At 39.0% G+C, this 72,089-nt stretch overlaps 1 protein-coding gene and 1 long non-coding RNA gene across 2 annotated transcripts; one reads left to right on the forward strand and one right to left on the reverse strand.

The window, feature by feature from the left end:
- Positions 1 to 14,763: 14,763 nt before the first annotated feature.
- MTPN (myotrophin) lies at positions 14,764 to 53,267 on the forward strand. Its single transcript, XM_062616486.1, has 4 exons — positions 14,764 to 15,075; positions 40,805 to 40,918; positions 42,947 to 43,030; positions 51,146 to 53,267. Exons 1-4 carry the CDS (start codon positions 15,004 to 15,006, stop codon positions 51,230 to 51,232), a joined length of 357 nt encoding a protein of 118 aa, XP_062472470.1. The 5' UTR covers positions 14,764 to 15,003; the 3' UTR covers positions 51,233 to 53,267.
- Positions 24,101 to 26,990, reverse strand: LOC134162456 (uncharacterized). The gene is made up of 2 exons (XR_009964330.1): positions 26,746 to 26,990; positions 24,101 to 24,184 (listed from the first exon to the last, which is right to left on the reverse strand). It is a non-coding gene; the product is annotated as an uncharacterized LOC134162456 (long non-coding RNA).
- Positions 53,268 to 72,089: the final 18,822 nt, after the last annotated feature.

The raw sequence follows: 72,089 nt of genomic DNA on the forward strand, positions 1-72,089 counted from the left end.
CTCGGGAGAACTGGCTACACAGGATTTGGAGAAGGCTGAGGTTCTGAATAACTTCTTTGCCTCGGTCTTCACTGGCAAAGGCTCTGACCAAACCACCCAAGTCTTGGAAGGCAGATGCAGGGACAGTGAGAATGAAGACCTTGGGCCCACTGTAGGAGAGGAACTGGTTCAAGACCATCTTAAAAATCTGAACGTGCACAAGTCCATGGGTCCTGATGAGATCCATCTGCGGGTTCTGAAGGAGCTGGCAAATGAAGTTGCAAAGCTGCTGGCCATCATATTTGAAAAATCATGGCAGTCAGGTGAAGTTCCTGATGACTGGAAAAAGTGAAATACAACCCCCATTTTCAAGAAGGGGAAAATGGATGACCCAGGGAATTACAGACCAGTCAGTCTCACCTCCGTGCCTGGCAAAATCTTGGAGCAGATTCTCCTGGAAGGCATGCTAAGGCACATGAAAATCAACAAGGTGCTTGGTGACAGCCAGCATGGCTTCACTAAGGGGAAATCCTGCCTGGCCAATTTGGTGGCCTTCTATGATGGGGCTACAGAACTGATGGACAGGGGTAGAGCAGTTGATGTCATCTACCTGGACTTGTGTAAAGTGTTTGACACTGTCCCACACGACATCCTTGTCTCTAAATTGGAGAGACATCAATTTGATGGATGGACCACTCGGTGGATAAAGAACTGGCTGGATGGCCGCACACAAAGAGTTGTGGTCAATGGCTCAATGTCCGGCTGGAGACCAGTAACGAGTGGCTTCCCTCAAGGATCGGTGTTGGGACCGGTCTTGTTTAACATCTTTGTCGCTGACATGGACAGTGGGATTGAGTGCGCCCTCAGCAAGTTTGCCGATGACACCAAGCTGTGTGGTTCGGTTGATACGCTGGAGGGAAGGAATGCCATCCAGAGGGACCTCAACATGCTTGTGAGGTGGGCTGATGCCAACCTTATGAAGTTTAACCATGCCAAGTGCAAGGTCCTACACCTGGGTCGGAGCAATCCCAGGCACAGCTACAGGTTGGGCAGAGAAGAGATTCAGAGCAGTCCTGCAGAGAAGGACTTGTGGGTGCTGGCTGATGAGCAAATGAACATGAGCCGGCTTCAGTGTGTGCTCGCAGCCCAGAAAGCCAACCATACCCTGGGCTGCATCAAAAGGAGCGTGACCAGCAGGTCGAAGGAGGTGATCCTGCCCCTTTACTCTGCTCTTGTGAGACCTCACCTGGAGTATTGTGTGCAGTTCTGGTGTCCTCAACATAAAAAGGACATGGAACTGTTGGAACAATTCCAGAGGAGGGCCACGAGGATGATCAGGGGACTGGAGCACCTCCTGTATGAAGATAGGCTGAGGAAGTTGGGGCTGTTCAGCCTGGAGAAGAGAAGGCTGCGTGGAGACCTCATAGCAGCCTTCCAGTATCTGAAGGGGGCTTATAGGGATGCTGGGGAGAGGGACTCTTCATTAGGGACTGTAGTGACAGGACAAGGGGTAACGGGTTAAAAGTTAAACAGAGGAAGTTTAGATTGGATATAAGGAGGAAATTCTTTCCTGTGAGGGTGGTGAGGCACTGGAATGGGTTGCCCAGGGAGGTTGTGAATGCTCCATCCCTGGCAGTGTTCAAGACCAGGTTGGAGGAAGCCTTGGGTGATATGATTTAGCGTGAGGTGTCCCTGCCCATGCAGGGGGGTTGGAACTAGATGATCTTAAGGTCATTTCCAACACTAACTATTCTATGATTCTATGATTCTACTAATTTTAGTATCTGTAATGCAGACAGGAAATATTATTATCAGGCTAAAAAAAAAATCTATAATGTCAACATTTTGCAGCAGAACTGCTTATGTTAAAATCATTAACAAGAGAAACTGGTGTATGAACTGACATTAAACATTCTAAAGACACATTCATTCCTCTAGGAGAAAAACTGTACATAATGGATCATTTTTTTAGAAATAGTTACACATTTAACAGCAAGATTGTTTTTCTATTAGCATAGAAAATGTAGCCACAAAGATTCTGGATGGAAAACTGCAGCAGAATCTGGGAATTCGTTGGAGCTGATCTGCTGAGATACAAGTCACTGTGACAGCAGTTAGTAGCCAACAGGTAACTGTTGGTTACTTCCATGTCTGTTCTGGTGATATGAATTATTTATGTTTCTTCCATAGTTTGTTATAGCAATTGTCAAGTAAGCTATGAAATGTTTAAAGACACAGATAAGAATATGAGTAATGATCAAAGGAAAAACAGGTTTTGGGAGCTCAGACTGATTTGCATCCATTGAAATAGGATTATAGCATACAGAAATCTGCATGGAGATTCAGCATGCAGAAATATGAACACACACATATCTGCATAATCTACATGTACATGCATGCATATAGGCATGCTTTACAATTACCTGCAAAGATGTAAGATATATAATGACAATGATGTCTTTACTTGGTTTTGCAGGCAATAAAGATAACCTTTGAGTATATAGGTACTGGTATATGATGAATATGTACAGATCAATGCACTGAGAGTACACACACCCTTACATAGATCCCTAAGATGCTGTTGCTGCTTTGTAACAGCATAGCATCACTTTTGGGCCCTACCTCTTTTACACTGGTAGATCAAGTCTGACTAAAGACATAGACTCACAGAATCACAGAATGGTTAGGGTTAGAAAGGGCCTTAAGATCATCTAGTTCCAATCCCCCTGCCATAGACAGGGGTGCGCTACCCTAGACCATCTCGTCCAAGGCTCTGTCCAACCTTGGCTTGAACAATGCCAATGATATTTACCACTTATGTGAGCAACCCATTCCAGTGCCTCACCATCCTCAGAGTAAAGAACTTCTTCCTTATATCTAACCTGCACTTCCCCTATTTAAGTTTGAACCCATTACTCCTTGTCCTATCACTACAGTCCCTAATAAAGAGTCCCTCTCCAGCATTCTTGTAGGCCCCCTTCAGATACTGGAAGGCTGCTATGAGGTCTCTAAGCAGCTTTCTCTTCTCTAGGCTGAATGTCCCCAGTTTTCTCAGCCTGTCAAAAAAGTAACGAAAAACTTACCCATAGGTCTCAATATAAAGAAAGAAAAAGGAAAAAAAGGCACTTTATAAAGACGGCTAGGTATTTTTTCAACTTGTGCAGAAGATATTCAATGAGCTTAAGGGTTTTAAACACATGCAAGTAATCATGCCATTCTTTATTCAACAACTTGATCTAATCCTGAAATCCCTGTTAGTTTCTCTTGGTGTTGCACCCTCTTAAACCTGAGGTAGTGTTCAACCTTTTCCTGACTGCTAAAGGTAAGAATTTATTCCCTCCGTAGTCAGAAGGAGACTGAATTCACGAAGATAACCACTAGAGGTCAGCCAGGGTGCAATTCATGGCCACAAGGAAACGGGAGATTTTATTAAGCTCCGTTGGCAAGAGAAATGAGGGACCAGAGTGACACAGGCATAACAGGATGTAAATACTTGCTACTTTTCATGTCAGAAAGCAAAACTGTGCTCTTGAAAACTGCTATATTCAAGACAGATCACACTCACTGGTATGACGGTAACGGTGAGGAAATAGTTTTATTAGAAAACAGGTTCACAGTTAAACATGGACATTACATATAAATAGAAAATGGTCACAGTAAGCATCTCAGTCAGCAAGTGTGCAATTCTACCCAAAGTTTGCTTGTTTACTGGATCTTCAGTTGCTTCTTGAAGCACTTTTTCTACATTGCTTTCATTACACAAAGGTGCGTGAGAGGAGGAGAATATGAAGTAGAAAACCACTGCAATACTCTATTTTTCTTGGCTGAATAAGAAATGCAGTCCCAGCCTTGGAATGCATGCAAAACATTGTCCTGAAATGTTAAAAATAGTTCAGCAGCTACTTTCCTGTATCACCCACACAGTTGTGACTATCTCGATGAGCTTCTCAGGGGCATCTGTTTGTTTGGTGGAAATAGAAGAGTTAAGCTCAGGGGATGCACAAATGACCACTTCTTGTCACAAAACTGGTAGCACCATCCAGTGGGACAGCTGACCTGCAGCTGCGAGCCGCTCCTTTGCCTCACAGGCTTTTCCTGTCCACAGAAGTGCTACTTCTGATCAAAATGCATCTTCCCTGCAATATACATGCTCATATTCCCTTGAAGCCTATATAAATCTGTAAGCTCAAAGGTTAGGTGCTTTGTACTTCACAGAAAATGTTTTAAAGAATTTTCTCAAACAAACATGTTTCTTTTTCCCATATGCCACCTGAGTACCTGGTGCACTCCTCATACTGCCTGCTGTCATGAGACCCCACCTGAAGTACTGTGTTTAGCTCAGGGGCTCCCAACAAAAGAGGGATGTGGACCTGTTGGACCGAGTCCAGAGGAGGCCACAGAGATGATCCGAGGGCTGCAGCACTTCTCCTATAGGGAGAGGGTGAGAGAGTTGGGCTTGTTCAGCCTGAAAAAGAGAAGACTCTGGGGAGACCTTAGATCAGCCTTCCAGTATCTAAAGGGGGCTTACAAGAAAGTGGGAGATGTACTTTTTACAAGGGCTTGTTAGTGACAGGACAAGGGGAGATGGCTTTAAAGTGAAAGGGCGGAGATTTAGATTAGATATTAGGAAGAAATTCTTTCCTGTGAGGGTGGGAAGACACTAGAACATGTTGTCCAGAGGAGTTGTGGCTGCCCCATCCCTGGCAGTGTTCAAGGCCAGATTGGACAGGGCTTTGAGCAACCTGGTCTACTGGAAGGTGTCCCAGCCTATGGTAGTGGGTTGGATCTAGATAAACTTAAAGGCTGCTTCCAACCCTAACCATTCTATGATTCTCTGATTTGCAGCTGAGTGCTATAACAGTACTTCTATATTTCTTGGAAGTTCATTTTCTTGGAAGCATTTAAAATAATTCCACCAAAGCTGACATTAAGGTTGGCCCAATTATCCAAAAAAGGCTACAGTGGCTTTGGTTTGCATACTTCCTTGCAAATACTTATGTTTTATCCAATACCATACCAAGAGTGAAGAAATGATTGAAAATTCAGTCACATTTACTAAGTTTTACATCTAATTGTACCTACTACATTCCTAATTCATTATAGATCTGTAAATAGGTACTTAGAGATACTTGTCTCTGATAGCTTTGTTAAAAAAAAAGCACATCCACCAGAAAAATCACTTTATTCAAGTTAGCCAAAATCTGTACTTGTAATCTACTGGACTGTGAGATAGTTGTCTTAAGTATACAAGTCCTTAGTGGTATTAGGCAAAAAGAGATACAAAAAATTTAGACCTACTTGCCACAATATGATAGGAAATAAAAAGGAAAAAAAGTGCCTAATATGTGTTACTAATTAAAAGAGAATCTGCTAATCTTTTAATACTTGTTGATTTCTGATAAACCTTTTCCTCCTACAACAGCTTTCCTCCTACAAACAGATATTTAAAAATAAGTGCTACATCTCTGCAGCTGCTTCCATGTCAGGACTAGCCTCACACAAAGTGGGTAAAAGTAGAAACCCTTCTGTTCTGGATTTCTATCTGAATAGACAAACAAAACTTACTGTCTAATTGCTACATGTAATAGTGCAAACTTATTTCTGCAATTGTGGCTAATGACTTGCTTTCTTATAGTAGGAGCCATCTACTTCTATAGTAGGTGAGATCTACCTCTTATCACTGTGAATAGAGACTACAGAAATAAATTGAAAGGTGGATCAAAAGTCTGTTCTGGTTCCTGTGTTCCCTATACATTTTATATATGTGACAGCATTGTTTCAATGTCTACACACTTGTGTAGGCAAATATCTACGTATCCATTTCCTTAGATGCCTCAAAAAAAAAACAAAACAAAACAACAGAGATGGCCAAGCACTCCTCAGTTTTTCCACGGAGAAGGACAAGAAAATATAAAGACATAGGAAAATTCACTGTTTGTCCCTCTTTTTTATTTCCACCTCCACTGCAGGGCCCTGAATTTCGTGTCACATAGCAGTGAGGAATTGGAGTAACTGGTAGGTGGAGAGAAAAATACATGTCACAGCTCTTTGCTTAGGACAGTACAAACTTTATTGTTAGCATGTACACAAAAGTCTGCATTGGGAATTGTAACAAAACACTCTAAATACTGAATAAGTGTGGTTCCAGAAGCCAACAAAGACCGTACCAGGAACAGAGGACAGATATGGAACGAGGCAGTAAATAGTCAGTATGTGCCAATTTATCCAGAGAGGCTATATTGACAGTGCTGCTTCTATACTCCATCCCCTTTGGCAGAAACAGAGTAGGTATCTTCACAGGAATAGTGACAAGAGTTCCCGAGCATATTGACTGACTGGAGCAAAGCATGGATTAACAAGTGGCTATGCAAACTTATGGTGAATGAGCACAAAACTTTATAAATAGCTGTAGCTGCAGAAATATTCTCTCCCTCTCCTTTTCTGTATTATTTGCAAAGTTATAATCTCAGGAATCTGCTAGGAAAATTAAACTAAGGTTTTCATTAGCACACACAGTTAAGTAAAGGTACAAATACACTGGATAGTACAGTACAGAGGCACCTGAGCTGGTTCCACTGCTACAGCAAAGCATCTCCTAGGATGAGAAAGAGCAATGCAGATGTTTATGTGTAAAGGGTGTATGCGTAACGGAAGAGCTACAGCCTATTAACAGTAATGATGGCTGTATACTATGTCACTGTACCTATAATCACAAGCATTAGAAGCTATGCTTCTGAAGTATGACATATGCAGGACATAAGCAATCCGACAGAATACACCAAGCATTATTTAGCTAACCTGTTGGACTCATTCCAGTATGACTGTTGTAAGGCTCCTGCAGTAGTATTTCCACATACAGTGTTGGAATAGTGTATGTTACAGGTTTGCCAGGGCCTTCAGTAACTGCATTATTAAGGTGAAAGATATAATCTTAAACTGCTTAAGGTTAGGATGTCATTTATTCCTCCTATCACCTGATAAGAAAAAAAACATGCCTTGGGAGGATGGAAGTGTTCAACACAACACTGCTCCAGATTGTACTGTACTATAGGTACTCACCAAATTGAGAGCAAAATGTTTCATAATCCATACTATCCATTTAACAAGAGGACACATACACCCACTCAAGGAAGCTATTCCCTTTTGCAGAAGGAGAACCTAGCCCAAACTGTTACATAAATAGATTATGGTAAGAGTATTACCACAGTTCTGCCTCTGTTAATATGAAGCAATAGTCCATGTATTAAAAAGCAAATGCAGAAGAGAAAGAGAAAAATATGGAAGGAAAGAAAGAAATCAAGAATGAAAAGGACAAAGAAAAAATAAAAATAAAAAAAATAATTGTTGCTTGTTGCTACAAACTAAGGAAAATGTTGCTGATTAAAACTGAACACTAGGTCATATGGATATCTGAAAAACATTGAAAAAAGGTCTCAAGCACTGCATTTTTGGTTTATATATTTTGTCCATATTTTTATAAGAAAGACACAAGTGGAGACATGATTGCAATATCGATAATTATTGTGAAAGGAAAACATTTTTGTTAATAGAGAAAACAAAATATTTTCAGTGCTGTACCAGGCACAAGTACATGTAGTGCAGCCAAAGCCTTTTCTACGTCTCTTTCCAAGCATATTTATTTTTACACAAATAGTCTGCAAAAGCTGGATATGCCCCATTTGGGGGGGGGGGGAAGGAAAAAAAATCTACCTTTCAACAAAATATCCTTTTTTTTTAATTATTCTCCAAAGATTAATAGTAACAATCATCACTGATTCTTTACACTTATCTATCCTGAATCTGAGCATATGATTGTGAATACAACCATGTATTTATAATATCTTTTCATGGATGTAACATCCTTCATCCGTGATTCTCAAGGCTTTTCACAATTGTAGAAAAGTATTGGATTATGGATGGGAAAACAAAGGCATACAAAATGATGGTTTGGACAACAGTGTCTCCCTGTGGCACTGTGACTGTTACTGTTATTGCTTATTGTTTGTTAAACATGACTAGTGAACAATGCAAAACCCAAGAAAATAAGGAAGTTATTGTCTTCATATATTTGCAAGCAGACACTTGGTTTATCAAACACATTAGATTATACAAAACATTCCTCGAAGTATTAGGGTGTTTAAATAAGCATAAACATACAGAACTGAGGTTTGCTATATCATTTTAAAGGTCTGTTGTTTATCCTTTGATGCTCACAGGACAAGCATACCTGCAAAGAATCTACATGAAGCCAAAACCATACTGGTCTGAAAAGGTACACCTCACAGTGGAATTAGTGGTCCTGATTTTATTATGGTTCTGAATAGAATATTAACATATATGTTTCATCAGTGTTTTCAAATGTTCAGACACTGAATTCTCTATGTATAAATTGTATGATCAATTCTGACAATCTAAACTTGAAAACTTCTTTGATAAAGATTTATTCCATGCTTCATAATCACAACCTATGTACTTCCCAGAACAATGATAGCTTACAGTAAACACACAGAATACATACACAAAAATCGGTGTGCAATACTCAGGCAGTTGCATCTGCTTCTATTGCTTACGGCTAGATCCATAAATACTCTTCCATAAAACTTTCAAAGACCGTAAATGCAGCATATTTCAGCTTTCTTACATGGGTATTATAAATGCTCATGTTTAAGTTTCATTTTGCAACTTGGGATGCTGATCTAAGGTTGTTAACTTCATGTTTGGATAGGAAGTGGAGAGTCTCAAACAGCGCTTAAAGCACTAAAAAAAAATACAAGACTGTTCCAAAATTAACAAGATTTAGAAGCCAGCAGTCAATGTCATCTCTGGTTGCAAAATCTTGCCACCATAAAAAAAAAGGAGTCCCAGGAATTTCTTAGTTTCTAAGTGTAAAGACACCCTAACACATGATGTAGTACAAAATCTATGAGTGGAAAATTGCAGATCTAACAACCAAATCTCCAGAGATGGCTTTCTCTGCATATAATCTCTGCATATAAACCTTTGTTCAGCAGCACCTTTGTAGGTTTTTCAATTTGAGCTGTTTTGTACTAAAAGCAGACCTATGATTATTATGCAAATAAAAAAACCTGGAAGATTGCACACAACTGTTCACTGTCTCAAGGCACTAATCTGGATGGAAATGCAAAGGGCAGCAAAGAAAGGTTTAAATATAAAATGCTTTTTTCTGGCTTACCTTGAAACTCTTAAATATTCTTTTGTTTGTTGTTCTACTTCTGCTATTACCCAACCTCCACAGTAGTTCATTTACCCAACATGTAAATTACACCAGTTTACACTCACTTTGCAGACTGTGGCTTTCACAGACATCTTCTCTGAATTAAGGTAAAAATGCATTAATAGATGTCATTTTTTTCTCAATGGCTGTCATTTCTACAAGAGGCCGAATGTTGTGAGCTGCAATTGTTCCCTATAAAGCCAGGCAGTTTCAGTTTTCTAACTTTTTCTAAAATCCCAGAATTTCACCCACAGTATTATAATTTAGAATTATCTCTATGCAGCTGAGCAAGTTCAATACCCATCTATTTTCATTTAACTAGAAAATCACATCAGTATCACTTTTAGTAGTCAGTTGTTTATTGCTGTAACAATGAGTACTGTGAGAAAAAATGATGTTGCTTATGTTCCTCTTTGTTAGTATCGGTCTCTAATGCGCCCAACACATTTGCTTACTAGCAAAAGATTTCACCTTTGTCAGCACTGCAAAGCCCATACTGTTGTGAGAAAGCAAACTGCAACCTATTCAGACTCTTGCACTATCAGCAAAGCTTTGGGCTAAGTTCTCCCAATTGTGATGCTCAGCTGAACAGTCCCTTGCTTTGGAACAGACCCTGCTGTCACTCATGCCAGCATGAGCTCCCCAATGTTTAACCCTTCATCACATCATGGCTCACTTGAAGGCAATTTCAGCCTTCAGAGAAATAATCAGTAATGAGTGTTTGATCCACTCTAATCACCACCTGTGAGGCTGCAGATGGGGATGGCTTCCAGTTTTGGGATCTCCAGAGTAAAAAAGACATTGACATACTGGAATGAGTCTGTCAGAAGATGGACAAGGTGATAAGCCGATGTAAGCATATAACAGATGACAAAAAGCTGAGAGAAATTGGCTGTTCAGACCTGAGATGACAGAGTTAAGGGTGAGAGAGAAGGATCTTACTGCTGTCATCATATACCTCATACAAATACAGACAGCAGACAGAGCCAAACTCTTCTTGAAAAGGTAGGTATAGTATAAGAGATAACAAACACAAAGTTAGAGGAGGGAAATTTTTATTAGATATGCAGATTATTTGTTCATTTCTTTTGCAAAAGCAGTCAAACACTGTAAGAAGTTGCCAGGAAAATTTGTGGTTTCATCACACTTTGAGATATTCAGAACTTGACTGGAAAAAGCCCTAAGCAACCTCATCTAAGTTAGGCCTGCTTTGAGCAAGGATTAGATCAGATGACCTCCAGAGGTTCCTTCCAACCTAAACTATTCTATTTTTATGATTTTATTATGTTAATTCAGAGAAATAACTAAGATTATCAAGAGATAACCTTTTGAACTTCCATTTCCTATGAACTACCCCTGAAAAGAGAAATACAGAAAAAAGGTATCTTCTCTGGCATGAAGCATAAAGATTTTAGCTCATTTTAGTCATGAAGACAGTAATAATGGCTTATACCCCTACTCTTGCAAATAAAAGAGAAGATGAAGTACTTAAATGTGAAATAAACAAATAAAACTATAAAAACCTACTGGCATCTATTAATGATACTGAAAGAGAGAAGGCCTACAGCCAAAAGGAGATTTGTACCCTGTGTTAAAAAACATGCCCAGCCTGCTTATTTATGGGTCAGACCTCCAAATTTTATTCACCTTCTGATCTTGATGAAGTATTTGTCAACACTGGTACACTCCTTGCTTCAGTTTTCAGAGCCAGCCCCTTGTTTAGCAATTGCTAAACTGACTGTTAGATCATGTTTACTAAATAGCATCCAAGGGAAAGACATTTCCACTCCACGGGAAGATGCATTTCTACAGAATGACACTCTTTCTCATTATCAAAGGCTGGCACTCATGTTACTGCATTATTTTCCAACGTCCAGGCTCACTGGGATTCATGAACAAGTAGCACAAAACTGGAGTTATTTGTTTGACTTTGCTTCCTTTGCTATTTCAAGTACCACAAAAATTACAGTAAACAATTGTTGGGTTTCCCTGTCTGCAAGCCTTGCTTGACCTTGGGAGAGAAAAAAATAACTCTTATTTCCTTTTCCTTTCCACTCCCTTTTCCTTCAAACACTTCATATCACATACAAACCTGGCCCTGTATATATATTTACTTTTCAAATATTTACACAGATTTTCTGAAGGTTAGGAAGAAGTTTACTTGCAGTAATGTCAGCAAATACTAAACTATTTCACCAAAGATTTACACAGCTAAAGAAAGAACTCAGGGAGACAGGAGATACTTGTCTTTCATATCCTGTACAATAAGGTTTAGGACACATAAACTGAACCTAAAACTTTTTTTACTAACATAAATTAAAAACTGTTGCTGGATTAAAAAAATAAGGGGAAGATATTAGTGTTTCTTCTCCGATAATGACAGCAGACAAACTGCATCAAATAGAATAAGTATGACCAACTAATAAACAGAAAGCAGACCAAGTATCAAATTTCTACCTTTCATCCCTGGACCTCTTGTGTCAGGTCCATAACTTTATCTAGTCTGCTACTTGTTAGCTTTATTATTTTCTCCTCAATAGAATGAGTTTTATATGACAATATTTTGTGTCTGTTGCTAGGGAACTAATAGGTGTTGTGTATGAATTGTTTGGCAAAAGGAATATAGTAAATATGAGATAAAATACATGGTTTTTAAATAAAACCCACAAGGAAACCAGTGTATTCAAGTCACTTTCTTGGGTTTTTATGTTGTTGTTTGTTTTTTTTTTAAATTTGGGTACCTAAACTCATTGGATTGTCTTGTATTCTAGACTATTTTTGTTCTGCATTTGTCATTTGTACTACACAATAGTAACATTGTATAACTGAATATAACAATGAATTACAATTTATTTGTTGAAACAGATAAATGCAAAACCACATTAATATGCAAAAGCATATGAGCAAATATATGAAGATATATGCAAAAAAAAGTTTATATTCTGTGAGATTCACTTAGGGAAGTGAAGCTGTGGTCAGCAAAGCAGGATGAGTCTCTAGGACACTTTAGCAGTTACATAAGCCTTCAAAACAGGGTTTCACCAATAAGCAGATAGATGAATTTCATTTCAGCCGGAATAACTGGGCTAGAGAAAGCACAGATCTTTGATCTAGCAGTCTTCCTACACCTTTAACTTGTGTAACTCATGATGATCCCTGTCCCTGATGAGGCAATACACCTCCTACTTCCTCTCAAATTTTTGAAGATGCTGAATAGAAATAACAGGGTTTAAGCAGAAAATGAAGCACAAATTCATAGAGAACATACAGAGATCTCTGCTGATCATGATAATGTTTATTCCTGCTTATAATATGTTTGGCTTGTATCTCTATCAACACACAAATGACACTGCTTGGGGGACTCCTCCAGAACTCTTCCAGAGCGTGACTTGCATGCTGTGTTGAAACTTGTGCTGGTGGGACTAAAATACTGTTTCTAAGAGGGGAATGTCTCCTTGTGAAGGCTTATATCTGAAAGGCCAGCATAAATTCTATGACTAACAATTATGACCCCCTCTCAAAGATGGACTTGTTCTCCGAAGATCAAAATGGCAGCCAGCCTAGGGCTCTCCTAACATGGTTCAAGACAGTACAAAGAGAAGATCCTTTCCACAAATGAACACTTACAAGACAGACAAGGTAATCAGAAAGATGTGTAAAAGCAGTTCCTAGTTTAAGGATTATAATCAAGTCCAGGTCTCACAGATTTTGCTTAGTACTGCATTTCTTTTCAAGTATCCGTAACTCTATAGTGTTTTCCAGAGAGAAAAATATGTTTAAGAAATTACTTTGCTAAATGTTTATTCACTGCATTTCTTTCACACTTTTTTTCTGATTAAGAACTGGTCTAAGAACCAAAATTCTTACACACAAATGGATTTCTAGGAGTTGGAACTAAGCTGGAAAAAAGTAAAAGAGGATTAAGGCAGTGCATGCAGCTTTTAAGGCATGTATGACAGCATTCCATAGTTAGAAAATGGTATCAGGTATGGATTTGTATTTCTCGATGCATGCCTGAGACATCCAGTGTTCGCCACGGAGGAGGCAGAATCCATGTAGAATTTGAGCCTGAAGATAACTGATGAGTGTACCTCTAGAACAGGGATGTATCAGGTAGAAGGGGAGAAATGTCTGATTCTAACATGTACTTTAGGTAACAGAACTTGTAGAGAAAGAGGGTAATGTGAAACCTTTTCTGCTTCAGTGATGAGAGGAGTAAGGATAACATAGGCGATTTGTTGGTAGAATTACAAGATTGGATTCATGGGCTAGTGACTACAAATATAGCAAGAGAATTGTTCAGCTTTTTTTTTTTTTTTTTTAAATACGGTCTCAACTTTGCTCCTTGATGCATATTCAAATAGCTAAGTCAGTATTCAGAATTTTAAATATGTTTTCACCAGAGTTATTAACTCAGGATTATTTAGTCTCCCCCTCCCCCCCAAAAAAAAAAATTAAAAAAAATGGATTTAGCTTACTAAAACAATCCAAACTCACTTACCATTTCTGCAGATTGAAAATTAAGTACTTAAAAGTCATATTTATGCATGTGCTGGGAGCATTTACAAAACAATGCAAGGGCATTGCGAGTTGTTTTACAGAGATTTTGGTTTCTTTTATGACATTAGGAAAAGGAACAAGGACAGTATCACACGTTCCAGAACTTCTACGTTTACAAGTGAAATCAGTAACTAATCCAGCTTGAAAGGTTATAGATTTTTATTTCCTTGCAAGGAACAGTGTAGCTATTTCAGTTAAATACCATTTAATCCCTGACAAAAATCTGCAAAGCCCTACATATTTAACATTTCTGTGGTTCAGAACTATAAAGAAAACGCTGGAAAATCACGAGTTGTACAGCACCCTCCCACTTAAAAATTTTCTTGGCCTGTGCGATGGGCTGCCCCCTCCTTCTTGAAAGTAAGAGCGTTGCTGCCTTTAAACAGTTTCCATGTATTTTCATGCTGTTCCCAGACTGCATACAGCCATAGAAGAGCCGCTTTAGCTCCAAGGATGTTTGGGGTGCTGCTTGCCAGACAGGGTTAGGAAGAGCGGCTGCCTGTTAGCAGTCAAGCATGACTCACACAACAGGCTGCATGTTCCGTATGCAAAACACGTGGTTTCAAAAGACAGATGCAACCACCAAGTTCCAACATACCAATTAATTATCATATACTTCCTTTTATATCTCCCCGCTCATGTTTTGGAAGCATTATGATAATTATTTACAGCATGTTCAGTGCCTCGGGGTTTGTAGAACAGCTATTTAGACGCTCGGTTCCCTCAGTGGGAAAAGATACTTAAACACTCACTTCCTCAACCGGTTTGGAGGCAGGAGCCAGCGGCTCTGCTGCTCCCCCGGAGCCCAGTGCGGCCCGCTGCTCCCCCGGCATGCCACAGCCCCTTGGGCAGAGACGCAACGTCTGGCGCAGGGTGCCGGGCGCCGGGGGAGGTGAGCGTAGGGCCGGGATCTCCCCATAGCCAGCGGCAGGCTTAGCGGCCCCTCCGGGGGAGCCGGTTGGCGGCACACAGCGTAGGCCGCGCGGAATGCGAACCGGAAGTGGAAGCGTTGCGCTCAAGTAAACCGCTTTTCCCGTCTTGAGGCAGTCGGACCGTTCTCGTGCTTCCCGCTGCTCGCGCCTTGTTCCCGCCGTGCTCAGTGACGTCCAAGCGCCGGCCGGCAGGCAGCGAGTAAGCGGCCGCCGCCCTCGCTCCCTGGAGGTGCCGCCGGACCCTAGCCGCCTCGTCCGTTCCCCCCTCCTCGCCCTCGTCTCTGCCTGGCGACCGCGATGTCTGACAAGGAGTTCATGTGGGCCCTCAAAAACGGAGACTTGGATGAGGTGAAGGACTACGTGGCCAAGGTAGGAACAGGCGGCTGAAGGGCCGAGGAGCGGTGCTGTGGGCTGAGGAGAGTCGCTGTGGGCTGAGGAAGGAGGAATGTGTAGGTGGGAGTTCTCAGGGCCCTCCGCCCGGGTCCTGAGTGGATGGGGCTGGGGAGTGGTGGCCCCATCCAGCCTGATTGGGGGATAGGCAATCTGTGAGCTTTGCACTGTGGTGAGGGTCCAGACGGTTGGGTGTGCTTCCTGTCCCCCTCTTTGCGGCCCTGTCGGTTTCTGGGCTTCTTCCTTTTGGACATTTCTAAGGTTTGCCTGGACAGGGTGCTGGGATGCCTACTCTGCGTCGTGTTTTGCTTAGAAAGGTTGGACCCGATGATCCTTGAGGTCCTTTCCAACCTGATATTCTGTGATTCCTTTTCTCACTCATTGCCCTGTCCCCCTCCTGCCCCCACGCCCACCCTTGTGCATGCAGGAGAAGTTGCTGTGAAATTTTCTGGATTGACAGCCCTTATCCTAGTCTGCCTCGTTGATCTTATGTGTATATGCATATGTGTGGCCTCGGTTTGGTTATCCTTCCTCTCTGTGCCTCAGGGCTCATCCTTAATAGGGTGATGCTAAGCCACTGGGTGTGTTGAGGCTTAATTCATTAACCTTCTGTGAAGTATTTTGATATCTAGTTAGGTCGAGTGCTACAGGAATAGTAGACACCTGCATAATGGCTAAAAAGTCTTGAGGTACATTGTACATGGAGGCTGGATTCTGTCCTCGTTTGCCTTCGGCTGTCAATGAGATTTCCAGGGAAAGTGCATGTACATAAGGCCAAGGTTCTACTTCATTGAAGTCTTAGTGTTCAGGAATATTACCTAGAATCTGTTACATCAGAGCAGAGATTTCCATGTAATTTAGCTATAATTACTTTGATCTCTGAACAAGCGAATTACTGTATTTGGGAGCTTGACATGTGCTGACATCTTGCTGTGGTGACTTAAGTTCTTCCTACTCCACTTGTCAACTTTGAAAGTTACCCAAGCTTGTAGCATTCTTGGTAAAAAGAAATGTGTAAGTGCTTCCACTTCTTTAGTACAAAGTCCAACAGCTTGGCTCGAATAGTGTTCTCTGACGGTTTCAGCTAAAATACTGGACTTTGCATCACGGTGGCTGTGCACTCACATGTTCTGCTCTGTCTCTAAAGTGCTAGAAGTAACAACTGGGAATAATATAATTCAGCAGTTTAAGGGTCTTGTGCCTATGTCTGTAATAAAGTTGAATGTTGCATTGATGTGTCTTGCTTCTTCTCAGCTTTGGGGGCCTCCAGAGTGTTTCAACAGCAGATTTGGATTCTTATTACAGCTTTTACAGGAATTCCATATATATCTAGAGAACTCGCTGCACACTAGTGATTAATGGATCCTTGTGTATCTGTTGCTGAGGCAAAAATTTTGGCAGTAACCATCTTGAGTCAGTTTATATCTGCAAGATATAAACTGCAATGCTAATCACAAAGGTTTTTTTACTTTCTCACTCTTTCCGAGTTGTACTGCAACTCATAGCAAATGGATTTGATCACTCTTCATCTACTTCAGTGCAAAGTCAAATACTTAGTTCCATCTGCTGCTGAAAGAAGCTTGAGCCAGCCTGCATGATGCTATAGTAAAGAGGCTGAAGGGCATCATCTAACTTCACTAATGAGGTAGAAATCCTTGAAAGAGAGACACTGTGGTTAGATAATTGCAGTAAATTAAACATTAGAATCCTTGAACAACATATACATTTGAGAGCTGCTTCTAATGTAGAAAGTGAGTAAACTGTGGGAACTTTCTCCTCATCTGTGACCTAATCTTATTCATTCTTCCCTCTCCCACTTGCAAATATGCTATCATCCTACTTGCCAGTAGTGTAAGAGCTCTAATATTTTCTTTTCAGACCAGCATGTTTTCTTGACAGATTGTGGACTAGTAGACACTTAGCCTCATTTCCTGTGGAAACAAAGCTTATATGGGCAAGTTTTGACTGACCCTCTTCCTTCCTAATAGTTTGTTAAAATTTTTTTTGGCTAATTTTTGTTAAGCTTTATGGGGGTATGGATAGATTCTGGTGCGTTTTGCAAAAGTACTGAAGTAGAGGGAAGTACATTAGGCGAAGAAAAGAGTACCAAAGTGAACTCCTGTTTTACTGCACAACAGGAAATATGCATTGAGAAGGGGCAAGTGAACTCTATAAATCCTAACTGTAGGAGAAACCTCAGAACTTGTGTTCTTGGTTCCTAAATTAATAAAATGTGAAGGCAAATCATGTTTGGTAGTTATAGTTCTCGGAAAAGTATCTGTTCCATGCTGCATGTTCTTTTTTGACTCTCTTCCTTATCAGTTATATGGCTTCTGCTCCCTGCTGCTTTCCTGTTCTAAGTATGATTTAATGTTCAGGAATTTTACTTATATAAACTTTGCAGTAGTAGAAATTTCCTCTCCTTGTGATGTGGGAGTCTTCATCTTCATAAAATTCTTTCTTGTCTGTCTTCCTGCAACTTTTGGTTTCCAGCTTCTCATTTGTTTTGTGTCTTGTTTCCTCATTAGTTGATTGGATACAATACAGCTTTTAACCATAATCTTGCAATTTTGCTGCCAATTACTAGATAAAGGGTTTGACCTCTGATTTTGTTTTGTATCTGAATGGCAGGGCTTGAAATGCTAGCTAGATGACCTGAGGTGCTTTAACAATAATAGTATAAATGGATGTCATCAGTGAGGCTGTAAATGAGTCTTTGCTTTTCTTCACTTGTGTGTAATAAGTTGTGGAGGTTCTGTCTTTGGAGTCATTATTATTTCTTTTTTTTAATCTTGGATTTAGTTCGTAGGTAACAAGAGGAAGGTATCTGTCAGACTTCGATTCAAACAGCAGGTGAAACTTAACCTATAATGTGAAAACTATGTCACTGAAAGGAGAGGATTGTTGTCCTTAAATAGGGAAAGTTTCTGCCACTTCAACAGTTCTTGGACAAAGAAGGAATACAGAGGTAGACGGGAAAAGTCTCCATTTGCATTTCATACATTTCTGTGTAAAGAGATCCTTCTTTCTCTTAAGATATTTTCTTCAGAAAGAATCTTTCACAGAAACATATTTCTGTGGGGTGGCAATGAAACAGATAAATGCCAAATGATACTGCTTTGTTGGTCAGTAGAAGATTTTAGTCCTGCCAGACTGTGCATTTGGAAGATACTGTTGGTTTCTACTTGATAAAAGTGTGAAAGATTATTTTATAGTTTGAGTAGTCCTGTAAAACTTCTTAGATTTTTTTGTAAGAAGCATCTTGCTGGACATGATTTTAAGTAGAGAAATGGAAAGAGCATTTTTTTCTGTGTGGTAAATACTAATTTCTACAGAAGTACTGTAGTTAGTGTGTTATGCTAGCAGTTATGTATGGTGTCATCTATTTTTATGAAGACTAGATTAAAAAAGTAGCTTTTACTGTTTGTCTTTGATGTCTTCCTTTTGAACACAGCCAGCATATGTTGATTCAAAGGTGCCTTTGCAAGAATTGAAGGAATTCTGCACTCTTCCCACATACATCCACTCAAATTTTTAAAATTCCCAAAGAAAGGAGAAGCTTTCAAGTGAACAGATGAATCAAATGTGCAGTTAAATGGGTGAGGAGGATCCATGTGGATTAGAGAAATTTCCTTTACTCAAGGGAGGGAATAGGGGTTGAAATGTACTAGTCGGAAGAAGATCAGGGTATATTAAGCCTAGAACTTAATGCAAATGGTGTTTGCTCTTTTTCCTTTATCCTCCTCCCTCAGTGGAACAAGATAAGCTGTACAATTGCCTTAAAAGACTTTTCTATCAACATGTACATGTAATGTTTCCAGTCAGCAGTAGATTCCTCAGGCCAAGTATAATTCACATTCAGTCACTGGGTACAAAGTTTTGAGGAAGATAAACTTGGATTTGTAAGGAAGAGGTTACAGTAAATGTTTGTTCTAAAGTAACTTCATCTCCCATAGCTTAACTGGGAATTCCTCACTTAATGAGCTGCTGTATTCTCCTACACCGTTGCTTCCTAAACATACTGCTGCTTACAGTGATGTTTGGTAAATCAGCTAGCCTAATACTTTGAGAAGATAGGACAGTCAGCCAAACTGGAAGCACCGGGTTTTTCTTGCTGAGAGGACTGGGGAGTTGGAGTGATGGTAGATTGTAAGACGTGTTTTTTAGTATATATGTGCTGTGCTTGCATAGTAAGCATTTATGGTGTGAAGTCTTGGTTTTTACATAATAAAACAAACAGCTGAAACAAAATCAAATCCCTAGAGGACCTTTAGTAACTCGGCTACAAAACAGCATCTGTACATCCTTCACTCAATTGTAATACTACAGTCTTGCAGTTCTTTGGGATATAATGATGCTTGAATGCATGTCTTGAGAAATGCATAAAACATGACTACTGCAAAACTAATTGGAGAGGCTAACATGAGAACATTGTTTAGAAATACCTTTGTGAAATAGAGTTAGCAGTCAAGGGTATAGTGTTGTGAAAAAAAGAGAGTCTTAATGCTGCAGGAAGAATTGTTGGAATGTAGAAATAAATAGCTTTTAACTTTTGAGGGGTAACCTCAGTTCTTCTGAATGGAATGACTTCTACTCCTTTAGGGACAAACTAAATGAAAACAAACACTGAAATGGTCATTGTATATGGGTAGATTACTTGAGTTACAGATTAACCATACCTTGGATACATTGAAATTCACCTTGTCTCATTAGATTGAATGCTGAAGTACATGTCATTATTATGACTACATTGATATCTGAATTGCCTATACTTGGGAAAGAGTTTTCTTGCTTTTAAGTGAAAGGAAACCTGAAAGCCTGCGTGGATTAAAGTGCAGTGTAAGCATGCCTCAGTAGTTTGTCCAGGGGAGTATCAGGGTTAGCAGTGACCTTGGAGATGCTGGACTGTTTTATCCCCTGTGAAGCCCCTTGCATATTTCAGTGTTATACCAGTACTTGTAGCATGTGGATATTTCCTTATCTGGAGTATTCTAGGCTTTCTGTTATTTTCCTCTTCGTTACTGTTGAGTGTGCTGGAGTGTGACTGCTAAGGACAGTTTTGTTTTACTGCTTAGTTCTACTTAAACTTGGTGTTTGATTTTGTATATATACATTTTGCATATTTTGACATGATGACCTAAGCATTTCTTTTGTGAAACAAAACAGTTGCTTGCTACTGTAACCTGCTCTTAGCACATTCCACATTCTTGTTAGAGGTACTCTTAACTAAAATGATATGAATGTGCTACAGTAACTTTCAGAAGAACACAGCAGCTACTTTTTAGTAGTGGGTACAAAAAGAAATATTAGTCTAATGGCAAAACAGCATTTCAGGATAGTAAATTAATTTCCCCAGTCTGATCCGGAAGAGCCTGAGGATATGTAGCAAAGAATTGTTCAAAATATTAATAGTTTGTGCATCTTTTTTTAAAGTAGTTTATAGGAACACTGTGGAGTAACAAACTTGCCTCTAATCCTTTGTGGTGGCATTGTGGTGGAATCAGTGTCTGGCTGACTGAATGAACATCCCAGAATCCTCAAATCTGTCCTTTCTGTGAAGGCAGAGATACAACTCCTTCTGAAGGCATTTTCATCTGAGACGTAAATAGCCTTCAGGATAAAACTGATCATGAATCTGGAACTGCTAAATGTAGTAATATCTTTGAGATATTGATGTCAGGTGTTGGGGTGTTGTTTTTTTTTGTTTTGTTTTTTTTTTGTGTGTGGGTTTTCTTTTGTTTTTTTTTTTTTTCATTTAGTTGGCTTTTGTGCTCTGAAACTTGTGTCTTTAAGAGGTTGTCTAAGTATGTGACTCGTGTTTGACTTTTTATGCTTATAAAAAAAGTACTTCCTTATTTGTTTCTGTTTGGGCTGTTATTATGCTGACTTGTGTTGTGTCTAATTGGTGTTTGCTGCAAAAAGTAAAGAATAATCAGAATAAAACATTGAATTTATTTTTTTGTTGTTGCAGAAAGTCTTACTAACATAATCCATTCCCTAAACTGAAAGTAAATTTTATCTCTTCTGTGACTGTATCCAGTTTTGTCTGAGTTTGTAGTCTTTAGCACATGCATTACCAAGTATGACAAGTACAAAGTTAGGAACAGATTATGAGTGACAAGCAGATAATTCAGTGGTGTGAAGAAAATTTTTACTTCTAGCACTGCTCCTTTTCTTCTCGCCTTCCCTTATTCTAACCTCAGTTTTCCCTCTTGTGTAAATTTTATCTGTACTAAATCCATGTTTTTCAAGCCTAGCTCTTGTCTTCCAATTCAGTTAGTTGATTTTTATTTCAATAAGGGGGCATACAGAAGATGAGCTATGCTTTCTAAATATCTGAGAGAACAGTTCTTCAGTGGTCTGTATTGTGGTATTGTGCCTCCATTTGGAATAATATGTGGAAAGTAGTGTTAGTTGTGAAGGTTATGCGTTGAATGTTGATTGGTACTGTGGAATTGGTGAGTCATGCAGGCCACATAAGTAAAAATACTGAATGAATGGATCTTGCAGCAGCGTTAAAATTCATAAACAAGAAATTCCCTGAACAGTTCACAATACAACAAACAATGCCTGTATGCTTGTTCTGACAGAGCATGTTCTTAGCTGTTAAAATACCAGGACTTGCAGGTCAAATACTGTGTTCAAGGTTAAGCAAAACATAGTGGACTCAAATACAGGGTTCTCAAGTCCAAATATTTTTATGAGGTTGAAAGGCATTTTAAATATGTAAATGAAAGGTCAGGAGAGAAAATTTAGGAAAGATACAAAAAGCAAGGTGGTATATAAAATTGTATTGCTTAAGTCACTTTTTTTTTTTTTTTAAATAGGCATCCATGGCCAAGTGTTCTTAATTTTTTTTTTTAATTTATTTTTAATGGCTTGTTCGTGTTTGTTTGGACTTCTGAATATGTGTCTGGAGAAAAGGGTGAACAAAGTTACTTCTTTCTACGTAATTTGCATGCTTCTGAAGTTGAAGGTTTGCATTAAGTTGTTCTTAATTTCGCCCCCTGCAAAAGTTCCACCTTGAATGTGGCATTTATGAGCCAATACAATTCTGTGGAAAGAGGCAGTTCTCATTTGTGTAGACAGATCTCCTATTACTAGGACAAAAGCATTAGATGGGATTAGTAAGTGCCAATAACTGACCAGTCAGTTATACAACAGTTGTTTTTCTTCCAAGTTGTGGTTTCAGCAGTTTTGAACAATTAGATGTTTTTCTGCTTTAGCTTGTTATGAGGAGGGGTAGGTAGAAATCTGCACAGCTCATTAAAAAGACTTTGAAATATTTATTAGATGCTGGATATTCTACTGGCTTTTTTTTTTACTGCAGATTGATGCTGAAGCCTATGTTGATTGGGAGCACCAATGGCAAATTCTGCAATCGCATGCCATAGTCGGAGAGGGAAGCAATAGTTTCATTAAAAGCTTAAGGGACTAGTATCTGTGCTGCTTTCTGGCTTGGAAAGCAGTCAGTATTAATAACTGCTATTGAATAAGTTAAAATTCTTGTCTTAATTCTCAGAAATATGATCTTGTATACTCATGCATATGGCTTTGGAGTAGCTTGAGGGACTTGGATTTTGCTGCTTTTCAGCACTTTGCCTGTTTTTATGGTCTGTTTTAGTCCCTTGTATGCAGTGTAATTATATAGTTCAGTGCAGATACATAATAAGCCAGAGGTTATTGCATTTCTCAAAAAATAAAAAAAAAAAAGAATTTATATAACTTCCTTGCTGCAAAAGGAATTATTGTCTAGATTTTTGTCCTTGCTTATGTATATATTGTGGTCTTCCTCACTGGTTACAGGCCAAAAGGGAAACAGTGAAATCTTTTTACTTAGCCTTCAGCTACACTCTGAAAATCAAATAGCGTAATTGCATGCAGTGGCTAATAAGCTGAACAGACCAAAACACCGCTAGAAAGGCATATTCTGGAGATTTGTCTGTCATGCTTCTAGCAAAAGTTCAAAGACTATTCTAAAGTGTATCTAATTATGGAGTCAATATGCTCAAAGTTTCTTATGAGCTAAGATCAAATCTTGATAATTACTTTTGAATGACTGATACTTTCTTTCCCTAAATTCCAGTAATTTATGAACCTGCTTTTTAACACACTTGTGGTGTATAAATTAGAGACTAGCTTCAAGGAGAAAAGATGAGTTGGAAAGTCATTTGAGACAAAAGATAGAGAGAGCTGTCCATAGAACAGTTACCATCAACATGCCTCTTCTAAACTGATTTGTTAATGATGCTACGAATGCAAATACCATAGGCAATAAATGTTTAAAAAGGATTTTTGTTTGTTCAAAGCACTTCCAATACTTGATTCAGGTAGTGCAATTGGGAGGAGGTGGTTTCAAGTCCTTACATAAAAAGAATGATCAGTAGAGTTCCTCCTGTGCAGTGAGGTCTGCACTTTTGTGTTATGTCCCTGTATAAAATTTCACAGGAACCTTTGTATTCATGTGAAGCATTTGGGAGAATCTCTATTTCTTGGATTGCTGACTCAGTAACTCCAATAACAGTATTATCCATCTATTTAGCCAAAGAAGAGCTACTTAGAATGGTTTAAAAAACTTGAATTTGGCCTTTCTTGAAGCATGTATTATCCACTGCTTAAACTTATCTTGGAGATAGTAATAGTCTTTAGTTCTCTTCTTGTATTAAATTTACATTATAAATTTATATTATATATTTTACATCATATATATTTACATTATAAATTTATATTATAAATACATTTAATACATTAAATATATTAAATAAAGCATAAAAAAATAATTCCTGGTAAACTGGAGAAAATAACATAACTTTTGTAGATTATTTAAGTGGTAAAAGTGGAGTATCAATATTGGCAAGTTTTAATGGAAGTAGTAAAGTGAAGCTGAATACTGCAAGTGTATATAATTAGTTTACAGAGCCATTCTGTGGATGTTAATGTGTCTTTTTAGGTAATTAGAAAGCAGCATTTATTTGATTAACTTAAAAATAGCTCTTCTGATCAAGTTTTTGTTTTTGCATGATTCTGATAATGAACTGCTTCAGCATGTTATCAGAAATCTGTGTTAAGGCACAAAACTTCTAGAACTCTGTCGTGGTTTAAACCCAGTCAGGTAACTCGTTCGCTCACTTCCCCCCCCCTTTTCTTGCCCTCCCCCTGCTCTCGGAGGGACGGAGAGGAGAATCGAAAAGAATGCAACTCCCACGGGTTGAGATAAGAACAGTTTAGTAACTAAGGTATAACACAAATCACTACTGCTACCACCAATGATAATAATGATAAAGGAAATAACAAGGGAAGAGAATACATCATCTCACCACCAGCCAACCGATAACTCGCACCCCCAGCCCGACCAAGCTCTGACCGATACCTCCTCCAACCCTGCCGTCTCTCAGCCCTTCCGGCTCCCAGTTACCTCCTGGGCATGACGTGCTGTGGTATGGAATACCTCTTTGGCTAGTTTGGGTCAGGTGTCCTGTCTCTGCTTCCTCCTGGCTTCCCCTCCTCCCTGGCAGAGCATGAGGCTCACAAAGTCCTTGGCCAAACCAAAACATCGCTTGTTATAGCTCTGTTCCCGAGCTGAAAGTCAAAACATTGCACTGCACCAGCTACCAAGAAGGGGAAAAATGACTGCTACTGCTGAACCCATGACATTATCCATCCATACCATTCACGTCATGCTCAGATCCCACATTTTCAATATACCATCACTCTTATCTCAGTGCATGGACCAGTCCCTATAAAGCTGCTGAGTCCATCTGGTCCATGATGTCAGGCTCCATCTCTTGTAACAGTCTTCCAGAGCAGGAGAGACTGTGTGCAGTGTTCACACTCGTGAATAACTTGGGCAATAGTGTCCATTGCTAGGTCCACCCCTTGATCATGAGGCCATCTCTGTGTTGCATCTCTGCTCTGATGGCCTGAAGTGCCATGGGCCCACCAGGCTTAAAATAATTCACTGTCCCCTTAAGCAGTTTCTGCAGCTTGTTGCTGGGGACTCCATACAGCTGCCTTCCATCTCCGATGCTTCCAAAGCACTGGAGGGGCCCAGTGGACTAGATACTTGCCCATAGTGTCCCACACACCCTGCCACTCATGACTCTCCAGCCTTGGGGAAAACCTCTTGGTCCCCCTATATTGTCGTCTAACCCCAGACAAGACCCAAACCTGACTCTGCTTAACTTTTGAGATCAGACAAAACGGTTGTGGGTAGAACACAGCCTGTGTGTGTGCCAGCATGCTGATCCCCATCACAATCAGCAGGCAGGTCCCAAGGACACCCAAAGGCCATTCAAAACCTTCAGAACTCTCAGTTGATGCTGCTGTACTTGTCACTGGGGCTGGTGTAGCTGCTGTACTTGCCGGCTCTCCCACCACCAGCTTCTCTTTTCCTGAGTCCAGCTCTTCCTCCTCTGCCTTGCTGGGAAATGCTGCGTGGTCTCCTGCATCCTCCTGGGGCTCGGCGGGCGGCTTCCGGGAAACGCTCTCGGCCGTCGCGGGGCTGGGCTCTGCCGCGGGGCTGGGCTCGGCCGCGGGGCTCGGCTCTTCCGCGGGGCTCGGCTCCTCCGCCGCGTTCTCCCGCTGCTCGGCAGCCCCTTCCTTCTGTTCCTCGACCGCCCCGACCTCCTCCACCGGCAGCCGTCCCCTCGCGGCCTCCGGCCCCGCTCCCGCCGCCGCTTGCTCCCCGGGGCCGCTCTCCCGGGCCGGTTCGGCTGCCGCCGGCTCCCGGGGCCGCTCCCCCTCGGCTCCCCGCAGCCTCACGAAGATGGAGAGTAGGGTGAGGGCCAGGACGGTGAAGAGCAGCCGGACGGCCAGGTACAAGTCCAAGGCCACGTCCGTCCCGCCCTGCTGCTGGAGCCCGCCCGTATTACAAGCCATTCCCATAAAGCACAGTGAGACAAGAACCTTAGCCCAGGCCCCATACTTGATAAACACTATCACAGCAAATACCGGCTCTACGTAAGTTACAACATTCTGAAGCTGCGAGATCAAGCGAAACAACTCTGAGAGCCAATAAATCAGCATTGTGACGAGTGACTATTAATCCAGTCAAATCTGTCGTTATCTCAACCCTTCGTGCCCCACGTTGGGCGCCAAAAAGAACTGTCGTGGTTTAAACCCAGTCAGGTAACTCGTTCACTCACTTCCCCCCCCTTTTCTTGCCCTCCCCCTGCTCTTTGAAAAGAATGCAACTCCCACGGGTTGAGATAAGAACAGTTTAGTAACTAAGGTATAACACAAATCACTACTGCTACCACCAATGATAAATGATAAAGGAAATAACAAGGGAAGAGAATACATCATCTCACCACCAGCCAACCGATAACTCGCACCCCCAGCCCGACCAAGCTCTGACCGATACCTCCTCCAACCCTGCCGTCTCTCAGCCCTTCCGGCTCCCAGTTACCTCCTGGGCATGACGTGCTGTGGTATGGAATACCTCTTTGGCTAGTTTGGGTCAGGTGTCCTGTCTCTGCTTCCTCCTGGCTTCCCCTCCTCCCTGGCAGAGCATGAGGCTCACAAAGTCCTTGGCCAAACCAAAACATCGCTTGTTATCAGCTCTGTTCCCGAGCTGAAAGTCAAAACATTGCACTGCACCAGCTACCAAGAAGGGGAAAAATGACTGCTACTGCTGAACCCATGACAAACTCATACTGATTTTGGTACTTCTTTTTATGCATTGCTGTATGAAGGTGATGTAAACTCAATGTGCACTGGAAAATAATGCCTATTAATCTTATATGAAAACTTATTTAGAAGTTAAGCTTCACTGCTTTGGGTTTGACAGAACACTTAACTTGATCTTGCCTAGGACAATATCCCATGTTCACATTGTAGAGAAGTCAGTTATGCTTATGATGTTGAGCCTCACTTATTTAAATTTCAGTGGTTTTTTTTTTGTGTTTTTTGGTGGTGGTGGTTGTTTGGGTTTTGTTGTTTGTTTGTTTTTAACTAGAGCAGTATTTTTTTTGGAAGATGTACTCATCTTCCTGTTTATCCCCTCCTGTCTTCATGACAGAGTACAACCTTAACTTTGAGAATTACTATTTATTATTGTGAGGGGTGTTTTCTATTATCACAGGTCTTTAGATCCTGTGTAGAAGTAAAACTATCAAGCTGGCATCTATTGGACTGAAACGCAATAGCTGGTGCTTACTGCTCCAGAAGGAAAACAGTCACTTCCTGCTCATTCTTTGGACAACGTGTCCTGAGAATTTTAATACAAATGTTGGTGTTGGAGCTCTTGCAGTAATTGAAAATGCTTTAACTCAGAGCTGGTAACTAAGTGCAGATTGGATGGTAATGGTTTTTATTCTTTGCTCAGCTGGTTATCTTTTGGAGCAATGATCTAATGATGGAAATAGCCTGAATCCTATTACTAAACCTTTAGATTGCTTTATCCTTGGACTTAATATTTTACTCTAATACAAACTTAGTGGCACCAGTGATGTGAAGCATGTTACAGGGCATTTTTATCTGTCCAAACTTGCTTTCAGAATTCCATGACTAGATGATCCAACATGTTAAGCTTGAGTTTGTGTGAAGCTACATGAACAGGAAGATTTTACTTTTTAGTGTCATCTGTTGTCAGTCTGCTGATGGTATAGAACTGAATTACTGAGATGTCACCTGATTTCTGATTTAAATATGGTTGATATCTGTTCAGCAATCATTTAGCACCCATGTAGGCTGGAATATTTTCTGCTTAGTATGCTTTTAGAGTATATAATCCAAATTGGATCAAAATGCAGCAGTATTAAAACATGGAGTCTGGCCAATAACTTCTGGAGGAAAAAGCCTTTAGGCTAGCTCAGTGCTGCCTGTGAAGATGGACGCTGCTCTGTGTTCAGTGGATACAGTATTCAGCATAGCTGTCTGGAGTGAATACTAGGTTCATGTCAAATTAAGGTATAAAGGCATTAGATCTGGCTGTGATTCCTTAAGAATTAGTGGTTAACTGGTTTTGCTTCTGGTAGTGTCCCCTGTATCATGCCTGATAGGCAAACCCTGGTGCTGTAAAAACATTTTTTCCTTTAATTACAAATCCTAACAATACTTCTAAGCAAAGGTAGCTTAGAAAGTGTGTCTGATCATTGGCTATTTCAGTTCATGATCTGGAATATTTAATGCACTAACATAATCAGTTAAAGCAGTACTCTGGACAGAGAGTCTCTTGGTAGAAGTAATAATGCCTATGTCTGCAACACCTTATTCTGTCAGAACTAGTTGTTGCTGTTAATCTGAGCTGTTACCTAACTAAGAGACAGCGCTTTTGGTCAAAACTTTTAAATAGGAATTTTTAAAAGGTAAGAGAACCTACAAAACTGGTCTCTTAATTCCTGTTTCATCACTTAACTAATGCAAGGAGGGACTCTTCGTTAGGGACAGTAGTGGTAACAAGGGGTAACGGGTTCAAACTTAAACAGGGGAAATTTAGATTGGATATGAGGAAGAAGTTCTTTACTGTAAGAGTGGTGAGGCACTGGAGTGGGTTACCCAAGGAAGTTGTGAATGCTCCATCCCTGGTGGTGTTCCAAGGCCAGGTTGGACAGAGCCTTGGGTGATATGGTTTAGTGTGAGGTGTCCCTGCCCATGGCAGGGAGGTTGGAACTCGATGATCTTAAGGTCCTTTCTAACCCTAACTGTTCTGTGATTCTGTGAAATAATGAGTGGTTTCCACTATTTCTCATTCAGGACTTACTTAGGTTAAGGATTTAGGGAGGGGAGCAACTGTTTTCAATAGTGCACATATTTGACACATCTCTGAAGCTGGGATTGTAGCACGTGTTTCCAGAAGCTGTAGCTAGGAAATGGTATGTTCATTACTGTTCTACAGAGCAACTCATATGTCAGGTTTGTCTCTAAAAATGCTGATACAACAGTTGAAGCACAGATGGCTCAGTAGTTCAGTCTATTTAACAGTTGTTTCTGGAATTGTATCCTTTTGACAAAGGACTTCAGATTACAGTTGATGACGGTGGATAAGATGGATACTATTTTACCACTAACAAAACCTGAGAAATATGCTTGTTAAGCACCTTTTTGTTGGCTTAAGCCAAAGTAAGTGTAGGGCTGCTTATATAAGCTTTTCAGCATACTTCAAGTGCCACCTCAAGACAGGCAAAATCCAACATCAAGTTCCTAACTAATTCCCTTAACTTGTGTAGACCAAGTGGTAATGTTATCATTAGCAGCTAAGGCTTCTGTCAAAGTAGAGAACTGCAAAGTAGATACCCTTTTTAAACATACATGGACATCTATGTCGCTCTGCTCTGGTTTTAGAACTTGCTGCAAAATGCCAACTGGTGAGACTTATGCTGTCACTGGAACAGATACCTGTTTCTGATTAAACCAGTGTGCGTTTTTTTAGTGGGAATGTAACTTTCTGTATTCAAGAAGTTCCCTTCTCAACATCTATTAACTTGATTTTTCTTTTTTATCATAATCTATGAAATTTCTTGTGGAAGTTTTTGCAATTTGTTTTTGTTTCAGTAAGATGCGATAAGAGGAATGGATGAAGATGTCTTGTCCCATATATTCCCCAAAGCATACAGGGTAGAAAAGACAGCAGGGACAAAATGCCTTTTTGCTCCAGGTTGTGAAACTTGGAGGACAGGAAAAACCCTGGTAGTGTCAAAAAGGTGTTACTATTTCGTTTACCATGAACACAAAGATAATCAGTCGAAAGGTTTAGCTAATACAGTTGCTCTCTGCTGTTAAAAAAAAAAAAAACAAAACAGAGAACTTCTAGATCTTCTGTAATTATCCAAGTGGAAAGCAGTTATTGCATACAGTAAATCTAGGGCATTTGCTTCTGTTCAGACAACTGTGGTCCACTTGGGCTGCAGTTAGAAAACTACTAGAATGGTCAGAGTTCACTGAACCGCTGATCAATAGCAGCAGTAGTCTCTCTGTTGCAGGCTGAATGAGACAGGGTTATGTTAATTTATTTAGTTAACTGGAAGTAAGTAATTTTTAAAAATATAGTGGAAACTTGAATGATTCAAGTGGAAACTTGAATCCTGCACAAAACTCTTGCAGTAGCCATGGGAAATTGCTTACTTGCAATTACAATTAATTGGTTTCTCAGTTTTGGCAGGAACTTACTGCTGGTTTTAACTGAAGAAGCCTGCTTCAAAATCGTAAACAATTCACAAGGTAAACACTCAGTCTTCTTCCTTCCCTTTCTATTCTTTGGACTTAACCCAGCCTTTGAGGTATTAGTTATTTCACCGTGTTCTACTCTTGTTTTTAGGCTTGAATGCTGACCAGGGCAGCAGGGTCAATAACTTTTCGACATCTTGCTTCTGAATCAGAAGATAAGGACAAGAAAACTTGAGACTCAGTAATCTTGCTGAGTAGAATATATATATATGTTTCTGCTTCTTAGGCCTCCTGTGTTGTTTGAATAGTTGTTTCAGTGCATCAGGATGAGTGGAAATGTGGAATTTGTTTTTCATTTACTGGACCAAATTACTAGTTCTGCAATCCTGGAATGTTGACTTTTTTTTCCTCTTGCAGGGAGAAAAAAAATAGAAAAGTTTAAATAATATGCAGGAAGTTGTGTTATAAGCTGGTCATTTGAACTCTTCTTGTTTCTGTTTAATGACAACACAAAGAACTGTTGTGATTTAAGCCCAGCCAGCAACCCAGAACCACACAGCCGCTTGCTCACTCCCCCCCACCTTTCTCCCCTGGAGGGATGGGGAGGAGAATCGAAAGAATGTAACTCCCACAGGTTGAGATAAGAACAGTCCAGTAACTAAGGTATAACACAAGATACTGCTGCTACCACCAATAATAATAAGGGAAATAACAAGGGAAGAGAATACAACCGCTCACCACCTGCCAACTGATACCCAGCTCTACCCAAGTGGCAATCTCTTGCCACAGTGCAGCAGCCCAGATGAATTTACCTCTGCATTGTCAGTTGCTCTGCTTCCATTGCTGCAACCACCACCACAGGACATTTGCCATCATTCGTGAGTCAGTATAAAGTACTGGTCAGTTTTCTCGTTTGGTAATGTCCAAGGCCAGCTGGATGGCTTTCACCTTGGCAAACTTACTTGATCCACCCTCTCCTTCAGCAGGTTCTCCAACTTGTCGGCAGGGACTCCATACAGTTGTCTTCCATCTATGATGCTTTCCCACAATATGGCAGGACCCATCAGTAAACAATACATACTGCTTTTCACTTTCTGACAGTTTATTATGTGGTGGGGCCTCTTCACGCATCACTTCCTCCTCTGGTGACATTCCAAAATCTTTGCCCTCTGGCCAGTCCGTGATGACTTTTAGAATTCCTGGATGACTGGAATTTCCTATTCTTGTTTCTATTTAATGAAAACAGACTGCAACGTCAAAATTGCATGTTAGTCTGCAGTTATGATGGAATACCTAGAAGCTTACAAAAATGGTTTCCTTGTCTAAAGTACTAGACTAGTGGTTCAGTTATCTTAATATTTGTATTCAAATATTGAGGGTAAGCAGATATTGAGGGTAAGTCTACTGTAGCAGTTTGAAACTGAGTCAGTTTCAGTAATGGATGCAGATATTTACCCTCTCTGCTCTTCCCAACAGGAACTGCTTCAGGCTAGTGCTCCATTTTGGTTACCGTAACAAAATTTCTAGAGAAGATTGTATAACCAACTTGGGAGAAGGGAATAATTTATTGTTGCTGCTACTTGAAGGTATTTTGAGTTGTGTTAATTTTAACACTTGAAAAGTAGAAATAGTTTTTTTACAAAGAGCCATCAGGACTGAATTACTGATTTTGTTTTAAGGGTGTTTGGAGAAGAGGAGACTGAGGGGTGACCTTACTAGTGTATATAAATCTATAAAGGGGGAGTGTCATGAGGATGGAGCCAGGCTCTACTCAGTGGCAAACAATGATAGGACAAGGGGTAATGAGTACAAACTGGAACACAAGAGGTTCCACTTAAACTTGAGAAGAAACTTCTTCTCAGTGAGGGTGACAGAACACTGGAACAGGCTGCCCAGGGAGGTTGTGGAGTCTCCTTCTCTGGAGACATTCAAAACTCGCCTGGACACATTCCAGGTGTTCCTGCTCTGGCAGGGGGATTGGACTAGATGATCTTTTGAGGTCCCTTCCAATCTCTAGCATACTGTGATACTGTGTTTCTGTCAGTAACCTCCAAGGACCTGTGAAAGTGCTAGATTAGTTTATATCTAGGCAGGAATTAAAACTCCTTCAAAGTCAGTGCTGCTTTTTAGATGCTGGGACTATTCTGTAGGGGGGAAAAACTCAAACTCAATTGAACTAAATCATTACTTCAGAAGAGTTAGAACATTGTGGGATTGTTGAACTGAAGGCCTAAAGTGCACACCAGGTGAATACTTTCATACAGTGAGCTCTGTTAAGAAGTGGTGTTCTATAATCCTGTCGATTTTTTTCCAGCATTTTACAGAAATACATATACTGGAAGAAGGCAACTACAAATCCAGCTTGGAGTTAAGGTTAGCAGTATGTGAATTGGCTCTTTGGCGATCATAAGGTGAGAACTAGGGTTATGGAATGGAATACATATGGAACCACTCCAGAAGCAGACTGAGGAGGATGAAAGCACTCTGTCAGGTCACTGTAAGGAATCTAGGCTGTCAGCACATAAGCCTGAGGAGAATATTTCAACAGTGGAAAAATTTCAATAGTAAGAAAACTGAGATAGTAGCACTTGAGTTTTCAGTGGTAAACCTCCACTTATTTTGTTTTTGTGCTATCAAAAGTGAAAAATGAGAGCTTCTTGAACTCATAGCATGCAATTTTAGTTCTTCTCAAGCCTTCAAAGAAAATTAATTGTAGAATTTGAGGCTCCAGTTCTGTGCTTAAGCAACTGATTAGTGGAAAAAGAATTAAAGGGAGGTGAGGTATAAAATTCTGTTTCTGTGGTGGAAGATCAGTTTTTTGTTTGTTTTGTTTTTCTTTGTTTGAATACAGATGAAGTGATAGCGCAGCTCATTTAAAGTGAAGGTTAAGATGCTTTGAGGGCTTTTGCATTCTGGGACTCGCTCACGACAATGTGAGAAATGTTGGGTCGAGAGTGTTTTTCAAGGCTGTTATTTGGACATAGAACTTTCTTGCCTGGTCACAGATTTTTCAGCAATCTAATCAATACACAGAGTTACACATAAGGTGAAAGCAAAATGGTCAACTGAAGAGAATGTAGAAGTTGCAGAAGTGTTGGGGTGGCAGTATGACAGCTGAGTTCAGTTGAGGTTCAAAACTAGCAGTTTTCTCACTACTGAAATTTTCTCACTGTTGAAACATTCCTTGGGCTTATGTGCAAAGAGCCCAGGTTCCTCATATGACCTGATTAGTCACCTGGCTAAGTAGGAGCTTTTCAGAAAAGGACTTCAGTGTCCTGGTGTAACTATCAAATGCAGATGAGTTTGCAGCATAGCCTTACATTATTGAAGGCCAGCAGCATATTGGTCTGTAATAGCAAGAAAACAGCCAGCATGTTGAAAGAGATTTTTCCCTTCTTACTACTTCTGAGGCTGCATATGAGTACTGTGACCAGTTCTGGGCTTCCTAGTTCAAGAAAGGCATTGATATGCTGGAACACGTTCAGAGTGGAGTTTGGGAGCCGTCAGGATTGCTGAGGACCTACAAGTGTTCTCAAGGCTCAGGTTATCTATATTCCACCAAAACCAAAAAAGCTTACTCTTTCAGGTGTGAAAGAATATACTTTAAAGTGAAGAATATTGTGTAAAGGAATATTACATGTGATCCATCTGATGCAAAGGCCATGCACTGTGATGTGACAATGAAGCAATAAGGTACAATACCCAAATTTTACTTTTATCTGCACATATTTGTCTATTGTTCCTACACCTGAGGAATATAAGTGCTTGAAGCCTGAGATGCTCTTGCTTTCCACGAACTGAATTCTTAACATCTTTTGCTATGGATATGTACAATAAGCTTGATTGGAAATATCTGTGATGAATTATCTCATGTAATCTCTTTTGTTGAAATTTTAAAAATAAATGCAACCAGTATGAACAAAGGCCGGTGTAGAAGATAGTAAAATATGAGGAATTTGGAAGTATGCAGTAAGATAGTTGGAATATCTCATCTATAGGACTTTTCTTTATAGAAGGAGGATTTTTTTTCACTCTTCCTCCTTCACACTGACAGCAGCAGTAAAGTTACTGCTATATTTAAAATGTCAGTTACCTAATACTCTATAAGAATAGACATCCTTTGTATGTGAAGAGATGGAAGTAATGCAACAGAGTGTACAGTGAATTAATCTTTTTCCAGAATAAGAGACAGAAATTATCTAGTACCCTGTAGGATGCTTCCCTGCACTTTAAGGACATCTGACTGCACGGGATATGGTGTCTTTCATTAAAACTGGAATAAAAGGGTTGCAGGAAATGGGGAAATTTAAGTTATATCTGCATGACAGAATAAGTACATATGGGGATATGAAGTAGTTTCTATATCTGAAAAAGTATTTTAATGCCACCAGTATTACAGATGCTGCTCTACTAATACAGTTAACCTGTGCAATAGGATTTAATGAGGTCACAATTTTCAGTTTCTATTCCTGTGGTGGAACTGCAGTATAAATCCCAGCTACTTATTTCTGGTGTGATCAGGTGCCAAGTGGTAAATAAGATGAAAGGACAGATTCAACTGGAAAGAAGAAAATGATCAATTTGTTTCTCTGACTTACTAGTTCCCACAGTGGATTCATCATTCAGCCACTAATTCTGATGCATGGGTACAAAGGATCAAACTGTGGTTAGGAGCACTACTGTAAATAGCTTCTAAACTGATCAGTAAGCTGTGACATTAATCACATGTCAGTAATGTTCTAGAGCAATACTACTGGCAAACCACAATGCCTGAGTGAATGGATACATGGTTCAGATTTGGTTTCAGTTGGTGTGCTACAGTAAAATAAGCCTGCGATTGAAACACAGAGTATGCTGTAGGGATACTAGAGTGACACTAAATAAGTTTAGTTTAGCTCATTTGGCTAAATGCTTTTGAAACTGGCAGGAACTGGGGAAGGGGTGAGTTAGCAGATAAAGCTAGACCAAATGAGCCATGGACCACAGTCTGTGTATTAAAGTCTACAGAAAAGGTAAGGGCTGTTCAGGGACAGGATTGGTTTTGTGTGGTTAAATAATCTGCCTGGAAAATAATGAGCTTGTAATTTATGACTAAACTTATGACTAAACTTATGACTATGTTCATTCAACATTTTCAAAGAGCTGATGCTGTAATGTGCATTAGGGGCAAAGTCAGTGAAATCATTCATTCTTTTAACTAGGGCTGCGAAAGAACAAGAAATTAAATTGGGCAGACTTATTCAAGGTAGCTGTTAAGGTGCAGAATATTCCAGATAACTCTGGGATACTCCAGCTGTTCTGACAGAAGGGCAGTTTGGCTGTTAGGGGACTCCTCTCTGAGCTTAGATATAAAGAGGGGGAGCATGATAAGTGAAATTAGGGGTAGGTTTCCAAAGAGAATGTAGATGCTTTCCCAGGGTGTGCAGGAGTGGAACTAAAAAAGCCAGACCTTGAGTGAACTTAAACTGGAAAAGGAGATGAGATACTACCAGGGGTTTTGTGTAGGTAGGTTGGCAAGAAAAGGTAGAGCAAGGAAAATGTGCGAAATAGAGGGCAGTAGAAGAATTAAGTTCAAGAGTAATTAATTTTGACAGTACTCACTGAAGAAATTAGAACAGCTGTTTTTATGGATTGAACTGTTCCATTACAGAAAGTGGGTGATAGTTGCTTTTAGATGATGCTACAATGAACCCTACTATTAGTTATTTAAAAAGCAGAGAAAATTCTGAAAGTGTTTTCACTTTCTTCAGTGAAAATTTGGTAGCCCACTTTCAACTGAAGGCGATGCTTAAAGTCCTTCTAATTGAATATTGTACTGTTATCCATGTGTGTGACATCTCTAAATAGGACATAAAATCAACATGCTATAAAAATCTTTCATGCTGTCTTGTTTAGTAATTGGAGATTACACAGGGAGACTTTACCTATAAACAGATCTTGATAGAGGGGATTAAAGCAGATACCAGCTAACTGCTGTTTCTGATATTTTATGTGTTGAACTGGATTTTAATGTTACATAGCTGGTCTTTGACCTGCAAAGAAAAACATTACTGATGAGGTTTATGCCAGACTTAGCCTTAAATGTCTAAGTATACTCAATGTATTCTGGAAGGTCATTAATGAGGTGGTTATGTCTTTCCTTTTGCAAAGACAAATTATTTTTTGAGGTTTTGCATAAACATTCTTACAGTTGTTAGTGAATTGGTAGGTTCACTGTGGAAAGTGAAACTAAATAATCTTCTTTCAGAAGAGGTGTAGCCTTTGGCTAAGCTTATGTTTTATTTTGAAGTTAATATGATTCTTTGGTTCTGGTTACATTATGCCTCCTTGTATCCTCATAATGACTGACCTCATTGTTGCTGTGTTAGACTCCCGAAGATGGTAAACATCCCATCAAACTTCCTGGGAGAATTATTCTGTCAATTTTTCTTTTTTTTTTTTTTTAATATTTGTAAGATTTTGTTTCTGGAGATGTAAAAGAAAAATCGTGCTCTTTGGCAATTCATGTGGGTTTTGACCATATGCCTGAGCTGAGTATGGTCTTTTCTAAAATAAACCTTTATCAGTGATTTGGTACAGTCTTAGCTTCAGCCTACCAAGATACTGGTTGCTTAGCTGTCTTGGATGTCAGTATGAAGAATCATCATCTGATGAGATTGCTGATACCCAAGCTCTTAACATTCAGTATGATGTCTTTGGCTGATAGGATTCAGAACCACAATAATTTCAAAAAACTTTACATAGCGATAACTCTTTTCCTGCCTCAGCCTGTTACAGGACTTTAGACACCACTTTGTCTTGTTCTGTGGACATAATTAGCTACACCTTCACCAGAGCTGCTTTATCTGAGAGGGGACTCAAATCTTGACCTTAGGCTTAGATTTTCTCTTTATGATATAAACTGGTATTTGATGCTTGTTGCTATAACTACAAAATAAAATTTCTTTGATAATGTGAACTCTTAAATTCCATATTGCGTAGTCAATCACTTTTTAGATGTCTCGTTATAGAAAAGATGCATTTCCTATACAAAATGTGGTCTGTCATGGCTGGTCAGTCTGTCAAAACTGGGTACCCAACTGTCTTAAGTCAACATCTCTCACTGGTGTAGCTGAACAGAATATTGTGGAAAATCAAGAGAATCCAACTTGGAGTGTCCATGCAGTGAAGACAAAAGTCAACACCCACAGGACTGTACATCCAGTGCTTAAAGGAGAACAGCAGCTTGTTTAAATAATCTTTGACAACCTTACCTAGGATGTTAGATGTATTTCTCATCACTGTCTAGCAAACTGAAAGGCTTATTGTTGCAGTTGTAGTAGCTACTGTCTTTGGCACCAGTGTACTGACAATTTGGATTATGAGGGTTCTAGCAGTTTTCAGACTTTCTCATTTTATAGGTGATTTTATATGGAACTTGTATCTTGGCGACTTATTTAAGCACATAAATAGCAGCTGGTGTAAACAAAGATTGAGACATTTAGTAGAATTTCAAATAAAGATACAAAGTCAGTATTTTCATGTCTAAAGACACCTTTTCTTTCCAAAGTAGAACTGTAAGGATATTCTTACGAGTTTTATAACAGTTGGTCTTTAATCTGATTAATTTGTGTTTAGAGGTAAGGTTTAGGGTTATTTTTAGTTGACCTATAAAATTTCCACTGAAACTTTTTAGTCCTCCAGAATTAAACTCTCTCTGAAAAAGAATTCACTTGTTGTTTCTGTAGTTACCAATAGAGCTATAGACAAATGGTCTCCAAATCTTTTTGATCATGCACTCCATCTGGAGGAAAAAAAACACCAAAAAAACCCCACAAAAGCCCCAGAAAACAAAACAAACTACTGAGCATACACCACCCATATCTGCATATTTATTTATAAATTACATCCATAGAATCATGAAATGGTTTCGGTTGGAAGGCACCTTTTAGAAAATAATCTAGTTTCAACCCCCCTGCCATGGGCAGAGACACCTTCTACTACACCAGGTTGCTAAAAGCCCCATCCAGCCTGGCCCTGGAAATGTTCAAGGCCAGGTTTGATCCTTGTACATTAAATTGATTTATCTTCCTTCCTACTTCTATATGTCTTGGATTAGGAGTAGGAAAGGCCAAATGAAGTTTTATAATGGTCAGTGGTCTGTTTTACAGTGCCTTTTTCACACCCATGAAACAACTGGTTATTTGACTTTGTTTATTACAGAGCCTAGGAGGGCTTGCTTTATTTTTGTAACTTATTGGATATCTTGTTTCTGTTAATTTGGACTAAGATATTCTTAGATTTGACTTTGAATGCTGCTGGCACATTTTCTCAGTGCTAATATTCAAATCCGTGTGATCTTGAGACATCTTTCTTTGCGGAGTTTTTGCTAGGTACTTCCCTATAAACAGGCTTTCATCATCTTTAAGGGTAACTTAGAAAATTTGGTGCTTGGGTGTTGTTTTGTCCTTCTGAAAGTTTGTCTTGTCTAGCTTGAATTTATTCCACAACCAGTTTAGGAGAGAATGAGGAGATCAGTAGTAAGTGTAAGCCAATGAGCCAAATAATGTTTATAAGCTTAAGGAAGGGGGAGCTTTGCTTAGTCTTTCTTAGTCTTAAGGTACGATTCTAAGTTTCTTTCTGAGTGTGAACTTTATAGTTTTACAGGGTGCTGTACCAGGGGTTAACTTGCTTGTCCTTCTCCATTACTGCCTTACTTACTGTGTCTTAGTATGCATCAGAGTATTTTAGAGCCCGTTTTGGGATAGTGATTGCATGGCTTCTACATGGTTGGCTTCCTAAGCATATGCAACCCAGTCCTTAATGTGTCTCTTAACATCATGTGTTATTTGAATACCATCTGTGTTAAAATTGATGGGAAGTGTCAAGATGCAAGTAAGAATATGGATAGAGCTTAACTTTCTAGATGAGTTAAGTATATGCTGCTTCTTTCTGTACTTTTCAATAATGTGGCTGTTGGTGTGCTGTTAAGTGTCGTGTGATCTGGGCAATTTTTTTTTTAATTTTTTTTTTTTTTTAATTGGGACACAGTTGTTAACGTAGTCCCACCAACTTTCTATACTGAAATTCAGCAAGAGAAGTTACATCACAAAGCTATCTGCAACAACTTTACTAGTAAACAAAGAATTAGACCTTCGGTTACTCTCACTGGAAATTTACATTTTACATTATGAACTGTTGTATGGTGTTTATAATCCACATATCTACAACTGTGGTAGACTTTGTTTAGAAGTATAATTTGTTGCTTTTCTGCAAATCATAGATAAAAATAAAACATAGATAAAATAAGAGGTTGTGTTTTTTTTCCCAACATCCAACATGTGTCAGAAGCCATAGCTGTGTTTCAGGGTCACTAACAGTGGTGGCAGAGGGTTTTTTTTTAATTGTGCTACTTGCTGCCACTTCATGCTTTTTTGAAGCCAGAACCTTCAATAGTGTGAAGTGCTGACCTCAAACCTCAAAAGTTAAACACTGCTGTATTGCTTTGACTTTCAGCATGGTATATTATGAGAAGAATTGAATAGCCTATTGATACGAGAAATCTAGAGTCATCTTGTTAGTTGGCTGGTAATACAGAATATCAAATGCAGAACAGGATTTCCTTCTGACAATATTCTCTTCCATTCTTAAAGGGAGGTAGTGTCTGAAAGATACATGTCAAGCCTTCTATTCTGTGCTCTTCCTAGAGATTTGGGGTAGGAATAAGGGAAGTGTAGGGGCTCTGTAGAGAAGTATGAGTGGTGCTGCAACTGAAATTCTTGTTTTTCTGTGGAGGTGCAGGGCTTGATGTACGGTGCTAAATTTAGCCACTCCCTAAAATACTAACATTACTTGCAGATATGAGCAAGAAGTTACCACACAGCTTGTCAGTATTTGGTTTCCAGTAACTTCTTGTCATCACAGAAGTGCAGCAAATCAGTTTATCCTAGTTGCACAACCCAAGGTGAGGAACCAAAGCTGCTTAAGCCCTCACTAAATTAAATTTTGTTTATGCCTTACAAGATGTCTCAATTCACTAGTATGAGTGGCATTAGAATTCAGCTTCCTGTGTCCTGATTTGACTGTCTTCAGACTTTGTGTCATGTAGAATTGGCAGGTGCTATTTATAAAAGAGTCCAGTTTCATGATTGGGTTTGAAGTTATGGATGGACTGTACTTACTTGCCAGTAGTTGTGATGCTGACTTCTCTACGCATCTGGTTTTTCAGTATGCAAAGCATCAATATGTATAGAAGCAGGTAAAGTAACTTAGCCAGATAACTAGAATCCTAGCTGGGGTGAAGGAAAAGCAAAATGAGCCAATGGGAGCATGTTTTACAGGCTCTAATGATATTTTAATTTTTCTTTAATCATAAGCTACCTAGTGCACTTGCATACTTAGTACACTTAAGATGCAGTGTGGCAGGAGGGACCAAGATTGTATTACAGTCTTAAATGTGTAGATGGGGAAAGGAAATTAAGCAGCTCAATTTTTGTTTTTCTTGTGGCAATGACTTAAATATTTGGGTCATTCTTCAGCATATTTGAAGGTGTTGCATTTTTTCAAGCTGGTCTTGGTGTGTTAGCTCTAAAATTTTGCTTATTAGATTACATTTACATTGAAGGGTGAAGATGTCAACCGGACACTTGAAGGTGGGAGGAAGCCTCTTCACTATGCAGCAGACTGTGGACAGCTTGAGATTCTGGAATTTCTGCTATTGAAAGGAGCCGATATTAATGTATGTACATCAATTTGCAAACAGATGTTGGAGTGTTAGGATCTTCCTTCTCCTGCCCCTCCCTCTGCCTCCTCAAGGGATTGGTATCAGTACCTAAATGGTTACTGAAAGACTTGAATCCAACTAAGCAATTTGCTGTGTTTAAAAATATTTGAGAGGCAGTTTCCTGCAGGTTAGAAGCTTAAGATTACATGTATTAAAAGTTTTTGTTCTTTTTGGACACACTAGGAAAAGTTGTTTATAGTTATAAAAACTTTGATTTAACCATTATTAGAAAAATAAATCCAGGGATCACATCTAAATAAAGTTTGCATGAAATGCATATTAGATTTGTTGGAAGTGACTTCAGAAGGCAGTACAATGCATGCTTGTCCAGGGCAGGATCAACTGTGTTTAAATTGGTGTGCTTTTGCTCTTTTTTGAGACATTCTTTCTTTTACAAACTTAGTCATTTTACTGTAACTTGATACGCATGGCCTTTTGACATGAAAAAATTTGGCTGGGCTGGGCTGTGTTGGCACTTGAAAACAGCGAAGTTCTCCATGAAGTGAAGTTTCTAAATGTTTTAACCATGCACCCCAAACGCTGTGCTTTGGAATAATCCCATTGATATGCTGCAGGGAAGGGGTGCCATCCAGAGGGACCTTGACACGCTTGTGAGGTGGGCTGATGCCAACCGCATGAAGTTTAACTGTGCCAAGTGCAGGATCCTACACCTGGGTTGGAGCAATCCCAGGCACAGCTACAGGTTGGGCAGAGAAGAGATTCAGAGCAGCCCTGAGGAGAAGGACTTGGGGGTGTTGGTTGATGAAAAAAATGAACATGAGCCGGCTTCAGTGTGCACTCACAGTCCAGAAAGCCAACCGTATCCTGGGCTGCATCAAAAGGAGCGTGACCAGCAGGTCGAAGGAGGTGATCCTGTCCCTCTACTCTGATCTTGTGAGACCTCACTTGGAGTATTGTGTACAGTTCTACTGTCCTCAACAGAAAAAGGACATGGAACTGTTGGAACAACTACAGAGGAGGGCCATAAGGATTATCAGGGGACTGGAGCACCTCCCGTATGAAGATAGGCTGAGAAAGTTGGGGCTGTTCAGCCTGGAGAAGAGAAGGCTGTGTGGAGACCTCATAGCAACCTTCCAGTATCTTAAGGGGACCTATAAGGATGCTGGGGAGGGACTCTTCATTAGGGACTGTAGTGACAGGACAAGGGGTAACGAGTTCAAACTTAAACAGGGAAGTTTAAATTGGATATAAGGAGGAAGTTCTTCACTGTGAGAGTGGTGAGGCACTGGAATGGGTTGCCCAGGGAAGCTGTGAATGCTCCATCCCTTCAAGTCCAGGCTGGACAGAGCCTTGGGTGATATGGTTTAGTGTGAGGTGTCCCTGCCCATGGCAGGGGGGTTGGAACTTGATGATCTTAAGGTCCTTTCCAACCCTAACTATTCTATGGTTCTGTAATTCTCTGAAAGTTAGTGTATAGGAAGACATCTTAGCTTTGGTCCTTAACAACAAAATGGCTTGGATTTTTTTTTCCTTGGTGTCTGGAAATACTGTCTCTTCTTCAGTTCCCCTAATGGGAGAGGAGGTGAAAGTGGAGGGAAAAATATGAGTATTTTGGTTGCTCCATTTCTTATTCTTTCCAGGACTTTAGATTAGAGAGGAGAAGACGGCTTAAACTGTTTCAGCCAAAACTGGTTTCCTGAGTAAGGCTGGCTGGCAAATGGGAGAATTAGAAATAGTGGTTTTAAATTGGGAAAAAATTGTCAGCTGACACCCTGCAATGTCTGTCATTGGCCTAAAAAATTAAGCAAACCTTAGAATACCTTAAAAGTGTTACAGAAGAAATATCTTGCTGTTGCCTGTTTTTTAAACAATGGCTTTTCTTTTTAAAAGGAGAGTAAAAAATTCTGGATAATATTCTTCTTAATTTTGTTTTGCCAACAGTAGTGTGAAGGTAGGGATTTAAGTGAAACCTTTTAATGCTGCCTGAAATTGTGTTTCAAATAACTTTGTCTCCATTTACAGGCTCCAGACAAACACAATATCACACCACTCCTATCAGCAGTCTATGAGGGCCATGTTTCCTGTGTGAAATTGCTTCTGTCAAAGGTGAGGCAAATGTTTAGAAAAAATTATTCATTAGCAAAGTATGTTGCTGTGATTTTTTTTATTTTTTATTTTTTTCCCAGTAAGATTATGATGCTCCAGATAAGTTCAGAAAATCAGCCAAATGCTGTTTATGTTGCTAAACCAGAAAGGGTAATCTGCTCATGAAGAAAATAGTTGGAGGAGAAAGTTCCAGGACTTTTTCAGTGTGGAAAAAGTAATAGTGACAATTCAGTATTGTAATCTCCAGCTAGAGAACAATTAACAGCAAATCAGGCAAGAAAAATGTGCGCTCCTTTAGCAGACAGGGAGGAGTGGGATTTAGCTTTAGCAGCTGCTTAAGTGTTTTATGCGATGGAATCTCCACTGTGAAGCTGCTCAGAGGTGTGGTTTCCCTCTGCTTTTGCCAGATGACTGAAAACCCATGTGGGCTGGCAGAGTTAAGGGAAGTAAAAGTACGAAGACAAGCTTTGTATGTGATGGAGCTTGTAAATTTTGTCCAGGGGAGAATAAGCTTGTTCTGTTTCTCTTCTGCCTTTGATTCATATTATGAAGGAGATCCAGTTAAATCAAGCAGTGCTTTGTCTCCATATGTGCTTGTCCTTGTTATATCTTACTTTGAAAAGAGGAGGTTAACAGTATGTTTTCAGAATGAATCCACTTAAATCATTTCGCCAAAGGATTTCATGCTGTGTAATGTTTTCATATGGCACTTCCAAGGTAAAGGTTTTACTTAAATTCATGCAGCATTGAGGCAGTTAACTTTTCTTCCCTTCTGAGATGCTGTCTTATGTTAGTTATACCTTCCTGTGAAGAAATGCTGTGACTGTTAATTTAGGATTCAGATGGTGCATCCAAATTGCTTAAATTTGTCATAAGGAATGCTCCTTTATTTAGGATCATTATATACATGTCACAAAAAAGGTATTTTTTTATCCCATGTTGTATTTCTTTTTTTGTTTTGAATTCTAAGCAAGTTGCTCAAATAATAAATGCAATGCCTCGAAACTTCATAAGTTGTCTAGTTGTCATAAGTTGACTAGTAAAGGTTGCGTATTAATTGTAGTCTCTGTCAGCAGGGGCATTAACATCCTGAGCCATCTAGTTTTCATGCAGCTTGTAAGAATGTGTTGATCTCTATACTTGGTACGATTTGAATGCCAGCAATTTGTTTCATGGAATTTCAGCTAACTTTCAACAAGGGTTTCCTATGATAAAGCACAGTCTGTTACACTTGTTATTGCTCAGAAAGGACTATTTTGGAGTTCTTAGCTAATGCTTATCACATGTGGAAGTTGAATTCTGTGGTGACAATGTGTCTAAAATACAAATGACACTTTGGAATAGTGAAGGCTGGTGGTTTATCTGGGTATCACTGGCAGCCTATATACAGCTGAACTGACAGAACTGTAGAATTATTTAGGAAAGACCCCTAAGGTTATCAAGCCCAGCTGTTAATCTAACACTACCAAGTCCATCACTAAATCTTGTCTTCCTCATGAACCTCCGTTGGTGCAATTTTCCATTGTGCTGGTGTTCAGGTCTCTGAATATAACTGTACATTGTTTGTCAAGTTGTATCATCACCACCATTATGGAAGTATTACCTGTGGCTAGGTTTGGTCAGCTTATGAATAAAATTACTGTTGCAGGAAGAGTTGTTGGGTTGCATAGCTTATGTCTAAATCTTGTGGCTGTCAGGCGCTTGAATGTAAATAAAATTATATAAATAAGCTCCTTTCTGAAAATCTAGAAGGTTTTACCTTAACTTTTAACTTGAATAGCTTTGTTTTGGTCATTCGTAACTATAATAGGGAGATAGAATTTAACTTGCTGCTTTCTAAAGAAACAAAGAAGTGTGGGTTTTGATCTATAAATGGACCTTTCCTTGGGCATTTTGAAATACTCCAGCATTAAAGCAGATTTTGGGGCAGTAGCTTTTGACAAGACAAAACATTCAATGGCATAAGGAGTCTCAGTTCCCTAAAATGGATTTTATGTGGCAGCATTTGGAAATGGATGAGGAATACAGTAAGGATTTACAAAAAATAACCTTGTTGGTAGGCTTGTTGGGATTGATAAGGGTCTGTGGACATTGGGAGCGACCTAACTAAGCAAGTTTTGCCACTGGATGCTTTTTAACAAAACGCCAGTGTGCAGTTATGTTTAAATTTGCCCAGCAGATACTTGAGTTGTCCTCAGAAACTTGATTTACGGTGTTCTGCAGCAGTTTTAATGTCACGTGTGAAAGAGTGCTTGTACAGAAGCTTTCTTGCCATACTGTTCCTTCAGCGTGAGACAAGTATGCTGTCTAGCAACATCAAACTGCAGTTACATGTTGCAGCTAAGCCACTGCAAAGGTTAGTTTGACAGGAGATTCTGGTCAACCTTTTAGTACTCTTACCTGCATATTACTACTGCTTCCTTGCAATAGGCTTGGCATTTACCTTTTTCATTTGTCCCTACTGCAAGTTAATTTGTCTAGTTAGTTTCCTGCCAATTGAGGACTCCAAATTAAAATTCTGTTGCAGATTTTGTTGCAGATTTAGTTGGAATTGAAGAAACACTGCTGCCAAATCAAGAGACAGAACTGAGGTATCTTCGGTTTCACTTCAGCTGCTGCCATGGGAGTTTTTTCAGTCCTTTTGCAGTGTGATGTCCCTGTTCCAAAGTGTGGTCTCCCGGGTTTGATTCGTTTTTGTAGATGTGTATAGTAGAACCCGATTTCTCTGTTTTACTGCTTAACCTAGTCTCTGTGGTGTTCTTTGTAAATGACAGATGGTGTTTGCTTGTTGCCACATACTGAATGCTTGCTCAGCTGTCTCTGTTGTGGCACTGCTTTTGTAGGGATAGATGAATTGTGGAAGAAGTTTGGGAATAAGAGATGTGGAACAGATGGAAACGAAAAAGCTGAAGTCTTTTTAGCTAGCCCTCTAGTGTCCCTTGTATCCACACATGCCTTACATTATTAGTTGCAAAGGCACAAGTGGTATCTTTTTCTCCATTACCATACTTCATGTTTATTCTTGAAGAACTGTGAGGAAAGTATTTTTTTGCAAGCCTACTTATCATCATTTTGAAGACCTGGTTTGATTTTATTAGTTTTGATAAGCTAAAGGAACACCAGCTGTTATCATTTGACAGCAGGTACCTGGGATAAGGATTAAAGCATTTTTATGCCTTTCTTGTGCAGCTTCAGGGAATTGGAATGTACTAATTCTGGAAAAGCTTAGATTTAATAGACCTCATTTTCTGCTTCTACCGTCCCACTGTCCCCCTTAGAATGCACTGAATTGTCTTGAGTCAACCACAGCTCTAAATTATGACATAGTTAACATTTTATAAACTACTTGGTGGTCCCATAGTGTTTGGCTACATAATAATACTGGAGTGATTAAAAAAAAAAACAAACAAAAAAACAGCTGCAAGAGAACACCTTCCTTAACACACAGGATTATAATACTTATTCCAGCTTTTCAGATTGCTGTCTCTGGATGGGCATTCAGAGCTTCATAAACCAAGTGATTTAGGTCTAAATTTCATCCTAGAATCCCTGTGAGTGTTTAAAGTGTGACCTTCTGTTAAAGTTATGGGATTACCTGTCTTTAGTTTGGCATTGGAAAATGCATTGGTCAAAAATGGTGAATTAAGCACTGTGAATAATCACTTTTCTGTGAGTGGTGTTTTTTTCCTGGTGGGTTTTACAGCCCAGGGGGGTTGTGGAGTCTCCTACATTGGAGATATTCAAGGCCCGCCTGGACAAGTTCCTGTGTGATGTACTCTAGGTTACCCTGCTCTTGCAGGGGGGTTGGACTAGATGAGCTTTTGAGGTCCCTTCCAACCCTTGGGATTCTGTGAGTTTAATGTTCGTTAGTGGTAGCAAATGAGCACTCCAGCAGATTTACGCAGTAATCTTGCAGCTTCAGAAAGCAAACAGTGCTGTGTTTGCTCTTTGGTAATTCCTTTGATTGGTGTTGAAGTTGCTGACAATGTTTTAAGGGTTTTTTCCCAAGTTTTCATCTATTTTAATGGTTGCATAGATTTAACCCCCAATATTTTATCTGTTTTTTCTATTCATAAAGCATAGCAAAAAAACACTTTGAATTATGGATTTACAGTAAGAATAAGGTTTTACTTTGAACTGTAGCTTTACATATTACCATATTTTTTTATCGGTATTTAAGTTTAAACATACACCCAGATATAACCAACATAATTATTTTTCAGAAATAAAATAATTTTAATTGTTTACAGCTAAATGAAATAGTTATTTGTCTTTGCTCTCATAAGTACTGATAGACACCTAACATAACTTAAAGGGTATATATTATGTTGTTCCAAAGAGTTTATCAAAAGGGCCTTTGATGCACACTTTCTTCCGAATTTAACATTTCATTGAGGATTTCCTGATTCGCTGATTGGATGTTTTAGTTTTGGAACCAACAGTGCTCAGTTTGATTTATTGCTCTAGAAGACGCGTAAATGCAGTTTGAAAGCTTCAGAAGTTGAGAATACAAATGCTTGATTTCAAGCACTGCTGTTGTGCTAAAAATAATAGTGATCAGCCATAATCTATTACTGCCATGATTCTGCTAGATTAGATTCATTAAATGGCTTTAAACATACTAGAATTGTAGTCTGATGGGCTGCAGACTGCAGTTGGGCAGGTCTGCACCACTCTGATGGTGCAGGCCTGCCCAATATGGACTTAAAACATTGATAATGTGGCAATTTAAATTTTGAGATCAAAACCAAGGTTTTTGTTGGCATGTTTAAAATGTTCAAGTAGTGTCATTCCTTCCAGACCTATAGGGATTAAAGCTCAAATGTTAGTCTGAAATTGTCAATTTGTTATAAAACTGTAAAACTTACTTAAGTGGGGAGGAATTAAAATATGAAGTTCTGTATTTGAAACTTTTCTATACATTAAAAAAGACTTTACCTTCCATTTGTACGCAAGATTTTGATGTTTAGGTTAACAAACAGCTGCTACATGTATGCCAGATCAGCTTCCAAAAAGCTTAATTAACCTGCTCTTGCCAATAGGTAATAATACAGTATGATATTAATTCTCAAAAATTGAAAGGCTCTAAGTAATGAAACAGAAAATGGATGAAGATGGTTTTTACTGCCCTCAACAAAGGGTAGGTGAATTTACCAAAGTAGCACGAGTGTAATCTTAATATGTTACAACTGCCACAAGTAGTGCAAACCCTTTAGGTCAGAGCTGGTATGTGATTTACTAAGAAACACTTTTTGGTCAGGCTAGAGGTCAAAATATTGTATCCTTAAAACAGATCTTCTGAAGAATTCATTTTGCCTGTTCCTACAATACTGCCCTTTTTAAATAATCCTTCCTTTTTAAACTATCTAAGCTTAGTTATATAGTATATAACCTAGAAATAGTTTTGGGATTTCTTAGTATATCTTTCAAGTTTATGAAAATACGTGGAATATCATACTGTAGACATCCCAAAGAGTAGACCTATGGAGGCTTGCAGAGTGATACCTAAAACTGCTCTATCAGCATCTTTCAGTTGCAAATGTTGTTTTGCTCTGATTTACTGTAATACATGAAAGTAATTAGCTTTGGTCTAAAGAGCACTTCCTGCTTAAAGTTCAAAGGTAGGTCTTCTTGTCTTGCTAGTATGTTAACTGTATAGTCCTTTTTATTAATCTTAAAATATTTTTCTAGGAATTTGTAATTTTAAACAGTAAAGCTGTTTGCGGCATGTTCTGACCTCAGAATGAAACAGAAGTGTGTTAATTTTCTTCTGCCTTTTCAGTACTCTTATTAATGTTAAGTAATGTATTGGGAGATATTCTGTTATTACAGGGAAATTAACTTTTAGTAGCTTTTGTCCGAGAACTGAATTGTTTTCTAAAATACCAGAGTTTTATCTTGCTTATGTTATGTACCAGCCTTCTACAAAACAAAGTAACAGATATCTAATGAACACTGAGCCGGACTGAAGCAACATCAGTTGCTGTATTTCAGTTTGGTTTTATTCTTTTTAGGGATAGTGGACTTAAGCGATACCTATTTGAAAAGAAGAAATATATATTAAATTCAAATTGTTCCTTTTTTTCCTTTGAGAATGTTATTTGATCTTGTAATGTAAAAAGACACTTGCTTTGGGTGTAATGTAGGAAAAAACAATATAGTGTTACAATGGACAACTGAACTGATTTTTGAATGCTTTTAATGGAGGATGAGGTTGGTAGTGAAAGATGGAACAAATCCATTTGTTCAGCCTTCAAAATAGTTCTTCTTTTTCAAAAATATCCAGTGTAATTTGATCTCTGATTTCTACAAAAAATGTGTTAGAAGAAATACCCAGTTGCATTAGGCAATTTAGCGCCTTTCTTCTCCTCTGGTGGCAGAAAGGATGCCATTGAGGCACAGTTGTGAGTATGACCACTTATGCTTACGTATTCCCTTTATTCATGTGTACCTCTGAAATCCCCAATATGACGACTGCGTCTGTCCTCTTTAAGAAATGTGTTTAAGTTTGTTGTCCATGAGCTCATTCACATCTGTTTTGAGCAAGCTGACTGTCATCTGCCTCTGTAACTTCATATGCCAACTTGTTCTGGAAGTTTTCTGCTTGATGCTTGAAATCAGTCTTCTGCCAGCTTCAGTAAGTGCCCCCCAACACCACTTTCACAGGGCTCTGCATTGCTTCCCCGTGCTGCCCCCCTCCAGAGCATGTTTAACATTTGTGCTTTGCCCAGTGGCTTGCTTGAGGGAGATGATTCTTCTTTGTTATTACCCTGCCAAAGAAAGAGAGTTTATGTATGTGTTTGTGTGTATTTTAAGAAATAAACATAACACAAACATAAAATTTTAGTAGCTTTTTACATTGGGTTAGTAGAGAATACTGTGGAATCATTGTACTTTAATAAACTCTTCATTCAACTTGCTCCCAGGCAGCATTGTACTTCTGAAAATTAGTCCTGTTGACCTGAACTTTATTATTTCCTTCTCGTTTTATACAATGCAGGTAAGACTCTTTCTGCCTAGCTAAGGGGCTGTTCTCCTAACTTATTAACACTGAGTTTATTAAATGGTGTCCTCCCTTAGGTAGTCATGAATCTCTCATCCTACATTCAGAAAAGCTGTTTCAGAAATTCAAGTCTTTATCTTGTAACTATTCTGAAGGACAAATGTGCATAAGGGTGGAAAGCAGTCCTGTCTAAATTAGCAGTTCTCATGTAATGTAACTGTTAACTGAAGTAATTTTAAATATTTTACACCCTAAATGCTGATACAGTGATGGAGAGTTTTGTAAGTTAAAGTTCTTTAAACTGTGATTCAAGATGAATACTGACAAGCCATTTAGTGTATGGTTCCATTTTTCTCCTAATCTAAATTCCTTCAGGTTTTCTGAGTTTAATTTCAAAGAATTTGAAAGCATTGAAGCCCTTCTGATTTCCACACAGATTGTCATCTGAGAGTGCTATCTAAACAGCAGAGATAATCAACACCTGCAAAATTAAGCCTTTACTACTTTTATTGTTGCCTTTCTTCTCCCAGGATAACGAAGATTATAGCTGTATAGAGAGGGAGGTGGGGGGTATTTTTTTTTGGTTTTGTGTTTTCAAAATGGGAGAGAAGCACAATCCTACAAGGAGCTAGTCTCTTATGATATAGAAAGAAAATAGTATGCTTTGTTAGTAAGTAAGCTCTTCCAGACTTTGTCTAATCTAGCATGTGAAAAAACATAGATTTCATAGCAGTGTGTAACACTGAATTCTTCATAAGAGTAGTTGCTGGAAACAAATAAAGAAAAATCCTTCTATCTCCATCCAAGACTGATAACTTTTTGATCTTGTAACTTGCTGTGTGACACATTACATGATTTTCTTTTCTAGTTCTATAAATTTTATAGGCGTATATATTATAAATTCTATAAATTTCTATAAATTTTGAGGCTTAGATGAGCTGCGTGCTGAATAGTTTTGTACATAAATCTTGTCTGCTTGGTTTCTAAATGAAAACTGAACTAAAAAGCTGTATGTAATCGATATAATTATCCAAGGTAAGTAGCTGTTGTGACACACTTAATACATACAGCCTGGCTTTATGAATTGACAGTCCTTCTTAATGTCTTCACAGGGTGCTGATAAGACTGTGAAAGGCCCAGATGGACTAACTGCCTTTGAAGCCACTGACAACCAGGCAATCAAAACTCTTCTTCAGTGACGGATGGACTGATACCTTAACTGTCTCTCCTGTGGCCTCACACTGCTGCCTGTCTGTCACTCTTTTGCATCTTCAAGCTTCTTCAGCTAAATACTTTGGGGGGAGGGAAATTATTTCTGAATCAGACTAGTTAGGGGCTTGTATTGAAGATAATCTCTTTGGAGAGGGTTAAAAAACTATTATGAACAGTGTCCCTCTAGGACTTCTTTTCAGTGCACAATCTCTTCCTGTTTCTAGTGAAAATGGAAGAAGGAAGACAGACCATGATCTTGAATTTTATGCTTGTAAACCTCCTAGTTAGTACTAAGATTTTTTTGAAAGATTCCTTTAGATGGAAGTACTGTGCTATGTTCCTGAAACTAATTGTGAAGGAGACAATAGTCCCATGCTATTAGTGTCTGCTATAATCTGAAGTGTAGTGATGTAGGTGGCTGGGTTGCTTTTCTCTCTGTGGTTAGCTTTATTATCCTTCTGCCTAAAGCTTATGTTGCAGTTTTGAGGACTTTTGATACTAGTTATTGGACCTGTTCTTTATATTGACTAATTGGATGTCACACTAATATTTTTCTGACCTATTGAATAAACCAGGAAAGATCAGTTGAGGCATGGTGATGTTACACTCCAGAATATCTGCTAAGGTACTTTTGGATGCTTGAATTTGATGTTTTTCTTTCCCATGTTTATTCTGGTCCAGGACAGATGTTTTAAGCAACTGGTTTTGAGAGAGTTCGAAGTGTCACTGTAGTTATTTCCAAAAGGATTCTAAGATGGAATTACTTTACTCACCATGTCAGCATAAAATTTATAGACGCATGTGAAAACTACAAGCTCTTTGGTACACATGGATAATCAAGTCAAAAGTGGAAAATGAACAATATCTAGACATTCATATCAGGTGAAATTGTTGCTAAATATTTCTGGTAAACTTTTAAAATACGTCTAAGCTTTCTAAGTTCAGGTGTTAGGAACAGGAAGACGTACAAGTGGAAGTCTTAACTTGCTCTAACTACTGGAGGAAAAAACCCCAACTTTTAATTGTGCATATCTTTGAATCAGTATTTCATTGTTGGCCGAATGAAGCTCTTAAATTTTTAATGAAGTTAAGGCGTGGGGCTGAAAAGTTCCCAGTGCAACCCACATTAACCATCAACTTTTAGATAAGATTTACTATACCAGTAATTATGACAGTACTGTGACAGCCTTGATAATTCATGGGAAGGTATTTAATGATGTTCTAGGTATTCCCATCACATTTTATGGTCCTCAGGAACGTCTGAGCTTCTGGCTTTCATTTTGAAAATTTTCAGTACATTGCTAGTTCACCCAGAACTGCATAACAGTTTTTGTAACAGAAAAGTGTATACCACAAACTATACATCTTCCTCTTTTTTGGAATACAGATTTCAAACTTTCTGATAACATACAAAATACAGAAACGAGTGTATATAATGTCTCGTGCTGAATTCTTAAACAAAAGTAGCTGATATTATTTTGATATTACTGTTGAAATTGAGAGGATATGTAGAAGTAGGCTGGTGACTACCACTCATATTTAATGGAGACTTAGTTTTACTTGAATAATGTTGCATATTACGTTTTAATGTCCCAGCTATAAAAAGCCTTGTGTTGACTGTAAAGTGAGAGCAGAAACTGATTTACATGTCCACATCCCATAAGAGATGGAGAAAACAATCAACTCTGGCCATAAACTGTACAGTGCAATTACTCTTTGCTTCTTTGAGATGGGTGGCAAGGAAGAGCAGAAGGGTTGGAAATCAGCGATAAATCAATTGATGAGCTGCTGATAAAAGAACAAGCATGTTTGGTGAACAATGCTTTTAGTGCTATTTAAAGAGAACTCTTTAATCTTATCTCTGATCAGTGCTGGATTGTCTTGTTGTTGTAATAGTGTGAACACAGACTATAGATTTAACTCTTTATTCAGCTATGAAAGTAAGCATCTTTGGTATAAATTTGCCTCCATATTACGCTATTAAATACTTAGCTATTAAAATACTAGTCTAGAAGACTGCAATCTGTTTTTATGTGGAAACTTGATTATTCAAGTTTTTTGTGTTGATTAGTGTTGTCTGGCCATAGAGGTTTTTTTTGTTTTGTTTTGTTTTTTTAGGTCAGGGTTGGGGTTTTTGTTTGTTTGTTTGTTTTCTGGGTTTGTTTTTTTTTGTGTGTTTTTTTTTTTTTTTCTCTGTATCCTTTCCTATTCTTCCCTTCAACTCTCACTTAGGTGAGCATTTTCATAGTAAAGAAACATCATCTTTCTACTAACTCTTCTACTAACGGGTGATTCACTGAGGCAATTTTGCCTTCCTTTTTCTACAGTTATGTGGACACCTAATTATTTCTTACTTCACTTGAGGGGGAGGGAGGGGGGGAGGAAAAGGGGGCAATGCAAACAAACTTCAGTGAGACAAGTGTTAATTTGGCTGTAATATATACCCAAGCTGCCTTTCAATATAGTTAAAAGATGGTTTTTAATGTTTGGCTCATACAAAAGAAATACTTTTTTGCATTTTGCACTACATAAGAGGTGATTGGTCATTTTGCCCAAGATTAAAAATAATAATAAAAGCTTGTGCTTTTGTCATTGACTAGAAACAGGGCTTTGTTCATTTGTCCCCTTCTTGCTAGCTGTATTGAGGAAAAAATAATGGATGGCTGCCTCTGTCTTTGAGTAGGTCCTAACTAGATGAAAATACAAAACTGTAAATTATTTTACATTCTATAAAAAGAATTTAAATATTTTGTCATACTGGAATAGCATATACTTGGAAGTCCACTCTGTTCTTAAACCTTTTCCTTTTGAAATTTGTGCTGAATAAGTTATAACATTAAGTATACTTTGGATTTCGTACCCTCTGCTCCTTCTTCTTAAGGGAGAGCAAATGGGAAAAGGAGTATGATAGTTAAATAGAACTTTATCCTTGAATATTCATTGAATTATTTGTAGAAGAGGCTGGTAAGAAAGGAGCGTCCTAGGTCAAGCAATTGCAGTGTTGCATGCAAGATTTCAAAATGAACTCGTCTTAATTATATTTTGTAAATGGATAAACAATCATCTTTCTGCACAGTGATGGAAGAAGATTAGTGCTCTGTGCATTTTGATATTCAACTTTCTCTTTTCATTATTGTTAACTTTTGACACAGGTTCATCATTATCATGGTTCATAGGCATCAGAATGCTAAATGATACTGTATTTTTCAGTTTGTGTTGCAAGAATGAATGGAATAAACTTGAATTGTGCGATATGAGAATGTAGAGTTTTATTTCCCTTTCTGCTCTCGTTTTCATTGGTCTCTGGCTACAACTTTTTATTTGCCTGGAAGGCATTTAAGCTCCAGCTTACATGTACATTAATTAAAATGTTCTTGTGCTTATAAGAATTAAATGTGGAATGAAAGCCAGTTTGAGAACTAAATATATAAAGTTGTTTTCAAATTTTACCAATTTAAAAGAGATTTTGATTCTGTGGGCTTGTGGTCTGCATTTCCCGCTTAAACGGTAATGCATAATGTTGAAGATCTCATATTCATGTTAAATTCTAAAAGACAGTCTGTAGATAAAGGGATGTTCCTCCCATTATCTGTGAAGACTAAAGTAATTTATTCTCTCCTTTACTTTTTCAAAGAAATTTGAATGGTTATTTACGGAAAGCACAGTTGAAGAATAAGTAAAATTGAATAAAAATGTATAATTATTATTCTTGTTCTATCTCTATGGTAACTTTTTCAGACTTTCCCTTTTTAACTTGCTTGTAAGTATAGATTTAAGTCTTAATTGCTTGAATTGTTTAATAAGTCCTTTCCAACCCTAACTATTGTATGATTTTATTATTTTATAGTATTTATTTTTAAGTATACACTTTTAAAGCAAAAGTACAGGGAGGCATTGTGTAAAAGTGGGGAAACTAGAAATATGGAAAAATATTTCACAAGAAACTTAATTTGTCTTTTGTGCTAAACTGAGAACAGGGACTTCTGCGCAACCTTTCAGTGAAATACTGGAGAGAAGGCCATGCTCATTGTAAAGACCAAAGCAGCTCAAATAGTCTGATGGCCAGTGGCAGCTGATGTGTGTGCCTCGTTCCTGGGTGCATGTTATTGGGTTTTTTAGTTGTTTGTGTGTTTTTTTGTTTGTTTTATGGACAGTTTTTCCATAGGAGGAAATAACTAGCTAAGGTTCAGAGTGCAGATGTCTTTCACTGTCTGTGTTCTTATCTAAGAACAGTTGTGTTGAAGGATACTTCCCAGCTATACAAGCTGCTATGAAAAGCTAGTTCTACATCTGATACCAGTATTTAGATTAGACAAATCCTGAACAGTAGGCATAAATAGAATATGGAAGAAATGGTTAAGTTTTTTTGAGGCATTGGATGAAATTGTTAGAACTGGGATCAATACAAAACAACAATTTTGGTGTTTTTTTGTCTATGCACAAAGCTTGCTGGATTTCACTTCTCAACAGGAAAACCTAATTCCTTTCCTTTCCTTTTTGTGCACTGATCCTGTGAGCTGTTTGAAGGATTATTTTTCAGGACCTGACACACCTTAAAGGTTTTCTGTGTGTTTTGCAGTCAGTGTCAATAATCTTCCCAAAAGCACAGAAGAGCTTATGTAAAGAGAAATGAAACAGATGGGAAGCACACCAATTTCTAGTGTCAGAGGCTTAAAATGTAAGAACAAGCCCCTAGCTTTTATAACTTAATGACATTTCTGAAGGTAGTTATAAACTTAAATATTTACAAGCCATATTAAGCAATAACTTGAAAGAAAAAGACCCAACCTACAGCAGTAAAGCTTCATAACCTGCATACTTAAGGAGGTGCTTGTAAGGCTGTGTTCTCAGGATAAACAGCTGAATATATATTGGTCATTCTTTCTTTTCTGTTCAAAGGGGAAAAAAAAAAAAAGGAAATTGGTACTTCCTTAGCAGATGGTTGCCTTGGGGGAAGAGGTTGAGGGGGAACGGAAATTCCCTTGTTTCCAATTTGCAAAACTCAGAGGTTGGTATTGAAGGGGATTTTTTGCTGTCAAAGGTGAGATGGAGAGATGCACAAAGAGTGAGATGTACTATAATGTCACAGTGTCCCTGAGTGGTTTCTAAAGATCACATTCTGTCAACTGCATTTATTCTCCACATACTAGAACTGACCTGTGATGTATGCTCCAATTCTCTCATCTTTTATCTGCCCTTCCTGAATGGACAGGTTTCTCTTTTTAATAGGTGCCTAGAAAGTAGGCAGAGAACTTACTTGTAGATGCTGCTAGAAAATACTCCAAGACTGTCTATCATCTATAACAGGAAAGGATGAATTAAAATCACAGGACAAAATACTGAAGAAATCCAGTAAATGAAAGACTTCTTCTGTCCTATCTCCCTGCTACTGCAGGCTTGTTCTGCACTTTAAATGTTATATTCCTGTGTGGTGACACAGATTCTTTGTGCTACCCTGGAATATCATGGATGTAACACGACTATTACAACCATCATGTTGCATGAGTAGATGCCCTTTTGACTTCTTTCAATGCTACAGGTCAGTAGGAAGAATGTAAATGACTGTATTGTGTGAAACTGGAGCAAGGTAATTTCAACCTGCAAGGTATTTAGTTTACCTACTGAACTGTTGATGGTTAGAACATCATACTTCTGGCAGAAATAGAAGTTATCATGTTTGTTATTCTGCTGCTTTTTACAGTGTAGTTGGCCTTGCAACTCCAGTTTTCTTGTTAGTTGTGATACAGCATAATTCAAAATATACCTGAGTAAATGCAGTCCTCCAAGATTAAACATTTTAATAGCAGGATGACTTGGCAACAGACATTCTTAATTACCTAGACAAGCTGTTATAGTAAATATCAGGATTTAAAAGACAAGCTGTAATGCAGAAAAGGATACACCTAGCAGCCAGGGAAGAGCTGGAGTAGGCCTTGTAGTATTCTAGAATTTTGCACCAACAAACAAGTGAAGGTTATAGAAATAAGATCCCATAGTGACTGAGTAGTTTTTCATGGACCATTTTCTATTTTGACCTCACTTCTTCACAATTTCCATTGGAGACAAGCTGCTTTTCAATAACAATTACAAGCCAAGTTCATGAACATCTGAGCTTCAGCCTGGTGATCTAGAGGGCAATAGCTGAGGTGATAAGACAAAAAAAGGTATTACCAGCCTGTTTTCCCAAGCGTTTGGTATTTTAATTGATTTGTGTACATGTTTCTGAGATAGAATTTATAATCCCACTGACTGAATCCTGTTGGCTTTTCTTATCAATAATATTTTGACTTACAGTGTTAATACTTTTCTGTATTCATAAATGCTGCTGTATTGAACTAGCATTTTGCTATGAAGTGGAGGCCCATCTCAGTGCTGCAAACACAAGCATTTTTGCTGCAGAGAGCAGCTGCGACACATTGTGGGCATCCAAGTGCATTTTTCCCACTGCTGGCTACAAAAACATGTCAATTTCATGGCCATCTAGGGCAGAAAACTGTCACCTATTAAAACAGGTTTCAACCAGATTATTGTTCTTCTCCTGTAGTGACAACTTACCTGGGTGATGAAGTGATGATTTGGAAAGAGATGAGTTTGACCTGTTTAGTGTCAACCTTATACAGAAAAAAAAGTGTATTCTACTGGATCCCATCCCAAGATGATGTTCAAACAATCGCCAGTTAGCAAGTATGTGTGCTAGGATGCACCCACCAGTCAGTCATCTCATTTACTGATGATTTAGACTCTTGATGCATGCTGAGAGGGTAGCAAGTTTCTTTTTAAGTTTTATTTAGTGTAAACAGCAGTGATAAAGGCTATTAGCTTTATTAGGGAGTTGACCTGCTAAAGCTTGCCTTACAGAGGTTTTGAAATTACACTAAACTTGTTTTTTGACAGATTAAGAGTAATAAACAAATGCAGGCTGTGTGGAAACTGGATTGAGAGTAGCCCTGAGTTGAAGGACTTGGGGGTGTTGTTTGAAAAGAAGGTCAACATGGCCCAGCTATGCGCGCTTGCAGCCCAGAAAGCCAACCATATACTGGGCTGCATCAAAAGATGTGTGACCAGCAAGTGACCAGAGGTGATTCTTCCCCCCTGCTCTGCTCTTGTGAGACCCCACCTCCAGCCCTGTGTTCTGTTCTGGGGCCCCCAGCACAAGGGGGACATGGAACTATTGGACCAAGGCTAGAGGAGGCCACAAAGATGCTCGGTGGTCTGGACTTTCCTGTGAAGACAGGCTGAGAGAGTTTTTCTTCAGCCTGAAGAATAGAAGGCTCTGGTGAGACCTTAGAGCAGCCTTTCAGTACCTAAAGGGGGCTACAAGAAGTATGGAGAGGGACTTTTTACAAGGGCATGTAGTGATAGGAGAAGTGGGAATTAGTTTAAGTCAAAAGAGATTTAGATTAGGTATTAGGAAGAAATTCTTCCCTGTCAGGGTGCTGAGACACTGGCATGGGTTGCCCAGAGAAGCTGTGACTGCCTCATCCCTGGCGGTGTTCAAGGCCAGATTAGAAGGGTCTTTGAGTAACCTGGTCTAAGTGGAGGGTGGCCCTGCCCATGGCAGGGGTTTGGAACTGGATGATCTTTAAAGTGCCTTTCAACCCAAACCATTCTACAATTTTGTAAAACATTGTCATTTTATAAAGTTATTGGCAGTTGGGTTTTTTTCAGGATTCCTTTTGTCATAATGAGAAATTCAGTCAACTTTTTCCTTGTGTTCCCAAATCCATATATGCCTATAATTATAGATCAATTGGTTATTCTCCCTATTCTGTTTTAAAGTTGGGATGTCTGCTTTATATGTTCTTAGATTAAAATAGAATAATCCCTCATAGCCTGAGGGAAACTTCTGTGTGAGAAAATAGGCACAGTAACAGCTAGCATAAAGTTGAATTTTTATTTTTATTTTTTTTTGTTAGTTACTTTGCTTTATTTCAGAGAGAGATAAAGAAAGAGGGTAACATTTTACATGTGGGTGTGTGATCGCCAGGTAATAAGTGGTAAGACTTTCTCTGTTTCTGGACTTTAATACTAATATATAAGAATTTCCTCTTGAAAATTGAAAAATTCAGTGCAGTTTGATCCAAACACTTTCTTTATAACAAGGAGTTAAATGAATGTACTTTGGCTTTGAGTGGCAGGTGAAGAGGAGGTATGGAAAGAGCCATAGGAATCTTCCACTTCCTTTGCAAAGGTAAAACAAAAATCCACAAACAAAACTACAGATAACATCCCTCTCCAAGTAAAGCAAAACAAAACAAAAAAACAGCAGCAAAAATGAGCTCTGTGTTCCTGCCTAAGACATTTGGGAGATTAATGTCTTGTCCACCAAGCTGAGAATTGCAATTTAGTCAACCTCTTATCTGTGTTTTGATAAAGTAGCATACAGAAGGTCTCGTCTCCAGACCTGTGCCAGTACTGGTAGCATCTGAAAACCAGTTTCCCCAAAGTTATGTGACTACACCAGAGAAACATGAAATATTAGGCCTCAAAGATGTTTGTGTTAGCAATCTGCTCTCTGTTTTGCACAGTGTCTTCAGGCAAATGTTTCCATATGGCATTTGTTTCACTTGATAGCCAGGCCATGTGTCTACAGGAGGCCAGGTCTGCTCAGAGACATTGATCTTTTCTGTAGTGCTTCCCTTTCTTCAGGAATATTAGGGGAAAATATTAGGGAGAGTGTTGAATAGTTCCACTGTTTTAACCTGTGGTGTTCCACTTTTGTAAAATCGAAGTTGAGCTTTGAGTGTTGTTTCTACAAGAAGTTATTTTTGCAGTAAAGGAACTTGGGTTGATACAACATAGCTAAGTATATAAGGGAATAAGAAGAATTCTCTTTTTTTTTTTTTTTTATTCTCCAACATATAAATAAGCCCCCAGAAAATTTGTGCTTCCTTCCTTTTCGTGGTTATTTAGTAAATTACTCATTGGAAACATTATGATTTGCCTCTGGAAAGAGAAGTTCAAAAGTAGGAAATACTCATACGTTTAAGAAGTGTTAATCTGTGTAGTACAGCTGCCCAAGAATATTGCTACCAAACTGGAGAATCCTGAATTTCTCCTGCTTGCATGCCAAGAAATGTTAAACAGTGGAGCCAGTGGCAGAGAGGAATTTTCAACAGACACAAGCCAAGAAGCTGAAGAAGTGTGCAGGATCGCATGCAGTGTGTGTGACTGTATCATCAAAGCAGATGCCCTTTGTAGGTGGTGGTTAGACTGAATACCACTTTTTCATGACTTGTGACTCTTTATCACTGGGAGTAAATGTCCTTCCAGAACTAAGGATTGTAGCGGGACTGCAGTCATTTAGCTGTATTCATTGTACATGCTAATTGAGGAAGGAAAATGTAGGATTGAATGAAACTGAGTCACTCATACTAGTGAGAACTGGGAACATAGAAATAATCATAGTCATCCTATCTTAGGGAAAGGGTCCAAACCATTTATTTCTCTTTGATTATGAATTGGTGTTTGGTGGGTTTTTTTTTAGGAAATAACATTGGAAAGTGACAGCTGCAGAGAAGATCTCTAAAGGTACTACATGAGGGGCAAAGCAGGAAATTTTTTGTGTTACTGGGGAATGCAGGAAATTATCAGGCAACATAAGGAGCAAAAATAATGTAAAGCACGTACTGCAATAGCATTTGGGTAGGGAAAAAAATAGAGTGACAAAATATGGCCAGCATTCATATCCATGATTCCTACAGCAGAGTGTTCTTGATGGTGTGGGCAGCTAGTCTATAGGAAGGGAAAGCAATGAGTATCTGTTGCAATGCATTTGCTAATAAACTTCAGGCTTGCACAGCCCAGTAGTTTCTGCTCCTGAAAGCGTTAGTTCAGTGTAGTAAGATGAGAGTTGAAAAAGGTGAATTATTCTATTAGTGGGTTTTGTTTCATTTTAGTTGTGATTTTAAATACACGAAAGCCAAAATGTTGCAGCTTTGAAGCTCTTTGGCTTAATATTTGCTTTCTAAATAGTGCTATTATTTAATCTTGAACTGTAAAACCACTGTATTCTGCAGGGTTGAAATAGCATTGTGAAATACAGTGTTGCAAAAAGCACAGGAAAGCAGTTGTAATGTTTATTCCTGAAATAGACATACACAGCAGCCCTTCTAAAATGCAAAGGAGTGTTTAAAATTGGCAGCTGATAAAGGAGCAACAATTACTAAGCGCTACTTTCCACAGGCTTTCTACACTTCAAGGTTCTATTTCTCATCTTATTGGGAATGACCAAGTTCCATTTATTTATTTATAGCTGTTTGAAAGTTGTGAAACTCTCTTCTGTTTTGATCTAGAGTCCTTATACAGAAACATTTGAGAACCAGTCACCCAATCCAGTAATCCTTAATAACAGAAGTAACAAAGATAATTGTACATTTCAACAAAATAAACAAGTTCTAAACTCTTTCCACTTTGCAATAAGCAGTCACAACAGACGTGAAGTACAAATCTGTCTGAAGGTCAGCTAATCTGGTGTGACAAAGCTTCGGGTTCTCCTGCAAGGGTCCTGTCCTTGAGGCAGCTCCCTGTCTTCTAGCTAGCAGTGGCAGGACTGCCTATGTGGGTTGGCTGCAAATAAGTTCATTTTTCACAGCTGTCACTGCTAGGTTTGCTTTAAGCACTGTTAAACATCTTTTTAGTATATAGTCTTGGAGGCCTGGGTTGATGAGCTTCTATGAACTGCAGTGGAGGAGGAAGAAAATCTCTTCAAAGGGAATGTGTTTGGGTCTGGTGTAAAGGATCCTTATGCAACTGATATGACAGCTTACACCACTGTTTCTCATGGCTTTTACAAGTGTGTTGCTGTCATTGCAGCAGTAGTGGGAGAATTACAGATGCAGTACAGAAAGACACAGTGGACAGCCAGTAGATTATTGGTGTTCATTGCTTTCCTGTGCTGAGAAGGACGTTCCAAGTGATTCAGTGACTGTCTCCAGATTTAGGAGAGCTGATTTCCTAATGTGACAGGTATTTTTTGGTCTTTGGACAAATAATTTATGCTGCAGTTTGATGGAACAGTTAAGATATCAAAGGATGCTGAAAAGGCAGATTCTCCCTCCCATACCACACCCCGGCTGACCCCAGCCTCTTTTCCTGCATTATCACTAATGCTCACCTCTTTCTGAATAGAGCTAAAGCAGCAGAAAATGCAGCCTAAGAGCAGTAACAAAAATGATAACCCTGAGGCAATATATTAGCTGTTCTTCGGGAGAAGCAAATTTTTCTTTCTTAATTTACAGCAGTGAGAAAAAATTTACATAGCAATCTGTGAATTCACTGCAACTGACACGTATCTATGGCTTGCTAAATCCTTCCAAAGTTTCTTGTAATACTCACTGGCTACAAGAATCTAAAGTAATCAAGGAGATACAGTCACCTTGCTGTTCACCTTCCCTTCCAGTTCATTAATACGTGCGTTGAATGTCCAGTGCTAAGGCTGCTCCCTAGGTCACTCTAGTATTAACCTCTGTCAACTGTGAGAAATAGCTACTTATGTCTAATTCTTTCTCACTCAGGTTTTAAGCTGTGCCGTGATTTTTCCCTGTGCTGTTTGCTAGCTTTCTTCAATAGCTTCCCATGAAGGAGGCTTAAAAAGTCTCTGGGAAGTTTAGACATTTGCTACCTGTTGGATACTGGGGGGTGTGTGGTGGGGGGAATAGAGAAGATACAATCTGGGCAATTTTTTTTGAAAGTATAGTCCCTTAACAATCAGTAATTACTTTGTAGTTTTAGTCCTTTGGGGCTCTGGACTCTTAACTTCAAAGGAAACAGAGGCTGCAAGCAACTTAAACACCTAAATAGGCAATTAAAATCCAGCCAGAAGTTCTATTTTTCCCCAAAGTCCTTGTGAAGCACCCTACTCTATAAACCCTTCTTTACAAGGGTAAACATATGCTTGGGGAGTAATCAATTCCTTTTCTGAATGAATTAATCAATTCCCTGCCCTTGCCTCTCGTAACAAACAATAAATTACCAGCTACCGTTAAAGCAACTTCAAAGCATCTCCATCTAAACTAAGTTTGGGCAGATCATTAATAATGCAGGCCCAGGAATGGAGTGAACTTGCGTCTCTGCCATATTGTTCAGAAATCCTTTGCAACTGAAAATCCAAAGTTTGCCAGCAGCCTGACAGTTCAAACAGCCTATGACAAGCCATCAGCCTGTTTTGTATGTCAATTACCTATCATCATTGTGTGAATTTGAACAAATACTTTGAATAATGTGCAATCTATTCCAGAGTTTCCAATACAAGGATAGTGTGGGCAAACAGCTGAAAAGTATAATTAGTAATGCCTGGGGTTTATGCACCATTTTGTGAGTGGGAGTTTTTTACAGAGGAAGCAGACACTTTGAGGCAAAAGCATGGTGGTCAAGGTCAGAAATAGAATTTGGAGACATAAATGTTTCTTCTGAGTCTGAAACTGTCCTGGAACTTGCTGATACCAAACCTATTTAATGCATAATGGCAAAGCCAGAAACCTTGGTTAAAGACTGCCATCTTCTCGGATACAACACAAAGAGGTAAGAGCACTATCGCAAGCTGATGTTTTACATCTACTGCTACTTCAGATAGCTCTGAGAGATCAAAAGCCCTGAATTTCAGTAAGATTAACTGAACATTCTTCACACAGGTGAGAGCAGCAAGAATGATCAAAGGTTGAAAAGCCAGGCACAGTAACAAACCTTCCAATATGTAAAACACTCATGCAGAGAAGAAGGGAAGCTGTCTTCTTCTATGACTGTGGTGGACAAGATAAAATGGGTGTAAACTGTGGAGAGCAGTGTGAGATCAGGATATAGTGAGGTTCTGAAACTGATTTCAGGGAGACTCTATGGAGTCTCCATCACAAAATGCTTTTAAAAACAGATGTAAAGAAACATTATTTCGTTAGAAATTACCCATGAAAACCTCTGGGACAAGGTGAGGGCTAGATCACTTTTTCCAAACTCCTCCCAGGCCTGCAGTTTTGTGAAGTTTCATCTACTTGAGGGGTATATATGTTTAATACAGATAGGTATACCTAAAAAAAAAACCAAACCCACCCCAAAACATTAAAGTACATGTCTAACAAACAATGCAGACACAGAATACATGCTTATGTAATTTACACAAGTTTAAAAATGTTTAATCATATTGAGAATGATTAGGCTGTCTTTCCAGGTGCTTTAAAAGATGAATGTGGATTTGGTGTTCTCCAAAACAGTCATTTAGCGTACATCAGAGGCATTTTCATTAGATACTGTGCTCATTGAAGACATCTTCTCTGTACAACTTATTGAAAAATAATGGACTTTGGTAAGAAAAATGGAAAAGGCTTGGAATTCTGAAAACATAATTATAAAAAATCTTGGATTTTTTTTTTCTGTTTTGTTTTATTTTTCCTCAAGGACATATCACTTGCAATTCTTTGTATTAATCCTAACACTGACTACCTTGCAGAATCCTACTGAGATGCTGTGACAGCTCAGTATATGAAAAAGAGATTGCAAACAGCCTGAAAAATAGAAAAAGAATGGCTCTCGGAGCCATGTTGGACAGTGTCAAAATCACTAAGCTGTTCAATTGATCAAAGTCCATTCTGATGCCTTACATAGGTAAAGGCTACAGGCTGGTATAATTAATTCAGTTAGAGGTGTAATACTTCTTTTGTACTTGTGTTCACACTAGCTGTATTAGTACTCTAGTGTGAAAATAGCTTATAGTAGTACAGCTTATTTCTATTCCCACTTAGAAATGATGTCTGCTTTCACTAGCCCCTTTGCACTAGTTTCATTTAACTGCATCCACAGTACTATGGGTATGCTTCTGTAATTGTACAGGTCTAGATAGGGCTACTCTTTTTTTTATTATTACTATTGATTTTAGATTAGATTTTTCTTCATGATGTGGCATCGCTGATTATTGGATCTTTGTTCCCAGGAAATGGGATTTATACAAAACAAGCTACTTGTCAACTGGATTTAGAGAGATCCCCCATTTCATTTTAGTTAATTAAAATTATGAAAATTCTTCATCTTCTTAATCAGATTTCTCTGCAAAGTGCCAGTTCTGGTGATGCTTTGCAGCTGCATATAACTTCAGCAGATACAAATAAGATGTGTCAAGAAAAGTGTTTACAGGCCCCATTAATTTGAAATAACATAGCTTGGGGTATTGACTAAACTACCCTCAAACACATTCGGGTTGTAATAGATTTTCTCTGTCTGCTATGAGGCTACTGTTCCTTCACTTCCGCAAAATGTAATTTCAGAATAATTTATCTTCTGTTATTTGTTTGTGCTTAAGTTCTAAATTCAATATTCCTGTCTTTTTATTTGTAACAAATGATAAGCAAATAAAAGAAAAAACCAACCTAATCTGCATGTAAACTTCACATTTTTCAGATGTGACATCAGATGATAATTTCATCTGCAGGACATTGTCCTGGGTTCAGCAGTAGCAGTCATTTTTCTCCTTCTTGGTAGCTGGTGTAGTGCAGTGTTTTGTAGACATTACCATGATTACTAGTGTGCTATACCAGAAAAATGCTGCAGGCGTGAGTACAGCTACAATAAGAAAGCTACCGTTCATATCAGTACAACCATCACATCCCTCCTGGTTGTAAAGCTGCATCTGCATCAGCTTGTAGTTTGAAGTTTCTCATGGAGATTGGACTAGACCACCTGAGCTCCCTTTTACCCATAGGGTAATTCGGTTTATATGTTGCATTTTGAGGGCACGCTACAATTTCATCTGCTTGTAGTTTGAATTCATGCACACAGAAAATAAACAACTCCTAATATTCTTCCTGATTGTGCTAGTTTTTCTTCCTGTGTTGTAGGATGGTACACTTCCTCTCAGGTCTTCAAGTGAAATCAGATGATTAGTGAGCAATCCTACTGTTACTGCTCAGAAAGCAGCCCTTTGTGAATGGGCTACAGTGTGCACATAATGCTCAGGGAGTCAGTCAAACATGTGCTTCTAGTTTTAATCTAGGTTGTCTATTTTACAATGACTTTAAATAGCACTCGGCAACTGCAGGTGACCAGGACCCTGACTGTAGTCTGTTTCTATAGCTCAGCTCTTGACCAGGGCTTTGCAAACCAGTGCTTTGACTGGCTGCAGTCATTTGCCTAATTCAGTAGAGTAAGCAGAGATTTATCTAAGGGGTTACACGATTTCTTATCAAGGATTATATTCCAAGACCCACATAAAAATGCAAAAGGAGGTGAAAAGGCAGAGGCAGAAGAGGCTTGCAGAAGCATCTATTTAAACTTCTTCAGGAAAACACAGTTCAGTTGGAACAGGCATGCAATAATGTGCAACAACTACTTCTGTAACTGCAAGACCATTGCACTGGTGCATGGGAAGGTGCATGTGGCCATTCCATTTCAGTGTTAGTTGTCCAGATACTCCCTGGGGAAGATCAAACATACAGTGCACACACTGCAGACACTGGGGCTGCAAATTGTTTGCAGAGGCTACAAATAAATATCATACCCTTAAGGGGCTTCAATATGAATATGCACATCAGCCATGAAGGTGGCTTCCTTGAGCTACTCCTACATTAGTAGGGAGAAAAAGATGAGCTGTGAATAATCAGAAAGGTTATTTATCCTGTACTTGCAACAAAATACCAGTTAATTCTTAAACTTATTGTGCTGTGAGCAAATCCATGCTTTTTCTTCCATACTTCTTAAGTTACAAAAGAGAAATACAGAAAATTATAACTCTAAAGAATGCCTGGAAACATGATACAGCTTTGACTCTGCAAGGCTTTTAACTGTGCTTAATCTTAAGGATCTTCACAACTTGCTTGTCAACTGATAACACATAAAACACTTATTTCAACACTTAACTTTGGAACTGCTATACCATATTCCTTTCCAGAATAATAATCTTCTGTGCTGTACTTGCCCGTGACAACCGTATCTCTTGATGTGATAAAACACAGCTTTTTAGTGTTCATGTTCCATGCCACACATGATATGATCTGAGTTGTCGGCAAATAATCTGAATCATCTAGCTCTCGGTATCCTTTTTATTACAGATTTCTTCCATCTGAGGCTGACAAAGGGGATGAGGATCAATGGAAAGATGGGGGGGGGGGGGAAGAGAAAAGCAAAATCCATTTTGCATATCCTGGGAAAAAGTGTTATGAAACCCTAGATATACACATACAGTCTTCAGTGAGCTGAGAGCATTTTGGCCATCAGCAGCAGACTTGTAAATCAGTGGTGAACCTGCATAAGAGAAGGAATGTTTTTTCTTGGTTTGATATCTTTGAGAAGTTAATTAATTCTTTATTGAACTGTTCCATAGTTAATGCTGTGATATTAAATGTCTAAAATGGCTCCAAATGGAAGTTCTGATTCAGCTATTATGACATATGCCCTTTTCATTTTTTAGAGAGCCCTCTTAAAAACTGGGAGAAAATCTCAAAGGTACCATTTGTACCTTATTTATCACAGTTTGTTTTTTTTTTTTCTTCCTGTTGGCTTAGACACATTTAATTTGCTTTTGCAGAGGGCCTCTGTGGGGGTATTAAAAGATGTCAAATAAGGCTGAAACTGATGAAGGGACCTTTTATACCTCAAAGGGCAGAAAGCTGACTTGGTTGAAGGGCTTTAGTAGAAGATAAACTGTCCTACCTCCTGAAATGGACATTTTTAATAAGATTAAAAGAGGGAAGGTGGCGAAGGCAAGAGGAAACCTAAGAATACCTCAAAGCTTTAGGATTTCTTGCTTTTAAAAAGACACACTACTGAAGGCATTATTATCATTATTAATAATAATAATATTTCTCCAGATGGTCCTATACCTGTAAGTGAACGAAGTCTGGATTACTTCCCAAAGTGTCTGTGAGAATTCATACCTATGGTTGCCAAAGTAAGGAAAACAAAAACTGACTGTAAGATTTTACTTTATTTCTACAACTCTGTTATCTATGTGAAAAACCATAAGGGCTCTATTAATAGCTTACATTTAAAGTGACTGGGATTTTGATCTGGAGAGGAATCTCTATATTTGCAATGTCAGGTATCCATATATTATGTCAGGGGGGTTGTCTTTTCATTAAGTTTCACCACTGCCATGGTTTTGAGTAGAATACCTGACAACGAGTAAACTTTGTCAGGTTTGGAGATTTCATTTAAGTAAGGATCCAAAAAGCTGAATCTGATTTTAATCTTCATCTGAACTTACTGAGAACAGTGTTGCTTGGTAAGCTTTGGTTTCCAGGTATTTTTGGCTTGGCTAGAAATAGCATAGCTTATTTCGTATGTATTTCAACACTTATTTCAGCCAACGCTAGAAATAAACAGCACAGGAGCAAAGAGCTATGGAAAAAAAAAAAGTTATTTAAAAATTAACCAGCTTCATCTTGCAGTCTCCTTGCTTTGCTTTTTGGAATAGTGGGTAAAAGTAATAGTGAATAAATGAGTGGAGCCATTGTCATCAGTTACAATACAATATTAGGCTGGTCACACCTAGAAGTGTCAGGATACACCATGAAAGACTGAAATGGAAAGAGGCAGAACTTTCTAAGGTAAAACCTTAAAATACTCTTGTTTAAGGCTCCACTATTTCTGCTCCTTTTTGTGCCCCACGTTGTCCAGTTCTGTTCTTTTCTCTGGTCAGACATCGGTGCTTGTGTAATAGATTGAGGAGAGGCCTATGCAGCTGCTGACCATCAGAGCCTGTGAAAACTCTTGACATTTTGGGGAGGATGCCAGGCAATGCTATTGGCTCTTGGTGGCCCAGAAACCAAGGCTGTTGCAAGGGAATAGGTTGGACTGTGTGGCTCTGGGTGACACCTCCAAAATGGATCATGTGAAACCTCCGCACAGGTGGGCAATTAATTATTTAGAGTGGTTGCAGGCTAAGAATGGATTAGGGACAATATTTGGATTCAGCAAACTGTTGTGACATTTAGATGTGCATTCAGAGCCCCTAGACACAACATCAGCTCCCTATTGCATTATTTTGTAGTTTTGATTAAAATAATGAGTCTGGAGCACTAGGAAAACAGCTCTCCAACACAAAGGCCTGTACTAGGTCGTACAACCACAGCAACATAATTTAGTTCAGGGTTGGGTTTCTTTTCTTTTTTTTTTCCCTTTTTTTATTTTTTTTTATCTCATTTTATTTTGCAACACACTCTTACTTGCAAAATGGGACTTAGTCTTAGGGAAGACTTTCCCTTGGACAGCATTTTAACACCATTTATTTCTGTAGTGAGGATTTTGAGCAAATGGAGAACTTTTTAAAGACACAGACCCTCTGGCAGCCTCCCAGCTCTGCAGCAGCTCTTTTTGGTCACAATGTCTGCACTTTTCATGCCTCTGAGGGTGACAGTATGTACCATATCCCAAGTGAATCAGTGATGATAAAGGAAAGCAAGAGGGTTCTTTGCTGTACACTTTGCATTTGATGTTTAGAATGTATGTGGCTGGGGACCTAATATTCTGGCTGCTGGAGAACTCTAGTCATTTCATTGTGACTTACAGACCAGGAAAGTGAATCTTATTAAAGACCTAACCTGCGAATGAATACAAATCTTTTCTTTCATTATAAAAGACATCCGTGAAACGCAGCTTTGCTTCCTAGCAGGAGAAGGACACGCCACCTCAATACTAATTCAGCAGCTCCATCCTGTCCTGTGACACAGAGTAATCAATTGCTTGTTCTTCTCCTGTGGATGTAACACATCTTTCTTGAGAAGGGAAACACTTTAGTCTAACGGGTGGATTTAATTTTCCCATCCTTCTTTCTGCTCTGTAAAATATGTGTCTGAGCTATGGCAAAGAAATTTAATTTTTTCCAGGAAGCTTTTGGGAGGAATGATTGAGAAGAAGACAGCTGTAAAGAGCACACAGCTTTAATTGCTTCATGTCCTATTCAAACTGTTCTTTCTGACGTTCTGTGACATGTAAGAATTATTTCATTGTGATGAAGTCAGGGGCTGGGTGCAACATGAAGCCCATTTTTTTTCTCCTGATTCAGAACCTACCTCTGGTGGTGCTGGAAGATTTTATGCACTGACTGGAATTAGTGGGGATTAGCTCAACATACGACTGCTTATTTTCCTGCAGGAGAGCTGGTTCCTCCCTAACATAGATTTTGTAAATTGTGAGTCACATTTGCCTGTTACTCTTTCTGAAGGAAGCTTTGATGTTTTTGGAGAATGCCAGACAAGAATTTCTCTTCCATGTAAGTAAAAACCTCAGTGATTCAGCTAGATAGGACCATTTAAAGGAAAGATCAAATTAGAGGCAAGTCAGAAAGCTTAGAAAAGCACAGTGCCAGAGGTTGTCTTTTATGAAGACTGGCAAGAACTAGCTTCTAAACTTATGTTTCAGTATTACTCAGAGAGTTTGCACAGGCTTGCAGAGGGCAGCTTGACTTTCTGAAAGCCTGTCAAAATTATCTGACATAAGGGAGTGGCGCCTTTATAGAGAGAAAAGTGTCCTCAGCCTTAGAACTGAAGCGTGCAGGTGGGGTTTCCTTTGTGGTCACATATCTTGTTCCATGACCTAAAAATAACAAGGTGACAGCAGACTTTGTCGCAGTTGCCAGCTTGTTCTCAAGTTCAAGCAATTTGCTTGTGCTTCAGGAGCGATGGGACATCTTGAACTGGGTCACCTGGTATCTATCTTGCAAACACGTTCTCCCTCAGGGCTGGAAAGCTGGGCAGACACTGAAATCAAGGGTTAATTAGGAAAGAAAGGATAATTATCTGGCTTTGCTTCTTTTTTTCATTCTGTTGCAACCTTCACTGACCTAGAGCTGCTGTTAGTTCATTTCCCATTCTGCACCGATACTTCTGGGCATTTCAAGTGGCATTGCCCGTTGTCTCCCTGCTTAAATAAAACCCTGGGGATTCTTCAGCCTTTAAAGAAAATTACAAATGCCTTTGCATATTGTGCAATTACCTCTCCCTTTGTTTTCCAAAAAAATGGATTCAGCATCTCCCTGGCAGGACACCAGAATTAGTATGTCAATATCACAGCACCTCTCTGTGGGAGTAATGTTGTGTATGTAACATCCTGGTCTAAGGTTATGCGTTTATAGGCGAAACCACATTAAAATGAGTTGTTTGCACTAGTACATTGAGGGGTTGCAAAGAGCAAGTAGGTTATTCATTCCTGTCCTGACTGCAGAATATGTTACAGGCATTAAAACAATTGTGATTTAGGTTGAGAGGTTTTAGAAGAGGCAACCTCACTGCCTCTCCTTCACCCTACTGCTGCTCCTCCCCGGAGTCCTTCCACCATGGTTTTCTGCACCATGCTAATGGTGTTCTGCATCATTAACATTGACTGGATGCTGATATTCCAGCTTGTCTTTAAGCTCTGGAGCACTATCAATGACATCCCCATTTTCTACTCATTTTTTCAGCATTTGCATCTTCACTAATGAATGCTTTTCCTGGCACGTATAGTGTATAGATAGTGAACCCCTTCTAAGAAAAAAAGAGTGTGTGTTCTTGTGTGTGTGTGCATATATATATATATATATATATACACACATATAACTTCAAAACCAAATGTAATTCTGTAAAATGTCCTAGGGTAATAGTAAGACATTGATATGATAGTGTTTCTGAAGGCTAATGTTCTAACTAAAGTCTGTCTCCAGTTCTGATTCAGCTGACTTGCACTAGAAGTCAGAAATCTGTCTGTATTTTTCAGCTTGCATACAGGGAAAAAAAAAAGCCAACACTGTTTTTGAAAGGTCTAATCCTGTTTATACATCTGCATATACTGCCAGAGTAGGTAATGCTCTTCTGATGAGAGGCAGGTGAAACCAACTAACCAGTACTATAGAGACTAGCAACACCCAGAATCTGGTGAAAGAACAGT

Source organism: Pezoporus occidentalis, unplaced genomic scaffold (assembly GCF_034315485.1).
Source record: "Pezoporus occidentalis ecotype Australia unplaced genomic scaffold, CSIRO_AGI_Poc_V1 ctg19, whole genome shotgun sequence".
Lineage (NCBI taxonomy): Eukaryota > Metazoa > Chordata > Aves > Psittaciformes > Psittacidae > Pezoporus > Pezoporus occidentalis.

Excerpts from the sequence above, each read along its gene's own strand:
- MTPN (XM_062616486.1), top strand. The coding sequence starts at position 15,004 with ATGTCTGACAAGGAGTTCATGTGGGCCCTCAAAAACGGAGACTTGGAT. Across the intron at positions 15,076-40,804 it reads TGAAGGACTACGTGGCCAAG|GGTGAAGATGTCAACCGGAC; the intron begins GTAGGAACAGGC and ends TTTACATTGAAG. Across the intron at positions 40,919-42,946 it reads TGAAAGGAGCCGATATTAAT|GCTCCAGACAAACACAATAT; the intron begins GTATGTACATCA and ends CTCCATTTACAG.